Source organism: Lampetra fluviatilis, chromosome 3 (genome assembly GCF_964198595.1).
Source record: "Lampetra fluviatilis chromosome 3, kcLamFluv1.1, whole genome shotgun sequence".
NCBI lineage: Eukaryota > Metazoa > Chordata > Hyperoartia > Petromyzontiformes > Petromyzontidae > Lampetra > Lampetra fluviatilis.
In genome coordinates this window covers 8605159-8661994 of record NC_136277.1, presented here as the reverse complement: position 1 = coordinate 8661994, position 56836 = coordinate 8605159, and the positions used below count along the sequence as shown (strand labels likewise).

General features: G+C 43.2%; 1 protein-coding gene across 1 annotated transcript; it reads right to left on the bottom strand.

Moving 5' to 3' along the window:
- Positions 1–20245: 20245 nt before the first annotated feature.
- SPAG6 (sperm associated antigen 6) lies at positions 20246–40637 on the bottom strand. Its single transcript, XM_078882273.1, has 11 exons — positions 40411–40637; positions 36860–36955; positions 35728–35894; positions 33661–33844; positions 31284–31489; positions 29178–29351; positions 27433–27585; positions 25986–26177; positions 23506–23622; positions 21913–22058; positions 20246–20848 (listed from the first exon to the last, which is right to left on the bottom strand). Exons 1-11 carry the CDS (start codon positions 40433–40435, stop codon positions 20782–20784), a joined length of 1527 nt encoding a protein of 508 aa, XP_078738399.1. The 5' UTR covers positions 40436–40637; the 3' UTR covers positions 20246–20781.
- Positions 40638–56836: the final 16199 nt, after the last annotated feature.

Here is a 56836-nt window from a genome sequence, read left to right as displayed (position 1 = left end):
ATCTGTATCTTACAATGACCCTGCTGGGCAAATATTTGAGGGGTAAGCGGTGAAAGGGAAACTGTGGTCTTCGTGCTTTTTGAGCCGGTCATGATGGAGCATCCCTGTGCTCCAGCGCTCTGGAGGCAAGGGTTGGTGCATCACGGAGAGATTTGTGAAATTTCCAAACCCGCCGGGGTGCAAGATAACCAGGACAAAGCAAATGCAGCAAAACGGATGTAATCTATCTGTTGCGGGGCTTCGAGCGTTATCGCCTCGTGTGTGTGGGTTTCTTCCGAACACTACGCTTTCCTCCCGCATGAAGAGACGCCTCTTTATGTAATGGCCAAACATCCCAATACAAGACTCTCGTAGAAGTGAGTCTTGAGGAAGTGGCCAGGTGGCTCAGAGCCCTGAGCTTGGTACCGCTCCTATCTGGGGTTTGAATCTGGGCAGCCACCTGTGATGAACCCAGGTACCCAACTGTCATGAGTTGATCGTCTCAGCCTGTACACCAATAACAGTATAAAGACGATGAGTTTAATTTAGGTTTTCACTTACTTGGCAGAATTTTAGCTCTGAGAAATTAAACATACTATATATGATTTTGCAGAGCGGGTGGAAAAGTTCTGCCCCCTATTGTGTAGAGCAGAAGTCCACATGAAGGGATCTCAGAACTAGTTCAGTGATATCAACTTCAATGGGCTGTTCTCTAACACTGGAAAGTGTGCTTCTCTGCTAGAGTACCGAATGGATTATTTATTTTATATTATGCTGATTGCACAATATATTTTCGGAAAAGGAGTCTTGAGACTCTTTTAGGCTTTCCTGGGTGGCAAGATGTTAACGCCCTCCCCTGGTATGCAGATCGTGGGTGTGATTTCGACTCTGACGCCCGTATATTTGAAGTTTACATCTTCTCTCCGTAGTCACGTGGATTGTTCTGGAGGACCACATTTAGAAACATGCGTTTCGAGTATTTTGCCGATTTTTAATTCCACGTGATAAGCCACTTTTTTCAGCTATCATTTGTGGCCAGGTCACTTCTGAAAAAGGGTATATAGCTCAGTGGGCCATACCTCGTAAAATAAACGTAGTTTAGTTTATATTCCCACCCATGAGCCTTATAAATGTCTGTTTTTCCATCATCAACAGGAACGTGTAGGCGACAATCAAACGCCCATTGTATGTATGTATAACTTCTTTTGCACCGTTCGTAGCCAACCACGCTAATCGGAGATGCAGCGGAAGGACAACACACAAAATACAAAAATGAGTTTTAAAGAAGCGAGTTTGCAATCGAGATTGAAAAGTGCATAGCTCTAGTGGCTTCCTAACAGAGCCGGCCCAGCCACTAAGCGACCCTTGCAATTGCAAAGGGCCCCGTGGCCAGCAGAGGGCCCCCTAGAGTCACTGCTAGCTAGTGGGTGAAAAAATCATACATCAAAGGGGCCTGCAACAAAATTTTGCTTAGGGCCCCCAACGGTCTAGGGCCGGCTCTGCTTCCTAATATCGAAAGGAAGAGTATTCCAGATGGCCAGCAGAAGCGGATCCGAAAGCATGCGATGCAGTGACCGTCTTTGTTCAATGGCCAGCCGCTGCGAGGATGACCGGAGTTTGGATGATGGTTTACACACCTTGACGAGTTCAGTAAAGGTATTGTGGTTCACTTGTGGCAAGCACTATGTGTGTAACATACACACAAGTGATATTGAATACTGTAATTTATTTTATAAATTAGGCAATGTTGTATTGGCAGTGGTTCGCAATTAAGAAAACAACTCGACAAATTTGTTAATAATAATACTGACCTTAGAAGGAAACTATATGTAGGCAACGTTTTGCGCAATGCCCCTTCTTCAAAGCACATACATCGGCCATGGATAGAGTGTATAGAGTGTGAGTTGGAGTAAAGTCCAGTCTCAGACTCATATTAACCACTCTATCTCTCTGAAGTCTCTATTAATGTGCTATGGGAGAAGGGTCATTGCCCAATACATTGCCTATCACGTGTTTTATGTCGTTGAGTACATATTCACATTTATAAATGTATATTTTAAAAAAATTGTTCGTGATAGGCCACATTTTATATTTTTCAAATGATATATGTGCGTACTTCTTTTGAGAATACTTTCCCTAGTGCACACATATTCAAATTGTCAAGCCTTTCTAATTCGGACAAAAGCAGTCAACAGTTGTCTATCTATGAATCGCTGCTGCCTGTCAGTCGGTCACATTTGCTGAAATGTATTTTGATGGTGACCTAAGGACAATAATGTTATTGATGTTCTCACAAACGGTTGACAAATGTATTGGAGAAAACTCTGGCATGTGTGTGCATCCTAGCATGTGTGGTTACTTATGTACTTTCATGTGTGGGGAGTGGTAGTGTGGCAGTTAGCGTGCTGCACTACGAACCTGGCGACCCGTGTTCAATGCCCGCTTATGGCCACTAACACCAGTGACCATTATTGGAACTGGTCCTGGGCCTCCCCTCGGTCGGCTCAGCGTCAAACAAGTACCTGATGCGGTATGTAAACATCTCCACAAGGCAGACAAAGGCTGCCGGGCGTAGTGCTGGCAACCTGCCCGCTCGTGTGCCGTGCGGGCTTTCGTAGGTGCTCGCTAACCGTACTTCCACCAAAAGTCTGTTAAAGCTATAAGGTGGACCGTTGTCTTTGATTACTTATGGCCAAGTAGAATAACTACCGAGTGTGCAGACAGTGCAAATGCACTGGGGTCACAGGCCAGAGGGGCCCAGGAATAGGGCTACCAAAAGGTGTGAATGTGGACAGGAAGGCCCCATTTAATTAATTGCACCAGGGCCCATGCCAACTGTCAATCAAAACTGTAAATGAGAAGATAATATATAGCATTACAATAGAACAATTAAAAAAGACCCTCATCATAATAGAAAAAAGCCCCGTCTTGTCATTTACAGATTGTATTATTGTTGGCGTTACCAAGCTAATGGGCACCATATATCATTTCCAGAAGCAGGTTTTGCAGAAGTAAGCATTGCTGACTGTACACTATTTTACTAATTCGGACAAAAGCAGTCAACAGTTGTCTATCTATGAATCGCTGCTGCCTGTCAGTCGGTCACATTTGCTGAAATGTATTTTGATGGTGACCTAAGGACAATAATGTTCTTCTTTAGGACATGCTGACGGTTTGTCATAATGTACAAAAGCTGATTGATTTATGTACGATTTCGTGTGTCACTTAAAGCCCGTACCAACCACGTTACACCTATCACTGCTGGTAGCGAAGTTATTTTATTTCCCTCACCCCTGTACATATTTTACACTTCATATAAAGGTTAGCTCACATTCTTAAGACGCCTCCTCCATCGTAAAACAGTTTTTTGTGACCTGTGAATAGATGAAACTCGATCTGTGCTCACACATTGTCCCTACAACACCCCATGCTCACTGCCCTCTCTTCGCTCTAAGATAAGTGACAAACATCCCCGTTTACTCGTAGAGACTTACAGGGGCAAGTGCTGTAAGCAAGTGAGGGCGAAGCGGCCACTCACTTATTTTGGGCTGGTGGTCTGAATAAGGCTGAGAGCTTTTGACAATGCCAATGCACAGCTCTGCATGTTGTTACATTTCTCTGTAAGCAAGTATTGAACATAGCAGTTTTGTGGGGCTATGCATCGCAAAGTGAACATGATGACCAGAGGATGTGATGTTAAGAGTTAGCCCCGTGAGACGTTGCCTGAATGCTCAGGGGAAACTATATACCGTGTCAGAGCGGTGAACCGGCACCCTTGACATCCGGGGTTCAAATCCGGGTTTCAGCCACACATGGTCAACAATCATTGCATAAAACACCAGCCGATTACATTTTGGGTTTTAATGCTTGCCAACTAGGGATCACGGCATTAGCTCCGTCTCTCTTTAGCAGAGTGGCTTTTGCTCTCATAAAGAGTATTATTATTATCATCTAAATTGATGCTTATTGTATAGTATTTACATTTATAACCTTGAAAATGTGTCAAAAACAAATCCAACACATGGCAAAAGAAACCTCTTTACGAATTACATCGGCATCTTGAATCATTATGATGGTACGTGAATGATGAGTGACCGACCTAGCTCTGTCACCTATATTCCGTTGCCCGAGGAAACGTGGTGACCCGGGCCTCAACACAAAATGACTTCACACGCCATTTTCCTTCTGATTAATTTTTTTGCGAATGATCCTATGCATTACTGCGCAGTTACACGGAATACAAAAAAGCAATGTCCTCTGAGTGGACGTCAGCCCATATAGCCATGGAGCCAGGCGACACAACCTCCTCTTCCAGCATGTACAGGGGCAGCCAGTCCGCCCAGCATGCCATGTCGCACTTCAGAGAGACATCATCTCCTGAATCGCACATTCACACAGCGGGCCGTTACGTACACCCCATTGGGACTGATGCTCATGGTTGGAATCCAACCGCCGCCCTGGTTACTACTGTCGTGTGTATTCACCATCTAAAATACCCGCCGTCTGCTCACCGATGTACGTTAAAGATCCCGTGACGTAATTCACAAAAGTAGGCCATTGTAGGCTGAAGTCAGGGCCGACATTTTAAATAAAATGTGCCCGACTGGACAAAAAAAAAACTGGCAGGACTCTCCTGAAAATGAGTCATGAGACTCAGTGAGCCTTTCCTGCGAAAACAAGTGAAATGAAGTGTGATAACAATTGAGAAGCTACACACACACACCGTGGTGTGTGTGTGTAGCTTCCTTGGGAGGATGAAGCCGGGAAAATTAATGAACGGGTCACGATGAGGTCCTTGTTATGAACACCCACGTGTCTCCATTCCTCACCCCAGGCAGGGCAGATATCCCTCACCCTCAGTTCTAGGGGCTGTAGTAACAACCAAACTGGGCATGAGACTTAAAAACACGGGCGGAGGCTTGAAGATATTGACGTGGAGGGGTATCTACTTTACCGCATGTAGCTTGTCCAGTATCTTGGTCATTGCAGCTTGGTGGCAATTATTTGGTGGCGGGTGGAAATGTTACATATAACTGGTAGCCACGAGAGGTGTTGTCCTCTTTGCACTAGAGATGGTTCTCATGGTGACATTCAGCTAAGTGTCCATCAATTGAGCGATGGCTGAGCGAGTCCATACCCGGTGCACAATATTCTGATACAGAGGCGCCCCCACATTGAGCCAGCTAGTCGAGCCGGCTTTGAGCTCGTAGGTGGCTTTGGTATTATGTCAATGACACACACTGTAAACTGGATGGCTTGTGCTTGGCTGAATTCGCCGTTTGCTGCAGAAGTCTGCTACCATGGCCAGTGACCTTTCCACGGTGATATGTGTGACGTCATCTTATTTATAACCAATTATGTATGTAATATTAAGCATGCAGACAGTTGAGTACTAGTTAGTGTGAAACTAGGCCTGCTTCAGCCTGGTGCCACTGCTTGGATTCTTGCACCTCCTTGGGCAAGGGAATCTAAACGAGAATAAGTGGTAGTTGAGGAAATGTGGTGGTGGTGGTGGTGGTGGAGGAGGTGTGTTAGTGGAGGAGGTGTGGTAGTGGAGGAGGTGTTGTGGTGGTGTCAGAGGAGAATTGGTGGTCGTGAAGGAGGTGTGGTGGTGGAGGTTCCGTGGGAGTGGTGGAGGCGGTATGGTGATGAAGGAGGTGTGATGGTGGAGATCTGATTGTGATGGACGAAGTGTGGTAGTGAAACAGATGCGGTGGTGATGGAGGTGTGGTGGTGCAAGTGGTGTGATGGTGATGGAGGTGGAGGAGGTGCCGTGGGGGGTGTAAAGGAGGATTGGTGGTGGGGAAGAAGAAGCGGTGGTGGTGTAGGAGGTGTCCTTGGAACATTATATATCAGAGGATGTTTTTTGCATGTTTTGTCACAAGTATGTGTGTTTAATGCAGATTTGATGCCTTGAAAACGGTATCTATCTGGTGTTTGAACATCTTAACACCTGTTGTATTGCCAGAAAGGGTAAACCCCTCTTCGTATTTTTCATTAGATCTGTATCTGTCTAGTTGGCTGCAGAATCATTTTTCATGAGAACAGTATTTTGTTTGCCACACTGCCGAGATGCCCAGCATAACCCCTACCCTCCAAAATAGAGGTTTTTGGGTTAGAGCGTGTAAATATATAAATGTGTCGTTAAAACCCGCCACCACCCGTCACAGCCAACTAGGGGTTGTCACAGAAACATAACATGCCAATTCGTCACTAGTACAGCACACCGGTGTGTTGGAGAGCCAAGCCACAACATTTACAATCTGGGTACGACGTTTTGCCAGTAATTACACTAGCTTCATCAGGCGACAGCCAGATTTGTAGAGAAGTCGTACTGTTTACTTCCTTATATAGAGGCGTAGATGTGTTGACCACGCTTCTGCGCTCTTGCACAATGTGTAGGGGGGTGAGGATTACTGAGGCAACGTACATTATGCATGTGCATTATGCGAGCCCTTTGAACTTGTCCTTCTTGTCTATTTTGTTTATTTAAATAGCCCTACCAACGGTAATCCCTATTGAAGTACGCGGCCCTTCGCAGGCATGCATTTAAATAATGTGTTATTTGATTATTCGCTTCCACGCAGCACGAAGGCGGTAGCTATCCGAACGGTTAACGTTATTTTTATTTCTTTCAATTTCGATAGATTATCTAATTAGTCTTGGCCAGTAGTAGCTAGTTTTGCACGAAACTTCAACATTATCAAAATCAATTGAGTGTCCTTGTTGGCACGCATGTTCTGCTACTACTGACAATTGTATTTGGGATAATTTAATGTTTCTCTGATGTTCTTTTAGTCTCGTGCTGATCATTCGTCCTGTTTGCCCAACATGACATTTACCACACGTGCATGCAGTTAATCCTGTACACACCTTCTGTTGATAGCTTCAGCAATACCTATTTTGTACCAGATATTAATTTCTGTATTTTATGTACCGTGCCAAATTTGACTCGGATGTTTTGTTTTTCCAAACATCTGGCTAGTTTATCAGTTACTCCCGCAATGTACGGTATTTTGATCGTTTTAATTACTTGGGCAGTTTCAATGCTCGTGTTATTTGATTTGGTTTTGGTATTCAATGCCCTGTTGATGTGTGCATCATTGTAACCGTTCATTTGCAGCGCTTCTTTAACATCTTGAATTTCACTTCTCAGACTGTCACCATCTGACACTTTCTTAGCTCGATGAATGAGCGTCTTGATAAGAGCAGATTTCTGTGCTGGGTAATAGAGTGACTCTGCATTCAGATAGGCGTCAGTATGCGTTTTTTCGGTAAACACTGTTTGCTTTTTTACCATATCTACCCCGTACGAGGAGAATAACCAGAAATGTTAGAGTTCTGTCAGCTTACACTTCCATGGTGAACTGGATGGATGGGTTTTGCGAGTTGAGATGATTTTAAAATGCGTTCAGTGTATCTTTGCCGTGTGGCCAGACCACCAATATGTCATCCACATATCTAAACCAAGCAGATGGTGTTAGTGTGTATGAAGCTATTGTTTTTGTTTAAAAAAAAATTCATGTACAAATTAACTATTACAGGAGACAAATGAGAGCCCATTGCTGTTCCTTACTTTTGTTTATAGAAGTCACCTTGCCACAATAAGTAAGTGTTCTTTTGACAGTGTTCAGCTAGTCTTGGGATATCTTTGGCTAAACCTTTGTTCGTTACCAGTGTCGAGTCATTTAATTTACTCGTTGACCGGAACCCTCGTGAACAGAGAGGTTACGTCAAAACTTAATATGTTTAATTATATTTACAAGATGTTCAGAGTTTGTGATTAACGAAGAGGTCATACCGATGTAGGGCTGTATTTGTTTCGTTACGTATTGTGCTAATTTGTACATGGAAGAGCCGATTTTACTAACATAAGTCTTAATGGGACATCAGGTTTGTGAATTTTTGGTAGCCCATAGAGTCTTGGTGGTTTTGATGCCCTTGGTTTGATCAGGTATTGCTCTTCCTTGGGAATTGATGACTAGGCAATGATTTCCGTTGTTTTATGTTCCAAGGTGCTGGTTGGGTCTCGTTTAATTTTAAGGTAGGTACCTTCATCACAACAGTCGATCGGCCGTTATCAGCAGCAATAATTTGGATATATTTATTTGCTCTCAATTCGCTTAAGGCTTTTGCTTCACTGAAGTTAATATTTGTTTTTGGCAATTTGCTGTTTTCAATCATATTGACAACATCGTGCCTAGTCATCTCAGTTTGATTATAGGGGAGATGTCTAACTGCTGATTCCACTTCAGCAATGATCTCATCGACAGGGATTGTACGTGGGGCAACATGAAAGTTCAAGTTCAAAGGCTCGCATAATGCACATGCATAATGTACGTTGCCTTAGTAATCCCCCCCCGCTCCCCCACATTGTGCGAGAGCACAGATACGTGGTCAACATATCTACGCATCTATATAAGGAACGAAACAGTAAGACTTCTCCACAAATCTGGCTGTGGCCTGATCAAGCTAGTTGTAATAACTGGCAAAACGTCGTACTCAGTTTGTAAATGTTGTGGCTTGGCTCTCCAACACACGGGTGTGCTGTACTAGTGACGAATTGGCATGTTCTGTTTACGTGACAACCCTTACTAATTGGCTGTGTCGGGTGGTGTCGGGTTTAAACGACACATATTTAAGCGATTTAACCCAAAAAACTCTATTATGGATGATATTGGTCGCGAAAGCCTACGTGTTAAACTAACCCCTACCCTGAAGCCTGAACCTTTCAGACATCAGCAGATGTCGCAAAGTGAAAGGAACCCCAGTGCTAAGCGCTAAAAACGCCAGGGGCAAACGAGACTTCCTTCAAAGAGGTTGACATAAAAGTCATCATTCTACCCCGACACTGCAGTAATTAATTACACGAATGCACAAATATTAAGTAAAATGTTAGTCGCATCTGGACCAATTTTTTCCCCTACCAGCAGCACTTCTCGTGTCGCCATACTTCGAGAAAATGCAACACAAGTTTCAAACAGCTTTTATCTTAGGGATGAGTGCAGGGTTTCATTTTTTGTTAATCGTATAAAACTCTTTGCCCGTGTCACACCACAGGAAGGATTAGTAGAGTCAGTTGTGCAAGTGGGTAGACAGGATAAGACGCCGGGTGGGGGGGGGGTATAACCAACCTACCTAATGCAGGAAATCTAGGGTCGCGGGGGGGAGGATAAAAAACCCCTTAAAAACAGAAAACCAACACGTGGAGTTGGAGCGTTTATATTGCCCCTGCGCCTTTCCGAGTTCCTCTCCCTTTAACCCACTGAGGGGGGATGCCCCTCTTTTCCAGTTCCTGTCTCCCGGATCCCCGGGCCGACCAGCTCATCTTAAGCTCGCTTTAAGAGGGGGCCACCTGACCTTGTCGCCGATTACATATTGTTTCTTTTAAAGAAGTGTTATTAACGAATGTGTGGAGTTTTTTGTTAATTGTGCTTATGCACAACTGACAACGCAGCCTTAATTGCTTAATTTATATTTGGCTGATTTTGCCCTGATTTCTATTTCCTGTGTTTGTATGTTGTTGCTGTTGTCAATTTGGTTACCCAGGTCACTCTTACAAATGGGTCAATGCTGGTCTCTTGGGTTCTCACCAGAGGTGGGACAAAGTCATTGTTATGCAAGTCCAAGTCGAGTCGCAAGTCATCAAATTCATGACTCGAGTCTGACTCGAGTCCAAGTCACATGACTCGAGTCCACATCTCATAGGTGGGACAAAGTCATTGTTATGCAAGTCCAAGTCGAGTCGCAAGTCATCAAATTCATGACTCGAGTCTGACTCGAGTCCAAGTCACATGACTCGAGTCCACACCTCTGGTTCTCACATAGTGAAATAAATATATTTTAAACTGGTACCCTAGGATGTGCGGTTCTGGCAAGCGGAATGTGTCCTGGGGCCTCACCTAGATCGACTCAGTCGTAAGTGTGGCCGTATGATGTGGTGTGTGAATATCAACACTGGGAATTTAAAGGCAGCCTGGCGTCTGATGTGGTGGTCACACAACCTTTCATGTGCCATGCTGACCTTAACATGAGCGGGCTCACAGTACTTGTTTTATATAGCCTAGAAACTCAATGTGGCTATTGTTGATCTTCGTCTTATGTGTGTGTTTATATCTGTTCGTGCATCTACATGTTCACAGTGAGTGTGTTTATATGAGAGTGTGTGTGTGTGTGCGTATGTTCAAAGTGTGTGCGTGTGTGCTCTTACAGTGCACATAATTAACAATGAGTGAGGATTATAGATTTTAAGTTTTCGTGACTGCAAGGATCCATACTCTTTGGTTCTTTCGGTAAAGTCACGTAGATGAAAACTAAAAATAATAATAAAATGAAATTTAGTTATTTTCATTTCATTATTTTTAAATTGGCCTAAAATTGTATGGGCGCATAGAAGCTCACTGGGCTAACCGCAATAAGACGCTCACAGCACCGGGGAGGGGCCAGGATCAAATATTACACGAGCAGCACAGGCGAGGAGGTGGGAGGGAAATTCCTGTTGACGCCGTGAGTGTGTATTCGCGGACGGCCACTCCAATTAATGATTAAACCGGCTAAGTCAGGGGTGAGGGGTCGAAGAGAAACGGAAAGTAACGCTCCAGGTAAGGACGGGGCATCGGTTTGAAATCACAGGTTGCACCAGATGAGGTCACCTGGATTAAAAAAATTAAGGGGATAAAACGGCCAGGACAAAACGGCTCAGGGAGACTTCTTCTCGAACCGCCCAGCCACCCGGACCAACTCGCAGCCGCTCGCAGCGTTCGTGAGACGCCATCGAGTGCTGATACGAGATGAGCCTAGGCAAGGCCCATTCTCATCGCCGTCCCTCCGAGTCCCACAGCATCCGAGCGACGCCGTGAGTGCGTATGTGAAGTTAGTAATAGAGTGTGGGAGCACCTAAGGAATTGGGTAGGAGCAGGGTAGGCGCTGATAATAAACTTTAGTACAGAACCTCGGCGTGGTGTTTGTGATTTGAGTGTGTGTGAGGCGCGCGTGTATTAAAACATAAACGGCCGCCGACGCTCCCGCGTGTTCGTACAGCAACAATAGTATTAACTGGGAGGCGCGCGCGTGTGTGGTATTAAGACATAAACTGATGTTGGCCGTGAGCAGCAGTCGAAATCAGACCGCTTGGTTCATAACACAGCGCGCTAACCACTACACTACCGCTCCCCAAAAGTGCACACTCACGCACGTCACCACGCACACCAACACAATGCCACGTGGGGCTAACATGCGTGCTTTGTTTAAGGGATGGTTGTCACAACAAACTCTTAATGAACACTTGAAATTTCGCAAGAAGTGGGGGTATGTGCTTATAGCTAGACGGTTAATTTTTGCATTTTTATTATTTAAAACACAAACCTTACATTTCCAGCCATGGCGCACATCAGTTCTCGGAACCATACAACAAACCACACATCTGACACGGCGTGGGGAGGCCTTCGTCCAGCAGTGGATTGACAAAATGCTGTGCATTTATGATGAACATTTTTAGTTAATTATTTTAAATATTACTGTGTCGTGCGAGTGTTAGGTAGGGTGCGGGGAACAATATAACCGCCCGCAAGCGCGCGCGTGGATGTGCAGCGGCTGGAGCGGCAGCTGGTCAACACAGAGTTGGTAAAGGAACCGATTCAGATATCACTCACCACTGCGGTTATACACGTGAAGGAATAGAACTCAAGTCACCAGGTTCACAGTGCAGTGTGCTAACCGCTACGCTACTGCTCTCATCCAGTTTTAAAAATGCGAGATTTAGTTTTTATCAATTAATAACTAAAACATTTTTTTTTAAGATGGGCATCACTTGTAATGCAATTGAGAGTGGGTTTTCTATCGATAGGTTGGCTCGCTGTCATGAGAATGCGGAGTTTCCAACCAGGAGGGGTCCGGGACTGGTTCAGATATCACTCACGACTGCTGATATCCATGGCTGTTCGTCAGATTATTAATGTTTTATATTTTTTTTCTGTTTATTGTAAACAAAACACACGAGCCCGTGTTACAGCACGCCGGGCGACTTGCATAACCAGGCGTTATAATTAATTGCCGACGCAACTCAACCACATAAAGGAGGGGTGGTAAAAGGTGGGGAAGAGGGGCCCGCTGCTCGAACCACGTCGGGAAGAGGGTGACAATTTAAATGGGGAGAGGATAATTGGGCGAGGGTGAATATAACCAACCTAAAACCTGGGGAAGGGGAGTGAGGGATAGGGGAGAGAGAGAGGGGGGGACATTTTTATACATTTAAAAACATATTCAGTGAAATGGGTATCGCTGCATGGAACATCAACAGTGGTTGTCCTATGGAGAGACTGGCTTCCGCCACGATAATGTGGAGTTTTTTCACCGCCGGCTCAAACTGCCCCAGTGTTCGTTTCGGCAGAAGCTGCTCACTGACGTGTGTGCGTGCGCATGCCTGTGTAAGTTGTTTTAGCGGCGTTGCTTGATGTGTAATGTACACAAGATCACTGTCAAATGCCTTGACATTTGTGATGTGCATACTCACTAAAGCGTATCCAGGAAACAGAATTGAAAAAAAGTGCACTTATCCACCATATAAAACGTTGCGGGCAGACACTTGCCTGAAACTATAAGGTGCTATTTTTCTAAACTTGCTATATGGTGTCTTAGGTAACACAATATATTGATTATAGTGTATCTAATATAAGCTGATATTTGTCATCTAAAATATATATATATGAGCCAATGCTTACAAATTCATAATTCCGAAAACTGGAATGTCTGGAGAAAACCCATGCACATGGAGGAATAATGCTCAAAGCTTTGCACAGATAGATTAAATAACCCATTGCTGTAATGCCATATCCTGGTCACTGTGCACAGCAAGCCTAAAATACCTGGTATTCCCAAGCAGTCTTCCATCAAAGCGCAGGCCAACTTTGCTTCCCAAACCTGACAAGATCGGGTGCATTCAGTCATATATAGATCTCGTATGTGTGACACACAGACATTCTGTCTCACTTTTACACAAATATAAACATTATAAATGAATACATGAATTTAGAAATTCAGCCCCTTTGTCGATCCACATTGTCTGTGTCAGTCCTGAGGGGTGGCAGTGGGCTGGAGGTTGACCATATTTCACCACGCTGGTCTGTGCAGCTTGAAGGAGGATGAATGGCGGCGGCGACGACGACGACTGGGGCGGATATCGCTCGGCACTGATGTTCGCCGTGGCCGGAAAATCAAACTCAGGCCTCCGGGTTTCCACGAATGTCATTGTAATTTCGACTTGTAACGTGCCGCACAGTATTGGCTCACGCTCAAAGAGAGAGAGATCGACTAAAAGGCGTGAGGAGTGAACCAAAAAACGGGCGGTAATGGAGCAGCCTCGCGGTGAGCCGGTGCCAAATGACCTTCCCCTCCAAGCTCTGCGGTCCCATATATATGAAGGTGTTATTGACCAATTTATGAGTTTTATATGTGGGAGGAAAACGGAACACATGGAGGAAGCTTGCACGTGTAAGGGGGCCACAATCTATCCCATACAGAAGGGCCAGATGATATTTGTACGCACTTTGCTGTACCCCATTTTTCTCACAAGACACTGTTGTGGTACCTCGACGCCCATGAGAAGGGAGCTTCACATGTGTGTGACCCACCAACCCTCGCCTCCACAGTGCTGGATGACGGGGAATGTGCCGCGGTCGCCCGGCAGTTTGCTAACCGCTGTACCAGCACTGCCCATGTATCCACATGGACGTTTACAAAATAATCGTTAAACGTTCTTGTTTTCAGTAGCCCGTGTCTCTAAAACAATCTTTACACTTGTTGTGGCATATTGCTAAAATATGTTCAGCATCCGCCTTTAGACATCCACACTCCCTTATCTGTGCGATCTCTACAACACACGCATAGGACAGCGTTTAATCTTCCCATCAATCCCCACAGCTATGCCTCTGCCCGGCAACTATAAACAACACCCTGAAGTCGGTTAAAAATACTCGTACAGATTTCCTACAAACAAATCACCCTTAAACGCTCCCGCTCTTACGGGATCTTGCTAGTACTCTTATGGGCTTGCCAGGTGTTGTAGACGTGGGGCTGTGAAGTGTGGCCAGGAGATGTCAGTGCTGAAAGCCACCCTCTCGTAAACTTGGCTAAAACCAAATACTCATTCATGGTACTGTGGCCGGGCATATGAGTGCAGGATCCTGATGAAAAGGGGTGTTTAGAATCGCTGAGGCTTTGCTGAGTATATAATTAGCATCATTTATATTCCTTGAAAATTGGGTATTGCTGTAGTTGTGATGGTGTAGAAGGCATTGGGCTTAGCATGCCCCAAAGCGATGTTTGATAATCAGTCACTGTGGACATTCAGAGTTCGGCATTGTCAATTCCATTACATCTTTGCTATTGACAAGCATTCGTTGTGTTACCAGTTCAATGAAGGCCAGATTGTTTTGGCACTGTTACCGGGTTCAGGCATGCGTCGGTGGCTTGAAGCAATTGGATTGGTGCCTTTGAGGTCTTTCGCAATGTGTAGATAAACAACCACACACATCGATGTAGCTTTCGGTGGCCATTGTATGAAAGGGTTTCTAATAAGTGGGGATTTCCAGATTCTTGGTGGGGTGGAGGGATTTCCACTGCTATTTCCAGCCCGTGTTTCGGACGCAAATATGATGTCATGTCCATTGCAGTTCATTGGTTGAGTTATGAGCATTTTTATTTAAGAAAACACAGGTAAAGCCACGTAGATAGAAAAAATAATAAAATCATAAGTAAAACGAAATAATAGTGTAGGAGGACGGAAAGAAGATGGGGAAGAGAAAAGGAGAGAGCGATGTTGGGAGGTAAGGGATAGAGGAGGGAAAGTAGATATTGAACAGATGGCTGCTGCTTCCAGCTTGTGCGACACTGCCGCTATCTTGCTCCTGATTAGTCCTCTCGGCCCTATAATAGTTAATATCTGAGCACAGTGGCACTTGCCTATATGTTATTGCCTTGAGGCAGGGGATGGTGTATCATATAGATTTGTGAAACTCCCCAAGCACATATTATGGCCTGCAAAATTTGGCCAGGAGATGAAAGGACAGCAAGTAAGGTCCAAACATATATACTGACCATTGAGTGCTATCGCATCATATGCGTGCATTCTCACAAAACACTCCATATAATGGAAATGACCAAACATCGCAAAAATAAGAAAGAAATTAATTGGTAAGGTGCATTTCATCCGTAGATCCCAATGCACTGGAGGATCCTCCTTGTTTTATATGGATACCAAACTGAATTCTCTAATTCTCAGAGCTGGAACAAGCCATAGGTGTATAACTGGCATTGTGTGGTTATTGGTGACTGGGCTGAGACTGTCAACTCACTATCATTGAAAATGCTAATTTAATGTATGTTTGATGAACTTATTTCGGAGTGTTACTCGGAGGGGTGGCTGAAACCCTAATTAAAACTTAGGTTCAACAGCAGTGCTGACTCAGTGCTCTGATACAGTATCGTCCTCTTGAACCATTTTAAATAGAAGTCTGTCATACATGATATATACCCTAACCCACCACATACAAATAAGCAGGAGCTTTCATCAATTCCAGCTCTGTATCCATACCCATGTTAAATCATTTTGGACCTGATTGCACGGCACGAAATACGTATACTCCACTGTTCCCACCATATACATGCGATTCATGCCGGCATTAAATTATAATTGAATCGCAACTCCCTACAAATTACCCCATATCATCTGAATGCACCCGATCTCATATTTTACGAGATAAGGAGTGTCGAGCTTGGAAATCCTTTTTTATCACGGTTGCCGAACACGGACCCAAAGGCATAATATGCCCAGTGCATAGCAACACGTTGTTGAAATAGATGAGAATTCGTATGTCTCTTGAATTGAAAAAAGTTATAATTTTTAAGTCGAGCAGTGTGAGGTAAAGAGCAGTGATGTTTGAATGGGTGACCACCAGTTGAGGTGGTCACGAGTGGCCGCATAGCAATGGATTTAGTCCGCATATAGAAAGAATATAATGGCTGTGGATTTAATCTATGTGTAGATTAAATTATCCTTCGTAGGCAATGTTTTCTCCAGGTACTCTGGTTTCCTCTCATAAGCCAAACAATCATGAATATAATGGACCAAATAGCCCAAGGAAAAACTCCAGAAAAATAATTTGAGACTCAGTGAGGCTTTCCCTGGGTAAATTGGCATTATTATTGCTCTTCGCAATGTATAATGGCCTGCAAAATATCACTATCTTTACGTTAGTTGAGATTGACATTTAAAATATATTAAATGTATGAAATGTTTTCTTATAAAACTATATTTATAGTTTCAGTCTCATGATGGTATATTCAGAATACAGATTAGCTGTGTAGAGTAGCAGAGCTCATAGCTGTGAGGCCGTGCGTTCACATCCTGGCCAAGATTTATACAGCCCCCTCATCATTAACTTCCCAGTGTCAGTGAAGCAAGTGCCACGTTGTGAGCTGCATTATTTAGTATAAATTGTGGTTCATTTGTAAATTGTGGCTCATTTGTCAAGGTACTCTACTTAAAGCAACTGACTCGCAATTACAAATCCCCAATGGGATCGACTCGGCCCATTGTCGTGCTGGGGCCAGAAGCAAGTCATCACCAGTATGGTTAAGTATGGTCATACAACTCCCACGACTGATGAAGTATGTGGTGTCCTTCATTTCGCAGTGGATTGACAAAGGGACTGTACAACAATTTCTGGTGTATCAGAGTAGGGTGTATGTGATATTGTAAATATGTCAGAACGTAAATATATTTTCACATGTCGAGTTTTCATATTCACGGCTCTCTGATGTCTCGTTTTATAAAGTTGACAGCGTATCTCTTCATAGTGCAGTGACTGACTCAGAGACACTAAGAGTAGGAGGCACTCTGTTTATTAACACGGCCTGACAGTAACACTTAGTAACTACGGTTCCCAGTCAGAACAGCTGGTAGACTGCCTGACTGGCGACGCCGAGATCATGAAGAGAAGACGATGGTGAAGACTCCAGTAGCACGACGGGATCCGGCTCCAAACGACAGCCCCGAAGTCCCCTTCCGGGGCCCATCTTTTACAGTCCTGTCAGCGTGGCCTGGCTCCGCCCCCGGCCACGCCCCCTTCTGGAACCTACTAGCGGGTTCTCGATGTGCCCCTTCCCCTAGATCCCTCTCTCTGGTCTATCACCTGACCTGCTCTCAGTCAGGGCTGCTGTAAGCTGCAGATCCCCTTCCCTGCCAGCAACCAGCGCTATGTTGCTATGTGACCGATTCTGCTACTACAATAGTATGCAATAAAACATATGATGCAGGCTTTTAAAGCTTTGAGTAAACATGTGTGACATGGCTCACAGCAATATTGAATGTAAACGTTCAAGCACAAGGTTCACGTATCAATTATAATACAGTAACAATTTACAACCCTCTGTCAATCCACTGTGTGATGAAGGCCTCCATACGACACATTTATACTTACACGATCTAACCCAAAATCCTTTATTATGAGCAGTTCCTTATTCAAAAAGGAAGCCTCATTCAGTCGTAAGTCTACTTTTAGGATGTATGGCCAATTCCTTTTTGAGGATTGTTGGCCGTTTCCTTGTTTGAGTAATATTGTGTGAGGTAGATCCTGAAAAAAAATCCAACCCATACAGGACGAAAAGTTTTAGCTAGCACAGATAGATGGGAAATATACTTGCTGTACCACCTGCCATATGCATCTTGCTGCCCTGGAAAGTGTACGTGGAAAACGGCTCCACATCGACGTAAACAATCTACCCTTACTCCAAGTTTGTAGAATAACACACCCTGGTGCAGTGAAGAAAATAATAATACTAAGAGGAACAGCACAAATCATTACCGGATAACATTATTTCCCTGCCAGATAAATACAATCGAAAACAGACAAGGATCTGTTTAACTGGTATAAATAACATTTCCTCCATCACTCAAATAAATTGTGTTCCAGCAATTTCAGCAGGCAAACTCTGAACAGCTTTCGACTTTCGAGTCTCATCAGCAGTGTGACCTGTTAAACAAATTTTGCTTGGCTGTTGTTACAACTGAATGTCAGCTTGGTAACACTTGTAGCTTAAGTAAAAAAACAGGCCACCCAGTGTTGTGTCCCAATCGTATATATTATGTTGCAGACAGATTTTAGGGATGTAATTCAACAAAAAATACTTAAATGTTACTTCTAAACAGCAGCTGGCATTTGGACATCCGCAAAGCCGGAGTGGTGGGGGGGGGTTTCACGGGGATTTCCCGTTCTTAGTTTTCAGTCCACATTGCTCAGCCACACCCTGTTCAAAGTGTCCGCCTCTTTTTGCTACATTCTCAGAAAATTACATCACCACTAGCAACACATGTTAATGTGATATGACGTAGCTACAGAAGTTAACCTGGGGGTAGAGGGTGAGTCAGCATGTGCATTAAAGTGGTAAAATACATGTGTATATTTAAACATCACACGGTCAACTGACAGTCGATGGAGGATCTGACTTAGACCTGGCTAAAACACAGGGATAATGTCAATGGATCTTTAACTGCCAAAAACACATCAAAGTGTCATTTTATGTAGCCTAGAATAAATTATTGGGTGGATTTACGGATACAATTGTGTAAATCTGGGTGAGTGGCTTTTCATCCACATGTGGTAGTGAGTTAATCATAAACTTGCATCTGAGTTACAATCAACACTTTGATTTTTGTTCGTATAGATTTTGTACAATTCATGATTTGTGGGAGTCACCTCGTATCAATCTGTGCACTTATTAAAGAGTCTGATAGTTTTTGATTTCCTCTTATGGGCATGTCCATTAAATGGGGGTATACTTTGTATTTTAATTCCAGACGTAATTACATTCAACTTTTCTGTACCGTGGTCAGAGCCTTATGATTAATTCCTACTGAACCCTTATAATCTTTTCCATAATTTAGCTCTCCAAGTTTCAGACGATAAAAAGTCTAAGTTTCTTCGAAAAATCTGCCTAGTTCTCTGAGCCTCAGGAATGTAAAATGATCCATAAAATCCGAAAAGCTTCAGTGGTGGTTCTGGGCTCCAGGTTGAGGAGGCAACAATGTTGCCTTGGGTTTTCCAGTCACAGTTGACACGTGCAGGTGGATTTATTGAGTGACTCGAATTCGCTGGTAGTGGTTTCATCAACAGTACTTCCTCCAACAAACAGTGCATGCAGGCCATGCAGCTTCCTATGAGTCATATTTTGGAGGGAGCCCAGCACCGGTGCATTATCACATGTTGATTTACAATTATCAATTAATCCACCTGCACGGGTAACCTGAAACAGGAAAACCAAGGCGGAATTTGTGGCCTCCTTAACCTGGAGGCACGACGTGCCACTGCTGAGATTGATACACTGACCAAGTACTTAAACATCCTAAAAGTATCAGTTGAATCTTGGCAGCTTCAGACACTGATACTCAACCCTAGGCCTTCTAAGGTTTCTAAGCCCCGTACAGTGAAATGTACATCTAATAATCCTAACAATATCTGAGTATAGCTCTTTGAGACTATAACTAACACTTAACACGATGACATTTCAATGGCACATTGTGTAATCAACTAGTTGCGTGAGTAAACTCATACATAAAATAACAGGTTGATAAAAAAAAATTATGCCAGGTTTTTTTACACTCACTGACATATCCCATTTCTCTCAGTGACAATTAAAATATATTTTTTATTTAAAAACTAAACACATTCGTCTTCATGTGCGATTAAGAAAAACCTTTGCCCAAAACGTCACCTTTTATATATTTTTTAAGGGTACAGTGTTATTGTCGAATGTGGGGAGTTTTTAGTTATTTGTGCATGTGCATCATGAGCCATCGCAACAAATCTTTTTATTCACCGATTATTTATTTGTACATTAGTCTTGCTGTATTTAGAACATCCAGAATTCTAAGAAACCTAAGTACACCTTAAATCGTTTTCTTCGGTCATTAACCATTAATTATGAACTGTAAGAACTGATCAACCCACTTCTTTAAAACGTGGTCAGCAATAACAAAAACATAACAGTCTTCCCAAAGGGAACATTTTGTCACACCTGACCACACAAGCAAGACCTGTTTCTGCAACTCTTGCACTATTAATCCTGCAAAGGGCCAATCTAAAAATGTTCTCAAAATCTTTACCAGTGGTATGCTAGACTAAATGTGCACATTCTACATTATATTTTTTGTTATTAAATGTTGGACTAGTTCCATTGAATGACTGTTAAAAAATACAACCAGTTCTAGGAATTTGCGTGAGTCATATCTTTTATTGTATATATTACATAACATGTTACGTTGCCTATGATAACATCATCTGGAATGTGCTGATCTCATTAGATTTTAGAAAGGTAAGCAAGATTTGAGCTTGGATGGGCGACCACCATGAATGTAGGCTACAGGGTAACGTCGTGGGTAGCAGAGGCCAATACAGCAACATCCATTGCTCTACTGCTGTTCTACACTTCAAGATCTATGCACCCCACCTTCCCCAAACCGCACTGACCAGCGTTATGAAGTATAGTTAAATAGTTCCCATGACCTGTACTGTGTGGGGCGGCTCTCATCCAGCAGTGGATTGACAAAGAGCTGGACATGTGCATGTTGTTAAGTTATTGCCGACTGTTGGTGACTATAACCACTGTCTCAGATAAGCTTCGACTGCATGTATATTTTTCCAAGTGGATATCGGCACAATGAAAAGATGCGACTAATTATTCCAATCTATGGCTACCCATCACTTCCCTACCCTCCTTGCCTGTGTCTGGGAACGCCATCTCCATGAGCTATTGCAGTGGCTCGTAACTTTCCACTCGCTCCAGCAGGGCCTCTGTGTATCCAGGTGAATAGTACCTGCAAGGCGACAGGCATGCAGACAAGGGGGGTTAGGTTAATGCGGTGGAGCACAACCCCAATGGAGTCATTTCAGGGCAGGGTTGCCTTGGGTCATGAGGGTGCCATGGTGGCGAGATGTTAACTACCTTGCCTGGTATGCAGGAGATCGTGGGTTCGATCCCAAACCTGATATCTATTTATTTGTAGTTTGCATGTTCTCCCCATGGTCACGTGGATTTTTCTCCGAGTCCTCCAGTTTTTCCCTTCACATTTAGAATCAACGTGCATTTTAAGAATTTGGCTGCGATAAATGTCCACGTGATAAGCCACTTCGTTGAGCTATCAGTTGTGGCCAGGTCGCTTCTGAAAAAGAGCTATATAGCTCAGTGGGCCTTACGTGGTAAAATTAAAAACTATTTATACATAGCTGGAGTTTAACGTCTATATTTGGGGAGCAGGGGTTCGCTTTGTCTCTCACATTATGGTCAAATTACCCCCATGCCCCACATGGCGTGGATTGACAAAGGGCAGCACATGTTCACGTGCATATTTATACGTGCATCAAATTAGAGTGTATGTTCCTCCACTCAAATAAGCATTGAAAAGTGATAATCTTCACAGACAGTCTTAAGTCAGTGGTGATAAACAAAAATCATTGACTGAGAAGTAGGAATATAACTACTTACACCTTTGGATAAACTGACACCTGTCAATGTAATGTGGATTGTTCACCACTGGCTTAGGGCTGCCAACACAATCGTTTTCTGGCTTGGGCAAAACACATTACTGGAATGATAATGGCCAACGGTTGAGCCTAATGACAGACTAGAAGCTAAAGGAGGGAATGTGCCCAACAAGTCATCCACTGCATGTGCAGGAGCTAAATGGATTGCAGGAGCTAAATGGATTGCAAAAGAAGATGGCTTCAGGAGGCCTTCATCCAACAGTGGCCAGATCATAATAAATTATTATGATCATGGTCTCAGGGAGACACTTTGCATTGCCTTGGTCTAATGAAGACTGCATGCGTAAAGCGAGACACGCAGCAGTATGCGTGTCACATGATCAGCTCGGTAAGGTACCTGACGACCTCCTCTGGGTAGCAGGCATTGATGGTGTTGATGTATTCGTAGAGCGCCGAGCCCGGCTCCGCCTTGATCTCCTGCACGACCTTGAGACTCCCACTCGTCACAAAGAGCCTGCGTGCCTTACTGTCATGGGGTAGGACCTGGCAGCGAACACAGAGCATGTGTACACAAAAGGTTAAATCAAACCTCAAGTAAATACTGCAAGCAACATTGCGCTGACCAGCACAATAAAGAATGCTGCTACTATTTGAAATGTTAAACTGGAAAATCCCCAAGTCCTTTTACAACTATTTCAACCAACCCATTAAAATGTGTCACCGTCATCAAGCATGATCTATCCAGTGCTGGATGAATGTCTACCCAAGCCAGTCCTATGATAGAAATAATCCATCTAGTAACTGCACATGAGCTGATTTCAACCCTATTAGCTTTGAATGAGACTCAATTATGTTTATATGGAAACGCTGAAAACAACATATCCACCAGGAGGTTATGTGATTATTACAATATTACGTGATGGAATGATACCTCATTCTGCATTAAAAACGTACTCATGGATGCTGATGAAACAGTTTGGCATTCTAACCTCTTAACACAGAAATGTAACTTCATCAGTCATGATAGTACACGTGAGAATCTGTTTTGTGAAACATCCAATCAAAATTTCAAATAATTTCTTTAGAATTCCGATTACAGGAAGAATCACAGATTCTCAGACCCTCGTGGATATCAAATCCCAGATAAGACTATGGATAAGAAGAGTAGTAGTTTATGTATATTTTAATGAGCAATGCGTATCTCCGAAACGAAGACGTATGTGACACGCCCAGGCTACAGCCAACTGTGTGTCCTGGGCTTGTCTGATAGAAGCTTGAAACTTTGTTGATAAGAAAAAAAAACTTTAAACTGGCTGTCATGTATGCTTTACAGATGTTATTGTAGCATGACTGCCATGCTTTTTAATACATCACCGGAGTGGAATTGATAATACCCACAGCATACCCGAGAGTTACATATATTTATTTTAAAGAAGGATGTGACACAAAAACCTTTAAAAATACTTGAAAGTTACAGTCAGAAAAAGTCATATGGCTCTCTAATGACGTCATTGCATTGGCATGCATTATAACATACAGGATTCACATTGTAATGACATCACGAGAAAAGTATAAATATGCCACCTGACTGTAATATATATTTTTATTAACTTGTGTTGGCCACACAGCCACGTTTATATTATGAGAGGTATTGGGTGTTTGGAATGTACCTTGTTTTCAAGTTAGTTCATTTTTTATTAATTTACAGCCCTTTCTAAATCCGATGCAAGAAGAAGGCCTCCCCATGATATGTCAGCAATGGAGGTTGTTTAACCTTACTTCTCCAAACAAGCAAAATGCAGGTTGGTGAAAGGAGAGGCCAAGGCCTGGTTCAGATATCATTCGACATTGACGTTAGCCATGGCCGTGAATCGAATTCGGGTGTCCGGGTTCGTGCCACAGTGTGCTACCGTGCCACCCCGGTATTATACACAATAGTCAAATGTAGTGGTGAAGTGAATGAGTATTGTACTGCTGGTGCATTCGACACCTTGCTGAATTGACCCAGCACGTGCTTGAGGATGTTGGGGGGTGCAGTGTAGAGCATGGGCTCGAGCGCAGGCAAGTGCACGCAGCGCTGCAGGATGTTCTTTAGAGCGCGCTTCGACTGCACACATAAACACACAGAATCAGAAAGTTTATTTAGACTGGAGGAATCTGATTAGCTATGCAGCTCTTTTCACAGATGTCCACACAAACACAAAGCCATAAGGATTGTTGAAGTCAGCATTTAAATATACAGGGTGGCCCAAAAGGTTGGACATATCGAGTAATTATATTTATTTTAACAAATCACACAGGGTCATTTCATTTATATTAACGAATGTTCAAATTGACTGCCATTAGCATTAATGCATGCATGAATTCTGTTTTGAAATTACTTTAGGACTTTTTTTTAAAGATTATAGGTAGTCCTCTACTTACGATGGAGATGCGTTACGACGACCCCATCGTAAGTCGAAAATATCGTAAGTCGAAGATGGCCTAGCCTACCCAGGAGTCTTAAAAGAATAGTGATAATTTAGCAAAACAGGGCAATTTACAGTACTGTATAAACTATATACTGTATGTATTTATTAATTACAATACTGTATTACACAGTAAAATGTAAAGTAAAAAACAAGGTAAATTCTTAGCCTACCTATCCCGCCTTGTGTGAGGCATCACACAAGGCGGGAAATGCGTACATCCCAGCAGCGTACCAACGTACAGTATCGTAATTCGTACGCTGCTGCGTTTGCCTGCCGCGCGAAATTTAAAACATTTTACAGTTTTGTCGTATCGCTTATCGCCATCGTAAGATCGAAAATCGTAAGTCGGACCATCGTAACTCGGGGACCATCTGTATAGGTGTAGTCTTTGAACATTAATCAATTGTGTTTTGTCTCAATTCAATTTTTAAATGGAATCTGAATAGGAAGACGAAAAGGTTATATTAATAATCATAATAGATAGCATCTTAACTTAAAGAATAAACATTTTACATTTTATTCAGTGTTAAAATAATAACCCTATGTGTCCTGACTTTTGGGCCACCCTGCAACACATTCCTGCGGAGAGAGCTGTTAGGAACGTTGGGTTGCTCGGTCTATGGCCAGGGTCAACGGCCGCGTGGTGTATTCCGCAAATATGCCCGACTGTGAGGGCAGGCACAAGCCGGCGTGAGTAGGTTAAACGTTGAGTTTTATAAGGGCACCACGGGGTGACCAGCCCCTCCCCACCCAGCCCCACCCCTCCCACCTCCACCCTCCCAACCCAGCCCCTCCCCACCCTCCCCACCCAGCCCCTCCCCACCCTCCCCTCCCCACCCAGCCCCACCCAGCCCCTCACTCCCCACCCAGCCCCTCCCTGCACGACGGACGGACACAATAATCCCCTGTGGGCTGGTGGAACCAGTGGGTTCCTACCAGTATTAATACCTTTGTCAATCCACTGCTAGATAAAGGCCTTCCTCTGCTGTGTCGTCCATGATGATTGTTTGACTATACTTCAGCATGCTGTCCAATGAAGCTTAGTGAGAGGATGGGGACCCCAAGACTGCTGCAGATATTACCCACCATCAATTCCAGCATTGGCAGAACATCAAATCCAAGCCGCTGGATGTGTTTCATAGTGCAGTATGCAAACCACTGCACCACCGTGACATGCCTATAAGACTCTTCGGTTGATGCTTGTAACCAGCAGTGCGGTGGAGTGATGGCACAGTAGTTATGAACCACGACCTATATTTGGCTTATGGCCATGGCCAACACCACTGGGAAGCGACATCTAAACTGGTCCTGGGACCAAGATCCCTCAGCATGACACTACCCCCCACCCCTCTCCAAACACCAGACCTTGCTTTTTCTGCCTCAAAAGAAGTTAACATGAGGACATCAAAACTCCATGAGCATGAGCGAGATTTCTGAGCAATGGGTTTCCTTGCAAAAGATATGATAGCCATAGCTGGGGGGGGCTCAGTTGTGGTCACCTGTATTGACAGGATGTTGATGTGGATAGTAATCATAACTGGGGCTGTTTATTAGCCAAGAGATGTTTCTCAAGCTGAATAGACCACACACTACACAATTACCCTCAAAGCAGAATATCACAACCCATGCGCTGGTTGATCAGTGTGCACACATTCCTCCATTATCACATGTGGTAATTTTTTTAAAATTTCCCTATGGACATTGATACGACTCAGATCAGATGCCCTTGACATATTAATCACACCTAATTCATTGCCTCTTTTAAATAACATCTTTCCACAGTAAGTGCTATTTTCTGGCAAGAAAATTACCCTAATATTCAAACTGTCAACCCTCTAAGTATAAAAGGACAATTATTGCATTACACTTAAGCAGGATAGTTTTAATACTGCTTTTGTTCTGTCACCGTGACTGTTTTTCTCCCTGTGTTTTTCTTCAGGTCTACTAAGTCTCAATGGGTGCCCATCTGCTTTAACTGAAGCTTTGGGTGAGGTGTGACCTTAGCTTGCAGGTCCTCGGAGCTGTCGGCCGACATGTAGAGCTGTAGCAGCTGGGGCAGCACGTTGCTCATGGCGACAGCGCGTGCGTGCTCGGCCGTGTGGCGTCCGATCTGGCCGAGTGTCCACGCCGTCGTGGCGCGGATGTAATCCTCTTTCTCGTCCACCAGGATGAGGGCCAGCTGGGGTACCGCCTGTGTTTACACACACACATACACAGCGTGCACGTGTCACCAGCACAACCCACAGAATTAATTTATTTATACACACAACGAGCTATAAGCCGTGAACACTAGATACTAGCAGCTGGTTTCACCTCTTGACGAAACAGCCGAAACACCCTGTATCAGAATATGCATAATATGTGATGAACATATTGTAATATGTGATGATCATACTGGTAGGAACCCACTGGTTCCACCAGCCCACAGGGGATTAGTGTGTCCGTCCGTCATGCAGGGAGGGGCTGGGTGGGGAGGGAGGGGCTGGGTGGGGAGGGTGGGGCTCGGTGGGGGGTGGGAGGGGTGGGGCTGGGTGGGGAGGGGCTGGTCACCCCGTGGTGCCCTTATAAAACTCAACGTTTAACCTACTCACGCCGGCTTGTGCCCGCCCTCACAGTCGGGCATATTTGCGGAATACACCACGCCGCCGTTGACCCTGGCCATTGACCGAGCAACCCAACGTTCCTACCAGCTCCCTCCACAGGAATGTGTTATTACAATATGGCTGGATCGATTTTGGCAGTAGTGTTCGCTGATCAAATGTTTTCCTGGTCCTAATGTTATTTTCTTCATGAACATTGAAGAACATTAGATTGAGGTTTCACTCTATTAGTCAGTCACGAGTGACTGATGTGAATTCTATAAGAGCTAGGGATAAATTTAGTACAAATATATTCAATGTTTTTTTTTATACATAACACTAAAACAACTAAATATCTGTTTTCCCTCCTTCCCCAAGAGAAATTGGGTAACATTGTTTTGTTACTTTTACATTATATTTGAATCTAGGACTATGGCAGTCAGCATTTGAGGGTTTTCAACGGTGCTTAAAACAAATATAATAAAACATGTTTAAATCTGAAAACCAAATAGTACGTCATATTTTCAATAACGAATTTTTGTCAGGTATTTTTTTTAAGAGCGTGTGATGTTGAAACTTAAAGAACGTGAGAAAAGCCCACTTATCATTGACTATTATTACTATCAGGGCTTAAATTATCAATTAATATTTTCCAGGTCACTGGTAGACTGGAGTAGGCACGTGACTAGTAGCCACAGCCATAGCAAGAAGTATACTCGACATGGTGTGCAGGCTGCAGGAAAATACATTCCAGGTCATTGACCTGGACAGACCAAGCAGAAATTGAGCCATCATTACAATAATTAGCAGCATCTCGTTGAATGAGAAACTAAAATGCAGGTGACCTCCCCGAATCGCACACCGTACCTTGGCAGTGATGATGGTCAGGGCGAGCGTCTCCCCATGTGCTGAGATGTAGCCAAGCGACATGATGCCAGGCAGGCGCACGCTGCCCATGCTGTCGCCCACGTAGTCCACGATGGCAGCCAGTGCTCCATTGTTTACGAGCAGCTGAGACAGCTGGGATGTACACGGGGAAAGAAAGAGCATGCATATGTATATAAGGGATGTTTGTTTTTGTTAGCAATATATTGTATACATGTGCTGGTGCTGTCATAGCACACAGGTCACCCTTGCGAACAAGACAATATTCATATTAATTCAATCTCTTGTTGAAATAAAGATTGAAGTGGATAGGATTTATTAATAATGTCACAGTAACTCATATTTCTGGCCATCCTTGTCTCCCAATTCCTGATCACTGTAACTGGTACTTATTGTAGACTGAGTCTGACTAGGGGAGGTCCTGTGTGTGTGTGTGTAAGCAGTATCTCAGTCGCACGCAGACTGTGCAACTATTTCAGTGACTTTGGGTCAATTCCCACTTACAAAAGTTGATAGGCATGGTGCTGGCCACACCACACTATCTTATGTGATGATAACCTTAATAATGGTTCACTGACAGCACTTGTCTGAATAATTAAAAACGCTAAACTGGAGACCTTTTCTATTTATGTGTGAATGGGTCTGTGTTTATTTATTTCTGGCGAGCAATGGCACAGTAGCTGCACACTGCTTACAATGTAAAAAGAAACTCAACGCACTCATCAATAACATTACCATAAAATAATATATATAATCACTGATGTTTCGGGTAATGGCCCTCTTTCAAAGTACATTATAATGAAGGGCCAGTGTGCGAAATATCAGTAATTAAATGTCTATTTTTTATTTTAAGACAGAGTTGTTGAAGAGTGTATTGAGGTTTTTGTTGTTAACTGTGCTTGTGCACCACTGCCAATGCAGCATCACCAAATTGTTAGCTGCCAAGATTTTATTCTGGCCATACATTATTGGCAAATTATATCAGAACCTGGCCTGGGCCTCCCTTAGGTCGACTTATCCTGATGCAGTGAAAAACATTTTAAATTCTGAGACAAAGGAGGCCCGGAGTGGTGATAGGTGCCACTTATTTTATCCTTGGCTTCGAATTGAACCTGGGACACTGGATTGTTTGTGAACCACTGATCGTAGCGGTAGTGTAGCGGTTAGCGCGCTGCGCTATGAACCCAGCAATCTGAGTTCCATTCCTGCTCACGGCCAACATCGGTAATGAATATCTAAAGCAGTCTTGGGCCTACCCTAGATCGACTCAGCCTCAAAATGTGTACCCAGTGCGGTGTGTAAACATCGCCACTCGGGAGACAAAGTCAGCCGGGTGTGGTGCTGGCCACCCACCCCCTTGTGTACTGTGCCAGCCTTAATAAGTGCTCGCCGACAGAACTTGCCTCAACAGTCTGTTAAGGCTACACGGGGGATCTTTGTCTTTGTACCTCACAAGCACAAACACACGTGCCATATACGCAGACCCACAAAGACAAAGATTCCCCATGAAGTCGTTGTATGCTAGCACAGTACATGAGGGAGTGGTGAGGCCAACACCAAGCTCAGCCACCGTGTTCTCCCCACTGCCGACCCTTATACATTCGCCACAATAAGATCTGAACTCAGGCAGCCGTGTTCATAGCACGATACGTGAACCACTACGCTATGACTCTCCACACACACACAAACCTACACACGTGCACGCAAGGTATGGAGCGAGCCGGTACCTCGGGGCTGTGCTTGGCCACCTCCCGCACGAGCGTGGCCACGTTCTTGCGCACGTACTCATCGGGGTCGCGCAAGCCACTGAGCGCCGCTGGGAAGATGTCTGCCTCCACCACCAGCTCGGCCAGCTCCACCGAGTGCTTGGCGATCTGACTCAGAGCCGAGAACACTTGGCGCTGTGCGGCCAAACCGACCGCCACATAACAGCCACAAACCAGCAGTTAGCAAAACCACATTAACCACTCGTTAGTAACAACACAGTCGACCAGTGATTCGGAGGCACATTACGATTCATCCACAAAATTATTTAATGAATTGTCAAAATATGGGGGATTGCAATTCTATCAACGATTCTAGATTTGAAACTTTCGTGACTGCAAGGAATCATCTTCTTAGGTTTTTTCGGTAAAGTCACGTAGGTAAAACATCAAAATGAATGAAAATAAAATAAAATAAAATCAAAAATCACGACGTTTCGGAGGCAACACAAGTCTCCGTCATCAGGTGGGACCGTCACAGCCAGATTAGCTGACGGTCCCACCTGATGACGGAGACTTGTGTTGCCTCCGAAACGTCGTGATTTTTTATTTTATTTTATTTTCATTCATTTTGATGTTTTACCTACGTGACTTTACCGAAAAAACCTAAGAAGATTCTATCAACGAATCAATTATTTTGATCAAACTTTTATTGTCTGATAAAGTTTCCCTTCTCCATTCGCTTAAATGTAACTCAAAATAGTTATCAGCATAATTTTGGAGTATATAAATCACATAATGGAAACGCAGACCATGTCTCCACATAAAAAAATGAAAGTATAAATTGTGTCTGCTCATATATTTTGTTACATGTATTTATATTCTCCATAATTATGCTAATAACTCTGAGTTCTGTATTATATAATTTTGTGTCGAATCGGAGAGAGGCTTTGTCCTTCACATCTGGCAGTTCAGCAGCATTGCTTTAATTAAGCCTGACTGCTGATGAGACACTATGTCAAAAAGCACAATAGAGTTTGCTTGTACTGACTAAATGCTTCTCTAATTATTCACTCCAAGAAGGCTGTGGGGTTGAGTTGTGTAAAACATGTATTTATTAAGTATATATATGTAGGATTTTACATGCACATAAATGCCACAAATTAATCAATAACAAATTTTCACGTGCATGATTTGAAACATTTATCATCACGTTCCCTCGTCATTAGGGTTGCAACAATTTAAAAAAAATTTCAATGAAAATCGATTCTGACCCTCAAAATACGAACTTAGAATGTCATAGGTTACAATTAATCTCAATATATTTGTTGATTTTTTTATACCACGATAGATTAATGTCACCACAAGGGCAACACGTGAATAAATTCAATTCGAGAATCGATTTGTGAACCCAGATTATGATAACTATACAAATCATGGAGGGTACAAATTACATTACTTCCATACTATTCAGAAGCTGACCAACAATTCATAGTCTAACACAAATGGTTGACAATGTAAAGAGTGCAATGTTTGGTAACACGACACGGCCCAATGTTGTATAATGAAACGTGGGCCATCCATGGAAACGCCACACAACTACTGCTCAACAATGCAATGCAGCCCACTGGTGGATAGCAACATGAGCCACTGTTCATAAACACAGTAGACCATCGTTGGCAAACAACATGTGAATTCGTAAATAACCCAGATTAAATCAAAAGTCAGCTCAACAGTCAAGAAATAGATTTCCCCATACAGCCACAAATAGGGTAGCAAAAATACTCAAGTATGGTACTTTACTACAGTCAGAATTAACCAGGTACGAGTTTATAACTGCAACATTCAGTACTGTAAATGACAGTCTCACATTCAAGACAGTGCCTCCTAGCTGCAATCCAAACAAGTAGGGATTGTTCAACATTGGTAACATGTTTTAAATGTACACAGAGTGGCTTTATTAGAGCTTTTCCCCCAGGCAAACCCCCTACGTTAATTGGAAGGCATGAGAAAATGTTTTCTCTGTATACCCTTTTACAGTTGATGACACAATGTTGAATGATCTTTTACGGCAACAAGCCAATGAAACAAATGCATACATCATGGGAGTAACTCAGCATAGGTTCACACCTTGAGCTTGGCATCTGGGTTGAGCACCATCTGGGCAAGATGAGCTATGGCGCCCGTGTCCACCACAGTCTGTGCAAGCTCTGCCGTGTGCTTGCTCACGTCGCTAAGCGCGGATGCAGCGATTCGCTTGAGTGCCAGCTCGGGCTCCTGCAAGCACAGCACGAGCAGCGGCACCGCGCCTGCATCCACCACCGCCTGTGCCAGCTCTGTACACACCAAAGGCAAAAGACAAAGATATCCCATCTAGCCATTAACAGACTCCATAATAGAGTTTTTGTTGGGTTAGATCACGTAAATATATGTGTCATTAAAACCTGCCACCACCTGTCACAGCCAACTAATAAGGGTTGTCACATAAACAGAACATGCCAATTCATTACTAGTACAGCACATCGGTGTGTTGGAGAGCCAAGCCAGAACATTTACAATCTGAGTACGACGTTTCGCCAGTAATTGCAACTAGCTTCATCATACTCTTTGGTTCTTTCGGTAAAGTCACGTAAGTATAAAATAGCTTCATCATGTAAAATAGCTTCATCATGTAAATGTTGTGGCTTGGCTCTCCAATACACCGGTGTGCTGTACTAGTGACGAATTGGCATGTTCTGTTTACATAACAACCCTTACTAGTTGGCTGTGTCGGGTGGTGGTGGGTTTTAATGACACATTTATATACAGGGTGTTTCAAAAATATGGAACCGATTTGAAATCGCTATATTTCTGCAACCACGAACCGCCCATGAATGAAACTCTTACCACTTGAAAGGGCGGGGCATAGAGTTTCAAATGACGGAGCACCGCCACATTGGCACCTGCAGGTTCGACGTTTTCTAAATGACACACTGCCTCTACGTTGGATAGGTTGCACGGGACCCCAAGACTTGGCGCTACACTCTTGGCCCCCAAGATCCCCAGACATCACACCCTGCGAATTTTTCTTGTGGGGATACGTCAAAGACCGTGTTTTTGTACCACCATTAGCGACTAATCTGGATGACCTCAAAACAGAATCACGGCAGCGCTGACTTAAGTGGAAAAAGACACTTTGAGAGGCGTTTGGGACGAATTCAACTATCGTCTCGATGTTGTCTGTACAGCAGGTGGAGGGCACATAAAGCATTTATAAAATGGTTAGTGAAACTTGATAACTCATTAAACTGTTTGTAACTTTTTGTATAATTGTAACATGTTTCCATCGTGAAATATACTGCTTTGACATTGGGTCCAACTTTTTAAAACACCCTGTATTTACGCGATCTAACCCAAAAAAACCTCTAATATGGATATTGGTCGCGGAAGCCTACTTGTTAAACTCATTATCAGTCTTTTGGGACAAGTGCTGTTTGCGAGCACCTTATGAAGGCCAGCATGGCACACAAGGGGTTAGATGGCTAACAACATACCCGGCCACGTTTGTCTCCTCAATGCTCATGTTTACACACCACACCAGGTACTCATTTAAGGCTGATTGAAACTAGGGAAGGCCCAGGACTGGTTCAGATATTCACCATTGCTATCTATTGGTCTTGAACAGAAAATGTACTTGGCTCTCCGGATTTCGTAACGCAGTGCGCTAGCCAATGTGCCACTGCCCCCCATACACACGGTACACGTGTACACGCTCACACACATCACGGCATAAACACATGCTCCAAATGTGTCACCTGCCCATACGTAAACCAACCCACTCGATACAACTTTTAAAAAACCTATTAAACTATTTTTATTTTACCAGGTAAGGCCCACTAAACTATATAGCTCTTTTACAGAAGCGACCTGGCCACAAATTATAGCCCAACAAAGTGACTTATATAGAAATTTATAGCAGCCAAATACTCTAAACGCATGTTTCTAAATGTGGAGGGAAAAACCAGAGGACCTGCAGAAAAAGCCATGTGACCATGGGGAGAATATGCAAACTCCAGATATACAGCCGTCAGGGTAGGGATTTAACCCACCTCCTGTATACCAGGCGAGGTAGTAAACATCTCGCCACTATGGCGCATACTCTCCACGTGCTGTACACGCATAAAATAAGTGCAAGCACCATATATTTGCATGTCCATTCATGTGCCATGCGATTCACATACAGAATGGGGCCCACATACACATGCATGTACACAATACATATATAAATATATCCCCCATGTAGCCTGTATCAACTGTTGCAAAAAATTATAATAGCGAGCTGCTATGAAGGTCGGCATGGGTTGGTGGTGCTGTCCGTGCTATGCCTGGTCATCTTTTTTTCCCCAGTACAGTTATTTACTCAGCCTACCAGTCAAGTGTTCTACTATGGCTCCACACGACTGATCTCTGCATTGCCCTACCCATGGAGCGACTCCGATGAAGGAGGTGTCGGTGTGCAGTTCCTCACCAGCATTGTGCCTGGCGATGTAGCTGAGAGCCCACGCGGCCGCCTCCTTGACCCCAGGATCAAACTCCTCGAGGCACGCAGTGAGGGCGTCCAGTGCCCCGCACTCCACCACGGCACCCGCCAGCTCCCCTGAGTGGCGCGCCACGGCACGCAGGACAAACGCGGCCGCCTTCTTGTAGAAGCGCTGGCCGAGTGAATGACGGTCAAGTGGGCACCAGTGGTGATAACATGGGGGAGGAGGGTGATTGTTATATTTTTGTCATTAGATACTTTCCCATGGCTACGAACATTTGAAACCACTTCTCCGAGCTCAGATCATTAATGATGTTGAAGAATCATTAATGATGCTGAAGAATCCGTGAATCTATGAGTCTTAGATATTAATACTGAGCCCTACAAATGCTAAACGTGCCTTAGGCTGGCACTCTGAGCCTCAGGCATTAACAATGAATCCTAAAAGGATCCGAAGTTTGCTTCTGTGAGTGTTGGGTTTCAATAAGAAACCCTAAGACTCTAAAATGTGCATTGGTCTGACAATGTGGGCCGAAGACATTAATATTTATATTGAACCATAAGATTCTAAAAAGTGTTGAAATGGCATCCAACAGAAAATTTCTGTGTCAGAGCACTCAACTGCCACCATTGAGATTCTATAATGAAATGTGAGAAGCTACCCATGATTAAAACAAGGTTTTCAAGAGAACCAGAGGCTACTGACAAAGTGAGTTCATTGTCTCAGTGCATTCCTCTGTGACTGCATGAAAAATGTGAAACTTGAGTGTGTCACTTCATTTAGTTAATTCTACACGTGATGACTATGAATATTCGTTTGATTCGCTTTAATACTATGATAAATATTCTTTGCAGGCATAACAGGGTTGTGCCATCTAGTGTTGGATGAAAGGCCCAAAGAAATTACTTCAGAATTAGTGACATCATATTCCAGGGGCCATAAAATTATCCAGTGACTTAATTTGGAACATGACCCTCATGATTAAAACATATCTTTCCGTGTCACTCTAGCCCCCATTCTGAAACACCAACCATTAAGACGCCGAAACAGTGTTAAACACCTTTTGAGACTAGGCTCCTAAGAAAGCTGTCTCTGGTGTGGACCAATCAGTTTCAAAGACAATGCATATATAATCAGAGTATGTTTTTTGTTTGCATTCTGACCACAAGTATTGTGGTTAATGCAGACATGATTCCTTGTAAAAGGTTTCAGTTTGGTGTTTTAACATCTTAATACTTGTTTTGTTGCCAGAAAAAAGGGAAAAATCTGTTCTTAGTGTTTAAAGAGCCTGTAAATGTTCCACAAATAATTTTCTTCGAAAACGAAATTATGTAAGATTAATGGCACAGAAGGCTGGAGATTAATTTTACACACTGGTAGTCTGGATGATGAGATGTATCTGCGGTCATCGCGACAGGTGTGGGGCCTGGAGTAGGAGCAAGGAATTCTAACGAACGAGTTTTGTTCCCACAACAGAGGCTGGGGTAGGCTGATGTGCACCAACAGTTGCTGTGAAAAGAAGCTCTGGCCACACGCCGGTATACTCTCTCTACCACTCCTGTCTGCTGCTGGTGGAGGGACAACACAGTTAGCACCTATGCCCAATTAATACTCCACACCCAAGCAAGGCAAGTAGTTGATGTGACCATACAATTTGAATAAGAGGACACCACAATTCTCACAGGGCCGACACAGCTATAAATGAGTACCTGGTGCAATATGTGAACATTATCACTGGGGATAAAAAGGCAACTGGGTATGGTGCTGGCCACAACACAGTTTCTTGTGTTGTACAAGCCTTAACAGATGCTCAATAATATAATTTGCTCCAACAATCTATAGAGAAAATCTCACCATATTCGTGAATAGTAAATCTGCTATGAAGAATGGCCATTGCCTGAAATGCCACAAATATATTGTGCTTGTGTCAATGAAAGTGTTTCGTTTTTGTGCTTCTGTTCCACTGCCAATGCAGTATCACAAATATTTGTTCAGCAGTCTATAAAAAAAGGTTAGTGAATGTTTGTAGGGCAGGGGCCACATTGAGGACCCACATTCTGCTCGGACAGCGAGTAGATGAGCTGGGGCAGAACGTCGCCTCGCACAACGGCCTCCGCCAGGTCATCGCTGTGGTTTGCCAGACGGCCCAGGGCGAGCGCCGCCGTCTGCTGCACCGTGGGTACCGCGTCCAGCAGCAGCGGCCGCAACAGAGCCATCACCCCTGTGCCACAGGAATACACTTGCATTGGTGGGACAGCCAAGGCTGGAATCACAAGTGCTAACTGCGAAACAGGGTCCAAGTGAAGAAAATCTCTGTAAAGGTCCCAGACACCCAAGTTTTATTGACTTAAATATCATTTTACAATTTTACATGTTTTACTGTCTAGTTTGTAAACAGTTTAGTTACTGATTGAGGCAGAGGCTCGCTGTAATGTTACGACTGCTTTCCAGGTCAGCTAGAAAATCCCTGACGACACTTTGAAAAAAAGAGCTCCCTCGCATCGAGCCCAGTGTGTGCTTATGATATCATACACACTGTTGTTATGAACGCTTACTCAGGAAAACCTCAAGAGTCTCAAAACTCTTTTTCAGGATGGATGGTCCTGTGTTGTAATGTTTGGATTTTGTGGGTGGTAGATTGTGATACTGTGAAGGGAGGTTGGACGATGTTGAATTGTGATGGACATTGTGGGATAAAGTGCAAGGTGATAAGGTGCAAGGTGATAAGGTGCAAGATGGTGATCTACAAATTTTGAAGCATGGTGTGGGGAAGTGTAGTTTACCAATTAATGGTGAAGAGTAACAAGTTACATCAAGTGACATGGTTTGGCACGAGGGTGTGTTGAGTTGCACTTGGGTGAAGTATAAGTCAGAAGGGACAAGGTGGGTTACAATGGTGGGGTACAAATATAACGAGACATCAATTATTTGATCAATATTAATTAATAAATGCATGGTACATGCATCAAAGCGCAATAGTGAGAACTGATCTTGTTTGATTTGCATAAGCTTATACTTAATGGATTCATATGAACCCTGCAGCCTCTAGTGGGTCCTCCACAAGGAGAGGTTGTGATGGGAGGTATGGCAGTTAATGTTTTGATGGAGGGTATGGTGGCAGTGTAACGATTGGGTGCAATCGAGTGGGTTATAGCAGAGATGTAGCACAGCAAGTCACACACTCACCGGCATTCTGCAGCGTGTCTATGTTGTGGGATCTTGTTGCCAACTCGGCCACCGTCTGCACGAACTGTGTGCGTGCTTTTTGGTACTGCTCAAACACTGTGCACAAGGGGAGACATGGATCAATGTGCAATAGAGTTTAGAGCCATGTATGCCGATGAGATTTTAAATTCTAAGCTTGTAACAATGCACCCTCTGCATGGTGCAATGAACTGTAATGGGTGTACTTTATGTAATTGTTGTGCATGTATGGTTTATAATGACTGCAAAATATTAATGAACAAGTACAGCATTTCCATGAAACAATCACATATTATGCAGATCAATTAAAAGTAATAGATGTATACATGCATAATTCAATTCATGTATCATCCACAAGATTTTGTATTAGGCAATAATTTATTATGAAATGCCAATAAATTACTGCAGATGTTGTACCTAAAATCTTAAAAGTGCATGTACAATATAACATTCAAGTACTTTAACACGTAGGCTTTCGCGACCAATATCATCCATAATACAGGTTTTTTTGGGTTAGATCGCGTAAATATATAAATCTGTCGTTAAACCCGCCACCACCCGACACAGCCAATTGGTAAGGTTTGTCATGTAAACAGAACATGCCAATTTGTTACTAGTCCAGCATACCGACTTAAAGGGACGTGTGTCTTATAAGGGAGACTATGGGTAATACGGGGCTGGAAAAGAAAATACATCCCTAAAGTTATATCATTTACCGCAAAGTAACACAAAGTTCCGCAAACTACTGTAGATTTAGCGCAAAGTGTCATAAACTCCCACAAAATTACCACAAAGTACAGAAAATGACTGCAAACTACCACACATTTACTGCAAACTACTGAAAAGATACCAGAGTACTGTAAACTACTGCAAATGACAGCAGATGTACTGCAAGGTACCACAAGCTACCACTAATTTAGCACAAAGTACCACATTTTTATCATACACTAGCATGAATTTAGAGGGTTGGCCTAGGGCAGGGGTCGGCAACCTACGGCTCCGGAGCCGCATGCGGCTCTTTATGGGCTGCTTCTTGACAATATGTACGTATGTACAGTATTTACTCAGATGCATTGCGGCTCTTGAAATTCTGAATTTTGTACCGAATTGGAAAGAAATGGCTCTTCTTGTTATTTTGGTTGCCGACCCCTGGCCTAGGGGTAAATTTGCAGTAGTTTGCAATACGTTGCAGTAATTAGTAGGACACCATTTCTACAATTTAAGTTAGTGAGTATGCAATTAGGATTTAGATGACTCTTCTGAGCTAAAACTCAATAAATTGTGAACAATGCAAAAAATGTCCCTTTATAAACAGTAAACACTTCATCACGTAAAAACAGGTCTGAATAGGGGCCTCTCAATGGGATTTTACCAAATACAATAAACTGATAAGAGCATTTAATGTGAGGTCAAAGCACGATGAAACATTATTTTCAAGTTCTACTACAATGGAGACCTTATTTAATAAGCTTGGAGAAAAAAACCTTGATTATATTTTCAACGTAAAATAAACTATTCTGTAATGTTTCTAATTAATATATGGCTATAAAAAACTATAAAAAGAAAATAAGGCAGCATAACGTTTAAATACATAGTGTATAACAGTATCCGTATACGATGTTCACCATGGAGTTGTAACGATACGTTTAATTTGTGTGCCGAAGCTTGAAGATGAATTATTGCAGCACGAAATCGTGAGATTTGGTGACGTTTTGGGGAGGCCATCCGGCAGTGAATATATCATGGCTAATGAGGATGTGAATTAAAAAGTATTATAAGACATGCCGATTTAATAAATAATGTACATAATACAGGTTTTTTTTGGGTTAGATCGCGTAAATATGTCGTTAAACCTGCCACCACCAACCAGACACAGCCAATTAGTAAGGTGTGTCAGTAAACAGAACGTGCCAATTCGTTACTAGTACAGCACATCGGTGTGTTGGAGAGCAAAGCCATAACGTTTACAATTAGAATACGACGTTTCGCCAGTAATTACGAGCTTCATCAGGCGACAGCCAGATTTTATATATTTACGCGATCTAACCCAAAAGAAACCTGGATTATGGATATTGGTCGCGAAAGCCTACATGTTAAACTAAATAATGTCCACTTACCAAAAGTATTCTGAAACTTTGGAGAATGTACATTTGTACTTTTTCATGAATTATACGTCGTTTGTTATTATCGGCATCATATCATGAGACAAAGTGCCGTTCAAAACTGTAGCTAAAAGCACATTACCTTGCTTTAAAGCATGAACCCTTTTCAATGCCTTGACAAGTGTTGGTCACACGCCTTTCAAACGACATTTTCATTCACCGAGCTGGAATGTTGTGAATGTAAATGGAAAGCCAAATTGTACTGTATATTGTTTTTTTGTATGCTTGATGACTGGGTTCAAGCCATCGACACGCCCACATGTGAGAACCACGCGTAATCACACGTGGCAGAAAACCCAGGTTCGAACCGAGACGCTCAAGTGTGCCAGCTCAGTACACTGATTGATGAGCCACCCACTCCCCTGCAATTTTCTTAGGTTCTTTCGGTAAAGCCACGCAGAAAGTAAAATAAAATAAAAACAAAAATCACGACGTTTCGGAGGCAACACAAGTTTCCGTCATCAGGTGGGACCGTCACAGCCAGATTAGCTGTATCAAGCTAATCTGGCTGTGACGGTCCCACCTGATGACGGAAACTTGTGTTGCCTCCGAAACGTCGTGATTTTTGTTTTTATTTTATTTTACTTTCTGCGTGGCTTTACCGAAAGAACCTAAGAAGATGATTCCTTGCAGTCACGAAAGCTTCAAATCTAGAATCCCCTGCAATTATTTTAAGTTTAATATTTTCCCAATGAAGCCGTATCGAGTGATATAAAGTGCATGCTCGAATCAACATTTGCCAGAGCCTTTGATGTCAATTATTGGTGAAACGTCACGTTCCTATGGCGAGACAAATTTAATCAAAGGACAAGCACTGTTGGGATTCTTTTGTAATTATATTATCGAAAGTGGATGATGATAATGCCGGGCTGTATTTTGTATGATTACATTTAATGACAGGAAGAGGATCACATGAATCAGAGGATTAAATTTAGAGATGCTGCATTGCCTATTGAGGAAAGTAAGTGGGCTTAGCAGGGCACTGCCACCCCTTGAAGAAATGTTGGCTGATGGATGAGACTGGTCACGGAACGGCAGTCAGGGGAACACCTCGAGAGGGCGACAACCGCGGAGATGGAGCGATTGTTGGATTGTGGCAACAGTGAAGGCCAGCAGTGGATGGATATAACCCTGACTGATGATGATGATGATATGACGGTGATTATTCAAACCCGAGGAGAATGCGTCCGATTAATTAAACATTGCGTTTTATTGTAGAGTACGGTACATTGAATGTATCGACCCTCACTGATACGGCTGAATGTTAGCTTGTTACTTTCCGCGGTGTCGCACAAATACACGTCACTTTTCCACGTTTAATAAGTTTACGACAACAACAAAATAAAAACTTAAATAATCTGTAAATCTCACCTTGAAGAACCTGCCTTTGGCTCATATTGGCGCGTGCACGCACAGTCTGCCAAACCTTTTATTATACAGAATACAATCGTAATAAGCAACTAAGAACGCTGTAAAGTAAATAGCAATTTATCGTTAACCGTTAAAGGAGGTTGAGCTTGGAGCGTCAGTCGCTCGCCTCGATGTCGCCGCTGCTGCGTTAGGCCGCGTTGCCCGGGGCAACCAGAAGCGGCGCGCGTGCCGCGTCTCCGTGGCAACGGGCCGGAACCGGAAGCCAAGGGGGGGGGGGGGTCAGCAACCCAAACAAGAAGGGTCATTTGTTAATTCTTGGTTCTTTCGGTAAAGTCACGTAGAAGGGAAATAATAAAATAATACAAATATTAAACAATGCTTTCGGTAAAGTCACGTAGAAGGGAAACAACAAAATAATACAAATATTAAACAATACTTTCGGTAAAGTCACGTAGAAGGGAAATAATAAAATAATACAAATATAAAACAATACTTTCGGTAAAGTCACGTAGAAGGGAAATAATAAAATAATACAAATATAAAACATATTGTTTTACGTGATTTTACCGAAAGTATTGTTTTATATATAGTCCATTTTGCATGACCATAATGTATATTGTCGTTCCGCAATGATCATTGCTTTTTTTTTCTTAATTATTTTATCTTCTGACAAAATAGTTATGAAATACCAAAGTCAATTAATGAAAGATGTAAATAAGTTAATTTAGTATATTCATGTTTTGTATTTATAGCTATTTGTTAAATGTTTTCGCAATATTTGAGGGAATAATTATTATTTTTAAGAGTCACTGACAGCATTTGCATAATAAACACTGTGCATTGTAAATTTACAATTATTAGAATGCTTATGGCTATGTTGATCCTCCAAAGTTAAATGTAAGTAAATGTACTGCTGGGAAGACAGAAGCATGGGATTGTAAGAAACTTCCACTCTGGTTTAACTGCCATGCTTGGAAGATGGGATCAAACCCACAATAAAAAATGTTGGGCGGGCACAGAATTAAACATTTTTCTTACATATTTCCCTATAAAAAAATATTAACTTTTGTGGTTTCCAAACAAATTGTAAAGCTAAATCAAATGGCACATTTGCCCACATGAAAACTTGGCTGTTTCTAATGGTGGAGGATTATAATCAAAATGAAAACCACACACCTACATGATCTAACCAAAAATAAAGAAGTAATTAATAATATTGGTTGGTTAAGCCTACAACTAATTTTTAAATATTAGTAATGTAAAAACGTTTAATTTAATTGAGTCATAACACCTAATTTCCCTAGTATTTCACTCACCAACGAACAGGTGAATTGTATAATCCTGATAATGTCGTGCTTTATAAGTACGTATATGTATTATACATTCTGATGCTGTATATGTTGCACTCATGATCAATTTCCAACATTGTATCAACGTTCAATATCAACTGCGCTTCAACTCTGGTTGGAGAAAACACACGTTGCACGGATGTTTCCTCATTGTTCAACGTGATGACGTATTTCCAACCAAAAACTCAACATTGAAACAATGTCACAATCCTGCTGGGAGGGCTGTGTAAGTGAATTGTAATATCCATTGTACGGCCACGTGTCGGGACATGGCACCATAAAACTCAGAAGCAGGTTGTAAAATAGTTCAATTCAATGAGGCTTTCATTAAAATGTATACTGTGCATGTTAACACGGAAGAATAATCATGCACACATATGATTTCTGTAATATGTTTAAACATGCGTTTGCCCAACTTTTATTTGATTATTTGCATCAGCTTCTTCGACCACTGCGTGATGTCACACGCCACACTGTGTTCCTTGCCCGGGTCTCTACTTGTTGTAAACCCAAGGTGAGACAGGTTTGGTCGTGGGGGGCACTACGTATTATCTGCGTAAATACCCGACTTAATAAACTATGTATAAACAAAATGACGCGTTCACATATGACGTCATCTCATTAGTATAAGCAATCGTTTAAAATTCATGAATGAAAAAGCGCACTAACCACTGCGCCACCACTCCATCTGGGAAAGTTATAATTGTTGCAAAAGTCATATCAACAAGTTGTTGACAAGCACCCAAATGTGTCCGCAACACCCACTCAGACTTGTTGCATTGGCTGTGCTATTAGTAGTCACGTTGACTAACATGTCATCTTATGCACAACAAAACTGGGCTGTTGAATTATTATCAATACATTTAGTGTCATATATAGGCTTTCACGGGTAATGTAATGAATCATAATTTGTTTCTTGTTCAGTTAGAGCTATACTAATCAATTTTCTCGTGAGCAAGTGGGGCAAATTGATTCCGTTTAGCAATTTTTTTTTGCTTTTAAATAAATGTATTTGCTACAAAACAGAATCAATTGGTATGTTTGCCCACGTGACACCTTGCTTTGTTTGACCAGTCGGGTGGTAGAGGGCTATAGCTATATTTTTACAATCTTACCCAAAAAGAAACCAATTATTAATTATTATATTTAATTACCCAGGAAAGCCTCACTGAGTCACAAGAGGGTCCTGCTATATTTAGCAGTTTGGGGCAACGATCGACGATTGCCATGTCTTTTTCAATTAAGTGAATTGTTGAATTCGGACCATGACACATGCATTTATGGCCTACTCTTTTTCGAATAACGTCAAGGGATCATTAACGTCGAACCGCGAAGCTCTGCAAAACAAGCGGCCAACGCGCCACCGCTGAGCCATGCGTATCACCGCCCAGACATCCTCCCATTGACGCACGTGGTGATGATGGATCACGCCACGATCACAAACTAAAAGACAGCCAACACCTCGAGGCATGGCTCAGGAACAATTAAGCCACGACGTCTGCCATTAATCACAGTCACAGTCGAGCTGGCTCTTAATCCATGCCCACTCGTGTTGCCAGTGCTGAACATAGATTATAGACAGAGCACTGGGGCACCTGCATTCCTTAAACCTGTGTTCAGAAATACTAAAAGTATAAATGGTTCTTTTAGTCTGTACACACACGCTCTAAGTGGATAAAGATTTAGGAAGTCACCTCCTGCATCAAGTGGCTAAAGTACGATATTCAAAACGTAGGACCATTATTTATTTATCAGATATGTAATTGTGCAGCCTGTTTACTCATCCACTGCGAGATGTGGGACTATGAATGCTCTACGGGCCATTGCGGTTATTTGGCTATGCTGGTTATCTGGCCATGCTTCACCACTCCACTAAACGTGGAACGTCGGGCCAACCTTGTTCCAACGCTGTCAACCCAATGCCAACGTAGGGTCAACGTTGAGTCAACGTCGGCATGTTTACTGGAACGCTCTTCAGCGCAAGTTTGTGAAGATGGGCAGCATCGACGTAGGCACTATTAAAGTACAGTACTGTACAACAAGGTTCTGCTGGTCACCAGGTAGCCCTGTAGCAGCCTATAGCGACTTGTGTGTGCATATGGTGGTCGTAGAGGGTTCCCAACTCTCCCGAATTGGCAGCGAGCTTACTGGAATTGGAATCTATCTCATGGTAACGATTGGAATTAATTCGGGTGATTTTAATAATAGGATATTTTAAGGACATTTAAAATAATAACTAATCTCTTGGAATAGCTTCAGTCAAGAGTTTCAAACGCTAGCTAGCCACCTATTCAAAGTGCTATCAAGGCTCATACCTGCTTAGCTTCTGAGATCCGATGAAATCGGGCGCATTCCAGATGGTTTGGTCATTGATAAATCACTAGATAGTTCCAACATGAATACAAGTTCACAAGTCAGTCAATAAGGTACTTAAGTGTGTGTGACGATTGATGGAGATTTAACAAAATTCAGGCGAGAACCCACAGTAACGAACCTGGATCCCAGGGATTTGAAAAATGTCTGACGACCGCCAGCGTGCCGCAGCCCGCAAGCATCGGGAAGGACCCCAGATCAACCAGTAGTCACAGCCCGGCTCGTGTCTGCAGCCACCCGCCAGACGGCGTCGGAACTAATTTGGTCAACAGAAAAGGGGGCGGGTTATCCAAACCTAACAATTTTCTAGCGGGTCCTCATTGCCGGGACCCCAGGTGGGACGAGAATTGACTTTCTGGGGACCCCTGGGACAATGTGTAATGGCCTAATGGGCACGGCCCCTCCCGGGAAGAAGAAGAAGGTGGCAACCATTCCGTCACCCCCGGTCAATCCTCCAAAGGCGCTACCAGTGGGTCTACGGACGTCAGGTGCTGGAATCCTGCAGGCGATACAACGGAATCATGTTGACGTGCAACCTCCGTGCTTGCTCGCCCTGGCTCATCAGACACATGAGACACCCGGCACTCAGGAAGTGGGGATGAACTGTCACCACAGGGTTGAATATAGAGTTTCAATCGTGACTTGGATACGTATGCACTGCAGCCTCCTAACCTCAATCACCTCAACAGGGCCCTGCCACGGCCGGTGTAATTTGAAGGACGTGCCCAGGGGCACCTGGGTACAATGTAACCATGCCTTGTCCCCAGTGGTCCATGGGTCCCGGACTCCCGTTGCCCCACAAGCTTTTCATTGGCTGCCTGCAGTTTAGCCGACTTTCCCCGAGATGCCTCCTGCGCCTCCAGCAGCAGCCTGATTGTGAGCTGCATGGGCATGGGCACCACGGCCTTCCTCTTGTCCAGGTCTATGCCTATCTGAGCCTCCATGGGGGGGTCACTTTCCCTCCCATACATGAGGTAAAAGGGGGAGAATCCTATTGAGGTGGAAGGGGCCATCCTATACGCGGCTAGGACACCCGGAACGTGCAAGTCCCAGTCCAACTATGCCTCATTGACCTGTTGGCACAGCGTGGACGTAAGAGTCCTGTGTAAGCGCTCTACCATCCCATATGCGCGTGTGTACAATGGGGAACGTGAATACAAGTGGTATTCTGTTCGAATGCTGATCTCTGTTTAGAATACATCCAGGCAGAAGATATTTTCAAGGGCAATGTAATGCAGCTGTGGATCATCGAGGCAGCCAAAGGCATGGCTTTTGGGATGATATACTCACTTATACAAGGGTCCACTCCCACCCCCACCCCATTCAATGTTATAGTGTTGCACTCGTGGCCAGACCAGTGGTCAATTATACTGTACATAAATGTAAGGAAGCAACTGTTAGCTGGAATGACAATTCCATTGCGATTGAATGTCTTAGTAACGATATAAATATGTAATTGAAGCTCGGTCTGTCCGTAACCCCAGAGTCTGTACTGAATGACAACTTGCCTGCCATTCTTGTTATTTGACTTGTGCTGCCCTTAAACGTTTTCTGATACATGTAGAAACAACAGTTCCACACTGCCCACCAGGGATTATTTGTCTGTCTGTCGTGCATAGCAACGCCCTCGATATGTATTTAATAGAGCGCTTCGGGCGGGCTCAGCACCACATGATGCGCCGCCCCACGCAGCTTGCGCCGCGTGACACAGATCGCACGAATGCGCTGTCCAACCAAGTTCCTACCTGCCCACTCCGAAGGAACGTGTTTATTAATGGTACAGGATGACAGGCACCCTTTGTGTCCGAATGCCAGTGCAATCATGCAGTGCATGCAATACAAACCTTTTTTTACCTGCTCCTGGTAGTAGCTATAGATGTCACTTAAGTAGACTGACAAAGTGAATGAACTAGTCAGAGACATTGACCCATGAACACCATAACACTGCTTTAGGTCCTAGGCTAGAATTTCCCTTGCCCGTCATGAAACAGACTGGTGTGATCCACAATGCAGCTGGCACAATCCGCACCCATGAATGACGTCTTATTGTCCCAATCCTCAGGTCACCCCTCCACTGATTACAAATTAAATTCCGGAGCAACTGCAAGATTGTTCTCGGCATCTTCACGGTCCACTATATATTTACCCCCCCCCCCCCACCTGTCGATTTAGATATTGCTGTACTCCACTCCCATTCCCTCTGCGCAAACAACCAAAGCCAGTCAACTTTTATTAAAGAAAGGGGGGGTTGCTCCTTCTCTGCTGCCCCCACGGTTTGGCACTTTCCTCCTCTAGTCGTCCACCCTGCTGACTCCCTGCTCCCTGTTCAAGTCCAGGCCTGATGCTTTCCTCTTCTTCTCTGCCTATGGACGTTCTCTCCATCGCCATGTCATCAGAACACTTCAATGCTGTCATAAAATAATAAAAATTGAGATGCTGGAGTGCACGTGGTGAGAATGACCTCAGATGATAGTGTCAAGAAAATCGTTGAAAGGAGAAATTAAGCACAGAGACCAGATGGCACGTGGTGGAAATGTGTCCGGGAAGACCTGAAGGCACCGGAGGTGAAGTGTGAGGTGACGAGAGAAAGGATCATGAGAGACGGGAAGAGATGGAACAAGCCGACAAGGAAACCCAACCCCAAATAAACCGTCCTTGCTGTGCGTCAGAAGAAAGTAAAGTAGCCATATTGCCCTTTCCGCTACCATTCATCTGCCATCAAAAACGTTTTCAATAAAGTCCCCTTTCTCTGCGCAATTCATCATAATTCACACACGACTCTTCTTTTGCACAGTATATCCTGAGATATACTATCGTTTTATTTGGTTGGGTGGAGCAGTGGCACAGTGGTTAACACTGAGTCTGAAATTTCAACAATTGCGGCGGGCTTAAGTAGGCGAGAGTGGGGAGAAGTTGAAAGGGATCGGTGAGGCGTTGACATGGGGAGTTGGTTTGGGAGTGCTGGATTAGCTTCACGCGCTGTGTTGTAACCACAGTGGGGGAGCACATCTGCCAGTCATCTCAGTCAGTTGGCTGTGTCATCTGGGTCTGTCCTGTGGCCTCCTGTCAATAAAATCTGTAAATGGCGAGAAACCCCCATTGAAACAATATAACGCCAGAAAACCGTGAGAAAGAATAGACAGAAACATGTAAAAAAAGCACGTAGCCTTCGTGCATTAAGCATTTCCTGAAGAAGCCCATTGCTAATGAGCCCCACAGTGTGAAAATGATTCCCAGAAGTAGACTCGGCAGAAATGCGCTGATGAGTCCTAATAAGGACGAAACCGGTACATTGTTCTCTCTCATCTCTGTATCACTGCTGCCTGTCAGACGGTCACATTCACTCTATTTTATTTTGATGGTGACCTCAGACAAGGAGGACCATAATACACTTCATCGAGACCACCTTCACGTGGCCTCATGGTACACCTGGCCTGGCACAAGCACTATGGTGACGTCGCTGCCATTTAGTAGTGATTGGCTGTTGTTATATGCCTCTGTGTGCATTTGTTGTGTGAGAATTATATATGTGTTGCGAGTTTGTCTCATCACACGAATACAAACTAAAATGTCACTTTAATTTATCAGCCAATGTTCCTTCGGGAACAGTGTTTTCCAGTAGCATATTATGTATGGAGGTAAATCTTAGCACAGCGAGCTTTTCTCAGCCACAAAGCTCGAAAAGCCAAGACCTGGCTCGAGTTAATCAGCTTATATGAACTTTGCTCCGAATCATTCGTGCACAGGTCCAATACATCGTTTTATTTTATCAGGGGAGCCGAGAGCCAATTTAGTCCCATGCTCAATCAATACAGGGTGTCCATAGAGATATTATTCATTAATAAGGAATATTAGTTTAACAACAGTTTGGATTATCTCGATAAAACTACAAAGACAAACAAAGACATTCTGGATAGCATTAACAATCAACTAGAATAAGTGCTGTGTGTGAACACCTATGAAGGCCAACACGGCATACAATAGGTGAGCACCACCCCCAGCCGTCTTTGTCTCCCTTGTGGCGATCTTTACGCACCACACCAGGTACACATTTGAGGCTGGGTCGACCTATAAAACAACTACGCACAAGTGATAGTATGAAGATTGTATCCTTTATCTCTCATTTGCAATGGTTACAATCATCTAGAGAGTATCAAATATTTGTGAACAACTTAGCTGATTGCGTTAATCACTTGAGCTTTTTGAGAAGTAATTATATTTTATATATATAAGGAACACATTGTCAACATTTCAACCACGCAAATCAAACTGCTGTCTGTAACGTTTGTCATGACTCATACCTTTATCGCCCCTGTTAGTCCTTCCGTCTCACAGAGGACACTGCATATGTGTTCACGAAAACAAAAAATCCACACAAATACTGAACCCGTATGTATAATATTTGCTCAAACCTCGAACAAAATATGTTGAAGCACTTTATTTAAAAAAACAAACTTATCTTTACGCTGAGTACCAGCACCTGGCGTGCACGTCGTTTGTATATGCACGATATTTTTTTCCCCCTGCACATTTTTGTTCGTAGAGTCAACCCCCACCCACCCAGTCCATTGCAGCTCAAAATAATGTGAGGTGGCCAGGTGACCCAGAAGTCAGGGTGCTGAGCTGGAAAACTGCTGATATTCTGGGTCCCATTACAGGTAGCCTCTTGTGATTAAACCACGGTCTCAAGTGCGGCGAGTTGACGGTCTCAGCCCGGTCACCAATGACTGCATATATAGACATAATGTATTTCTGCAACTTAACTTGACACCATTCCGTCATAGAACGAATGTTAACTCTCACGTGGCATATAAGATGGGAATATGAAGGCTGGTCATTGTGTGAACCAGGTCACTTGGAGGTGGCTCTCGGATATTTGCTTGCATGAGCCGCTCTCTAATAGGAAGGGTTAAACTTGCTCTGCAAGAGATTTCGGATGAATACTTCACATGACAGCGCAGCTACAGGCTTCGTGCGGCCTGGAAGCGTATTATTAAATAAAATATATTACAATTAGAATTCCTTTCGATTTAAAGCTTTCGTGACTGCAGGGATTCATATTCTTGGTTCTTTCGGTAAAGTCACGTAGAAGGGAAATATACCGCATTCCATTCTCCTTCTCTCCCCCCTCCTCCGTTCCGAGCATAGATAGACTCGTCCGTCTGAACAACGCAAGTCGCTGCCCGTGGTTGCTATTGTTAAAAAAAAGCCACTAGTTTCAAAACATTTCTTGCTGTGGTTTTCACACCTGATGATGATTGCTTGTGTTGCAATCGAAACGTCGTGAGAATTTTATTGTTTTATTTTTATTATTTCCCTTCTACGTGACTTTACCGAAAGAACCAATAATATAATTACAATTACAGTACTTATAGGGGAAACAAATACCAATGAACAACAATTGAATGATTACCAATCTATTATATAATTACAATACCCTCTCCCATCTCCGCCTCGAATCACTGCACCAGATTGAATTAAAAAGATGATGTCACCCTGTTGCTCTATTTAAGACCGGGAGCAAGCGGAGGGCCTCACCATTCTGGCAAATTTCCCGATGATGCTGGATGTAATTACCAGCGAAACTTCGTTCTAAAATTTTTAAATGATGTTGATTCACTCTTCAACACACCGGTGGGCTAAAGTAGTGAACTATTTGTCTTTTGTAAACGTGACAATTATTTTACTGTTTGGCCGTGTCGGGTGGTAGAGGGTTACGACACATTTATAAATAACGCGATCTAACCCAAAAAAACCTTTATCAATAACAATAGGGATACAATTGGGGGGGGGAAATAAATCGAGAGCTCAATGAATGGACTGACTTTCTATATTGTTTTACTGGCCATCTGGCGAAAGCCATGGTTGTCTCCAATTGCCCACAACTTCACCACAACGGCTGAGTGCCAGGCGCCGGGGTTCAACAACGCAACGATTGACGAGCTCGTAACCGACCTGGCTCTGAGACAAGAAGGTCTCCGGCTAAAATGCAGCACTCACAGTCTACCAGCCCGATCTGTTCGCTCGCAAGCTCGCTGCGTCAACTTCCAGCTCGATCTGAGCTCGAGAGTTAACATGCAAACCAGCCGGTGTGTGACATGCATAACAAAGCAATTTTATGCAATATTTGGAATACTGTATTAATAAAGTTCGCCATCGTCAGAAAAACGTCATCAGCATCAATCAATCGAAATGCAATATCTGTTAATCTGCCTGAAATGCTCCAGGCAGTTTTTACGAAGAGCTCAAAATTCAGACAAAGTAGCTGAACATGCATCAAAACTACCTTAACACGACATACATAATGCCTGAATATTGAGGGCAGTAAACGTTCAGATTGCCTGGAAATTCAAAAAATCCCCCGAAGATTAGAGTTGTTCCTCAAATTCCTAGAGATGTTTAGTAATCATCACAATCTTCATCATCATACCTACTATAATCACCCAGGAATGTCTGTCATTAACGCTAGTGACGTCACTCCACATCGAACAGCCCCCCTCATTAATAATCATGATAAGGTGATGTCCTCCAAAATGTACACCCCCCCCCTATTCATAATAATTAGCAGCTGACGTCACTCCGCATGGGGGGCCTAGACGCCTCCTCCCCCCTCCTCGGCTTCAACTTACAACCTTCACTACAAAGGCAGAACCCTCACGTCACGCGATCTCCGTAACGCTATTGAGACATCAAGGTTAAAATGACGTCATGATGAACAAGGGACAATAACCTTAAAATTATATAGGTCTGTGTCACCACGCCCTTACAAATTGCACACGAGTTGATGCATTGAATATCACGTCGCGGTCTGCTTTTCGCTTGCAAGTTTCAGATTTACTGCAATACACCCGTCCTTGGACGGGCAAAAGGCTTGTCATACTAATACTTACAATAGTATCTTATTACAGAAAGTGATCACCAGCATAAAAATGTAATTGTCACAAGCTATCATCAAAACAGTGCATTGTCTCTATCTGTCTATCATGTATAAACACTCATTCATTGGCTGAAAATATATAAATATATGGAGGACTGCAGAGCTTGGCAATTAGTAGCACGGGCTCACCACCTGACTGCTGCATTCCAGCTTGTCCGTGGTACCTAAGTGATTGTGAGATGCAATTTACATGGCTTATGACGCGTCATATAAAACTATACATTATTATCATAAAATAATATTCATCATAAAAAGCAATTGCTGATTAAAGTTAGGGAGTTTTGTATTGAATCGCCCACTCACCCACGACGACACAGCCAATAATGTGTCCCCTACTGTGGATGTGTCATATAAACACACTTAATGCACTTCCTGTGGCGAGGAGATCTTATCTCCCTTGCCTGGTACGCAGTAGGTTGTGGGTTAGATCATGCCTCGGGTATATTTGGAGTTCGCCTGTTCTCTCCCCATGGTGGTGGCCCTCCACATTTAGAAACATGCATATATATTACTTTGGCTGCTACTATAAATTCCCGCTTGTGATGATCAGCCACTCCAATGAGCTATCATTTGTGGCAAGGTCGCCTCTAAAGAAGCGCAAACAGCTTAGTGGGCTTTACCTGTTAAGTAAAATAGTAATAGTACATTGTAATATGCCAGCGCAGTTATATTACTCGTGCACCGTGGCCGTCACTTTAGGGAATAGTTTCGCTCAATAACGAAGCTGCAAACTCGCTTTGGGACATCCCGGGGTCATGCAGCCTCGGTGTGCGGCTGTGAAGATGTGAGCTATTTATCTCTCGGATTGTGTCTTCCTTTTGATAAAGGGATCGGCCGGAAACACGCACACCCATCGCACACTTTCGTCTAACCCCCATATATCCAGTGGTGCACAGTTAACACGCGTATCTTATTTCAGGCTCGCATAACCTAGGAGAGGCCCAAATAATAGTAGTCCATGGGATTCATACTCCGATGACCTAGAAGAGGTCCAGACCATAGTAGTCCATGTGAGAGAGAAAATTGGTACCACCTAGGATGTTACATCTTCAGCTGTAACGATTTATTCATGTGGATAATATCAGAGTGTATTATTTTATAACCCACTGATTTCAATGGTCGTTGCATAATTCACTGTTGTTGTCCACATAATGAAATTGGAACCACTAAAGAGATGCCTCCTCAGTTGGTCGCGACAAGTGGATTATCTGGGCTGGCCTCGTGGACTATAGGTATCACCTCACACTGATGGTTCCCATTGTCAGGAATCGAGCTTTGGAATTGGGAAGTGGGAGTGGAACAGTGGCTTCGTGGTTATCGCGCTGCGCTACGAATCCGGTGACCTGAGTTTGATTTCCGGCCACAGCTGAGGTTGGCGGTGAGTGACACGTCAGCCAGTTCCAAGGCTTCCCTTTTACCAACCCGTGCTTACCAGCGAGGTGAAGTATGTTAAAGCAACCCCCGTGATCGACATGCCATGGGGATGCCTTCATCCAGCAGTTGATTAACAAAGGTCTGCAAATCATTATTCCTATTATGTTAACGTATAATTACATTTTCAGAGCCTTTAATAAAAACAAATATCGGAAAGACATAAGCAGTCTACAGCCTGGGAGATACAAATGGGTTTATGTTTATGAGGGCTCATCGGCGAGCAATTACCCAGTAGCTACGAAATACCAATGAAGTTAAAGTAAGTAATATGGGGAAGATGAATACATTGCAATGCGTAGCAGCTTCGTGAAAAAGATTGTAATTATACTCGTGGTGGCATGTGGCTCTATAGAATTGAACTCAAGTCATCGGGTTCATAGTAAAGTGCGCAAATCACTGCACCACCGCTCCACCACCGACGTCTTCATCATCAGCTATTACACTATCCACGGTCCTGCGATGCAACAATCCATCTTGCTCTTGGACATGAGCTGATCTCATTGCTCCATCTCCACGTTGGTTATAATCCCAGATTCAATCCAAATGTTGGCTGCAACTCCATCATCAAGTCTAATGCTGCCCAAGCCCCTGTTTCAGCCTCTGTGATGTCTCTGATTTACACTTGTCCCCTGATTCACAGCACTATTCTATTTGTGTTTCTTTGTGCACTTTTAAGCTTCCCTTCCATATTATTAATCGATGTCTTGTAACTTTCTGACCCGCCCATACTGGACATCTGTGAAAAAGATCTTCTGGCTCATCAGATTCCTCCAGTCTAAATAAAGATTGTGATTCTGTCAGTGATTGCGATTGCGTGTGCCACGGCGATTGAAAACCTCCCTCTGTAGCCGGCACATTGGAATGTTGCTTTTCATGATTAAATTTTTTTCGAATGGAACTAAAAAAAGCCATTGCTCTCCCCTTATTTTTGAATTGTTGTCATTTTCTTTGTACCGCGGGTGGGGAAGGGTTGACCCGCCAGGGGACAGAGGTACAGGAATTGTACAAAAGAATATGTTTATAATTTTTGATAACGGACTGCCTTCAACAAGTGCCCTCGATATTCACTTTGGCTGGTTCTCCAACAATGATGTAAACACATGATCTGGTGATGCTGCTTCTGCATTGGCAGTAATGCACAAGCATAATTTGCATTAAGACTCAACATGCACGTCAACATCACTGCCTTGAAAGAATACATATTATTTTCTTTTTTTCTTTCTAAAATAATATACAGCTGCTTATACTGGCTGATTGGACGTGGCCTTTGTGGCGAGATGTTAACTACTTCGCCTGGTATGCAGGAGTTCCTGGGTTCGATCCTGCTCCTGATCCTGACGCCTGCTGTATATTTGGAGTTTTCATGTTCTCCTCGTGGTCGTATGGATTTTGCTCCGGGTCTCTCCGATTTTTCCCTCCAAATTTAAAAACATGCATTTAGAGTATTTGGCGGCTATACATTTCCACGTGATAAGCCACTTTGTTGAGCTATTATTTGTGGCCATGTCGCTTCTAAAAAAGAGATATATAGCTCAGTGGGCCTTACCTGGTAAAATGACAAGTTTAGTTTAGTTTCGCTCAAGTGTAACTTTAGCCATGTGTGCAGTGTCATGTGTTCAAGTTCTTCATTTATTTCCTGTCGTTCATCGCCATGCGTTGCTCTAATAACTGCGCCATCATCAAATCTGAGATTATTCACCTGCCAGTACCTCAATTTATATTCATGTCTTTATCAGTCCACGGGCCAAACAGATATTGGTACCACCTTAAGTAGCCATACTATTTTAGTTACGCATATTTATTTGATATTCCACTTTTATAAAGTTATCACATAATGCAGAGTTATTGGCAACATAAAGGAATTGGAACCACTAAAGTTATATCACCTAAGGTGGTTTAAAAAGTGAGATATTTAGTCTGTTCTCATGGATTATATGTCTCTATCAAATTTTTTCTGAAAATATCTATTTGTCTCTACAAGAATCAGTTTGATGGTATATTGCCAATGGTATAAAACGCTCTTCTAACTCTAGCTCACTCTCATAGTTGCTTGGCTTCTAAATTGTCCATTAGCTGGCACTATTTGATCTTCATGAATAATGCATATTGTGGCAAGATAATGGGCTTGTGGTTCTTAAAGCCACAAGTTAGTTTGATCACGCATAGAAAAAATCAACTGTGCACATGACATGACCGAACCAATACACTAAACCGTAATAATCCATCCGAGAGGTTTGACTATATAGCCTCTTGTTACAAGCAGCCCTTTTGCCCACTTCAGCAATTGTTTCTTGCTGTGGTTGTCCCACCTGATGACGGACGCTTTTGTTGCGCCCGAAACGTCGTGATTTATTTTATTTTATACCTACGTGACTTTACCGAAATAACCAAAGAGTATGTACTGCGTGTAAGTAGTTCTCAGTTTTAAAGGCATAGTTTAACAAGGCAACACTTGCCACCATCCTTCAAAACCCATTGGTGAAAAAGAGCAAAGGTTTTGGTTACATTATAATATAATGTTTACGCGAGAGCCGTGGGCTTATGGGACCCCAGGGCCCCGCTATAAGGTTCATGTACACACTCATTCGGATTCACACATCGCTCGCACACTCGCTCAGAAACGGTCACTCGCGTTCATCATTCACTCGCGCGGATTTCGAGAACGTGGCAGCAACATTAATAGAATTATGGTTTTAGGAATGAAAACAAAAAGACCGAGATTAAAGGCATAGATCTTATCGACAAAGAAAGATGTCACTCTTCATTCCACACGTTCACGGTCGCCTGCGTAGCACTCGCCACAGGGGGCTATGAGTGGGCAGGCCTCCTGCAGTAATCGCTCCACACGGTCGCACCCTCTGCCACGTAAAACTAAAACATGTCTTTTAAATTTACCAGGTAAGGCCCACTGAGCTATATAGCTCTTTTTCAGATGCGACCTGGTCGCAAATGAGAGCTCAATAAATTGGCTGACCGTGTGGACATTTCTCGCAGCCAAATACTCTAAAGGCATGTATCTAAATGTAGAGGGAAAACCGTAGGACCTGGATAATAAGTATAACCCGTAAAAACGAAGTTTTTCACTATAAATCCTTTATATGCGTGGCAGCGAACTTAATATAAAGGATTTAAAAATATATTCGCCTGTGGAGGACTCGGGGATCGATCCCGCGACCTTTGGCATGGGAAGCAAGGGCGCTACCAACTGCGCTACTCCGCCACGGCCTGTGGAGAGGTTACGCTCTGGGCTCTTACACTGTGCGTTCTATTTGAATATATGTAAAATAAAAAATTTTGCCTAAAAAGTGTAACATTTTGGGAATTTTTTTTCACGAACATTAACTGTCTCGCACAACGAGTCTGTGTGGAAAATGTCAGCTCGATTGGATCACGGGAAGTGGGTTAAAAAACGACCGAAAGATTTGCACGGTCGTAAGCGCGCAAGCAAGCAAGCAAGTGAGCTTAATATAAAGGATTTAAAAAAAGCTGTGCCCATCACAGTAAAGCGGGAGTCTGAAACACGCTGGAGTGCACGATCAGAAGCTGTTAAAGCTATCTATGAAGGACTGGATGAACTAGTAGGGCTGCTAGACAAATTATCGGAGGACGTAACTATGACGCCTGAAACCAGAAGTGATGCAGAACAGTTACAGGCATGCGTATTACATTTTAACTTCATAGTTTTATTACATTTCTGGAATGTCATTCTTGGAAAAATTGATCGTGTTCAGAAGCGCTTACAGGATCCTACTATGAATTTCAAGTAAGCAGCAACTGATCTTGAATCTTTGGAGCATGAATTTGTCAAGCTTCGTGGTGATTTGAGCCAAGTTGCTGTAGAAAACGCCAAAACAAGATGCACAGCCTGCATGGGGGATCGATGTGGACAGAAGAATTAGGCGACGTCGGAAGATGCCAGGAGAACTGGCAAGAGATGCAGGACTTTCAGCAGAAGAAGACATTGTGCGCGTTATGAAGAGCATATTTTATCGACTTCAACAGGAGATGTCAATACGGTTTTCTGCTGGACGTCAAAACTCTTCTATCCGACACAGATGTCGATGCAATTCGTCGAAATTGCACAGATTTCGGAAATTTCTATGACACCGACATCAATGGCCACGAACTTTTCACAGAAATTGGAGATTGCAAAATGCTGCTCAGTAACCGGAATGAAGTTCTACCAGAAAATCATTTGGATCTTCTTGGTTTTATTGTGTTTTATGGAGATGGAGACGACATATTTCCGAATTTTCGAATTTCACTGCAAATTTTATTAACAATAGCAGTTTCAATTGCAAGCTGTGAGCGGTCGTTCAGCAAATTGAAACTT

Bases quoted from the DNA above. Each gene is read 5' to 3' on its own strand.
- SPAG6 (XM_078882273.1), bottom strand. From the start codon at position 40,435: ATGAGCCAAAGGCAGGTTCTTCAAG. The intron at 29,352-31,283 runs GTGTGAACCTAT...TTGGCCGCACAG, and splicing joins ACCCAGATGCCAAGCTCAAG to CGCCAAGTGTTCTCGGCTCT. The intron at 20,849-21,912 runs GTACCTTACCGA...GTCGCCTTGCAG, and splicing joins TACCCAGAGGAGGTCGTCAG to GTACTATTCACCTGGATACA.